Here is a 72,089-nt window from a genome sequence, read left to right on the forward strand (position 1 = left end):
TTATTTTTTTCTGTCAAACCAACCTTCACCACCACTCAACCCTCTTCTTCTTCAAACACCACCTCCTTTTTCGGTAATATTCGATTGAACCATTACCCACATCAGCCTTCACCAACCGCCACCCAACACATTTGTATACTGCGGCAACCATCACTGTTTCTTGCTGCAGCCTGCACCTCATGTCTGTTTGATGATACAAGCTACTGCTACAGCTGCAATACTCTTTCTGTTTCCAACAAAGTCATCATTTAACCAACCCATAACTGCTACAGCATGTTCTTTTCTTCCTGTCTGCATGTACAGCTGCAATAGCAGCTGCTAATACTTCCTTTTATGGGGACTACAGCTGCTAATACTCATCCCTAGCTATTATCATCAAAAGAGATAGTGAGTGACTATAATGATTGTTGTTAGTGGAGGATGAGTTGTAAAGAAGAAAGTGATACATGTGATCATACTTAACTATTTAACTATATAAGGTATTATTATTTATTGTCTGAATCTGTCGGTTATGTTTATGTTATGGAAAATGACATAGAGATGATGGAAGCATGATGAAATCGTGATGAAATCGTGATTTCATGTTAATGAGGTTGACGATGTTTAGATTATAAGATGATGATTGATGATGAGGATTAAAATTGATAATGGATCAAGTAGTTAAATGGGTTTAAAAAGTTTAGGCAGGGAAAAAAATACGAGTTAAATATATTTAGTATATTAGATATTTCAGAAAAGTATCAGTCAGATCAATGGTTCAATGGTTCAGGAGGGTGTTGGTGATTATCGATAGGTCTTGGGTTCAAATCCAGGCCACTGCAAACAAATTTATTTTTAATAAGAGAGCTGTCTTGGGCCGTGATATTATAAGGGTTTGACTATGGACTTGTTTGATTGTTGGGCCGAGATCAATTTAAACAATTGGGCCATTCTTGTTTTAAAAAGGATTTCTAGTTGGGCCAAATAGAAACTAAACAAAACGGGTTATAAATAAATAAATTGTGTTTAAATTAGAAAAAACAACCGTAGAGGAGTGGTTAGGCGTTTGGTCATTGAGCGGGAGGTCAAGGGTTCGAGCCGGGTAGGGGCATTATTTTTGAAAGCCTATTCTATTGAGGTAGCACTTTCATTGATATCATTATTTTTATTATTATTATTATTATTATTATTATTATTATTATTATTATTATTATTATTATTATTATTATTATTATTATCATCATTATTATTTTTACTATTATTATCCTAGGTATTAGTATTATTATTAGTAAAATCATTATTTTATAGTTATTGTTATCAGTAGTATTATTATAATTATAGTTATTAATATAAATATTAATATTATTATATTAGTAAAATCATTATTTTTATAGCTATTATTATTAGTATTAAGAGTTATTATCCAAAAATTATAATTTTTATTGTAAAAATAATACAACTTTTTATTTTATTATCATCATTGTTAAAATTATCATTTTTACTAAAACTATATTTTTTTATTAAAAATAACATTATTTATAAAATTATCATTTTATTATTGTTTGAATTGACATTATTGTTATCATTATTATTATCATTATAAAGAGATTACAACTTTTTATTTATTAGTAGTAATATTATTTTGCCAAATAACAATTAGTACATAACAGTATATTTAAAACATATAACATATAATTTATTAAAATAACAAGTATATCACTAATAATATAAATTCGTTCGATTACAATCATATGTGTTAATATATATAAATGATATAGGTTCATGAATCCGAGGCCAACCCTGCATTGTTCAGTTTGTCTAATGTTGTCATATGTATTTTTACTACAAAATACATTAGGTGAGTTTCATTTGCTCCCTTTTACTCTTTATATTTTTGGGCTGAGAATACATGCGCTGCTTTTATAACTGTTTTACGAAATAGACACGAGTAAATGAAACTACATTAAATGGCTGGATTATTAAACCGAATATGCCCCTTTTTAGTCTGGTAATCTAAGAATTAGGGAACAGACACCCTAATTGACGCGAATCCTAAAGATAGATCTATCGGGCCCAACAAGCCCCATCCAAAGTACCGGATGCTTTAGTACTTCGAAATTTATATCATGTCCGAAGGAGGATCCTGGAATGATGGGGATATTCTTATATGCATATTGTGAATGTCGGTTACCAGGTGTTCAATCCATATGAATGATATTTTTGTCTCTATGCATGCGACGTATGTTTATGAGAAATGGAAATATGAAATCTTGTGGTCTATTAAAATTATGAAATGATTATTTATGTTAAACTAATGAACTCACCAACCTTTTGGTTGACACTTTAAATCATGTTTATTCTCAGGTACGAAAGAAATCTTCCGCTGTGCATTTACTCATCTTAGAGATATTACTCGGAGTCATTCATGACATATTTCAAAAGACGTTGCATTCGAGTCGTTGAGTTCATCAAGATTATTATTAAGTCAATTATAGTAAGATATATTACGAAATGGTATGCATGTTGTCAACTTTCGATGTAATGAAAAATTGTCTTTTCAAAAATGAATGCAATGTTTGTAAAATGTATCATATAGAGGTCAAGTACCTCGCGATGTAATCAACTGTTGTGAATCGTTTATAATCGATATGGACTTCGTCCAGATGGATTAGGACTGGTCTCTACACTTGGTATCAAAGCGGAGGTCTTAGCGAACCAGGTCTGCATTAGTGTGTCTAATTGATAAGTCGTTAGGATACATTAGTGAGTCTGGACTTCGACCGTGTCTGCATGTCAAAAGTTTTGCTTATCATTTATAGTCGAAAAATTATTTGCTTATCATCCTTAAAGTCTAGACACATCTTACTACCTCTATTTCCTAGATAGTGTATAGACAAAACTCATATCTTAACATATATACTAATTCATATCTTAGTGTATCTGTTACTGTTACCTTTGTCTGACATCTTTCGTAGATTTCTCCGTAACTTATGGGATTTTAGTATTATATATGCATATGTAAATTATGTATTGCAGGGTACTAATCTACATCCTATAATCTATTTCTTATCGAAAATCCTTCATCTGATCGTACGAGATGAATCCCTCAAACAGTTCGAGTCCCTCAGATTTCGATAGCTATTCCGATAGATATTCCAACATGGATATTTACCTAAGCTCCGAAAGCAGTGTCACCAGAAGGAATCAATCAATCAGCCATCCCCAATTCATCTGATGGGTTCATAGTCGACTAAACCAACAGAGACAAGAAGAAAGCGATCCTTTCCTTTCCACCAACCGAATTTACCTCTTGGCGATGAACCTGAAACAATTACCTGCGAACCTCTTTGTAATACTATTTTCTCTATCATTTCCCGAATATCTCGCCAAGATTATATTCTATCTAAAATTCTAAACCTTATTCAGTCGCTCGTTCTTACCGATAATCATCCCGGAGTAATCGAAGAAGTCAACGAGCTTTGCGCCTGAGTAATGATTTTTGGAGAATAGGGTGCAAAATTTACCAGCTTCGGCAACATCATCGGCACCAACAGTACCAACAGTAACAGCACCAGTACCACCAACAACTCAAGTTTCAACATCACATGCCTCAACATCTCATTCTGTACCTCGAACTTAATCATCGTTCTACGAATCGTTCTACGAATCGTTCTACGAATCGTTCTACGAATCGTTCTACATTATTCATCTTCGTTCTACATAACGATTAAGTAATCTCTAAAGTTTTAGAGATTATTTATTCTAGTTTCAACCGAAAAAAAAATCAAATGAGATTAATATCATATTAACTCATTAAACCTATAATACATCTGAAGAAAATATATATGTATATATGTTTTAATAAAGATTGTAATTAAAAATTATTTCGTACAAAGTGTTAATTGTGAAAATATTCTAACGGGTAGGTAATACCCGAGGAATATTCAGATTTCACATTAATAAGTTACAATGTACATTCTTCGAAACTGATTCAACAGTCGTTTACTATCCTACTTACATCCAACGATATACAAATCCGTTCACCACAAAATAACTATATTCATCCAATTTCATATTTGGATTTTGATTTATCAGAATCCAACAAGTGGCATAATGAAGAAAACATTTGACAAAATAAAATCTGTTAGAAACAAACAAATTAACTACGATAAAAATTTTGTTAAGAATCCACGCTAACTGTTCCTAGCTAACTGTTAATTTCATATTACATTTTATTTATCGCAATTTAATTATCGCAATTTATATTCTCGCAATCTTATTTATCGTCATTTAATTTCTATTATTTACTTTACACATTTAATTTATCGTCATTTAATTTCTGTTATTTATTTTACGCACTTTAAATATCGGGACACGTATACAAGGTTTTGACATATCATATCGACGCATCTATATATATTATTTGGAATCACCATAGACACTCTATATGCAGTAATGATCGAGTTCTCTATACAGGGTTGAGGTTGATTCTCAAATAATATATATACTTTGAGTTGTGATCGAGTCTGAGACATGTACACGGGTCACGATACGTATTAATTAATTCGAATATTATATATTAAGCTATATATGAATTATTGAATTACTAAGTGTGGACTATCAACTGGGGACTACCAACATTGGACAATTAAAATGAATTAAAATATTGATTATAACATATGAAACTAAACAATTCTTCAAGTTTGCCACTTGATTTCATCTTAAACCTCATTTGTATCTTGACGATTCCAATTTACGTTCAAACCTTTCATGATTCTTGAAAACACCTCAATCGATAGGATGAATCATCCGCACTTCATCTACAGAAGGAAAGATTTATGCATATAGTTATGCACCTGAGAAACTCTCGGCAACTGAGTAAAAGTTTAACACGTTTCCGCGTCAGATCCTTTGGCATTTATTAGCAAAAATAACTTTGCGATCCCTTTTCAAAATAGCCAATTTTGTCACAGCTCCAGCAAGTCAACTTCGATTTTTCATTCGAAGTAGCCTAACTATAATCCTGATATATCTGATTACCCTTTTGATACCGGAGAATTCTTTTATATTCCATCATATTACCATCAGCGTTTAATCATCTAAAAATACAGTTCTCCTGAAACCACCTCGAATTGATAACCGATGATTCAGATATCGTAGCATTAAATGCAGAAGAAACAGAAAAAAAAATGGTAGATGGTCTTAACGGCCAAAAGTATGATGATAAAGAAAGGAGTGTTAGGAACGCTCGATAGAAAATTTGGTACAGAAAAACAGATTGAGCTAACCATGAAGGAGACCAAGGACAAATACAAGGACCAAGCCCTATATTCAACGGATCCAGGTAATTCTTGATCCGATGAAATCCTTAACGAATATCTTGCTCCGTACTCATGTTAAAATTTAGCGGAAAATCTTCCTCATCAACCATCGAACTCAGAAATTCCAAAATATCATCATAAATATCTTTGATATTTCTGAAGATATTTTCATAAATATTCTCGTTCGAAATTATTTATCTCTTCGTGCTATCTATATTACATCATAAAGGAAACTACTTTAGTTTCTAAAATTCTTTAAAATTCGAGTTTAAATTATGAATGTTTTTGAAGTAGTGTTGGGAATTGATGCATGAGTTAGTAAAATATAATGACACTTGATCAACGTGATTATATTACAGTAAGTCATGCTGAGTTTCTGATGGGACATAATGATTCACAGATCATAACGTCATCATGTGCCATGTTACACGACTCTTACATTTTATCTGATATATAAACATATCAAGAACATATTTTCTTGATAGTTCTATCTTTCCCGGATATTCTGGTAATTTGACGAATCAAGATCGTGCTATTACCATTTCTTTCTAGGAACATTAACTATGTTCATTTCGAAATTCATATCTATGAATTCTGAACCGTTGCTCGCTTTACCAGAAGTCGAGAGGATAATCAAAAGGCAAAGAGATCCAAAATATAAGAGAAAATATAAAGCCCAATGACAACACCGAAATTACAAACCGTGGATATTAATACGAATAGCAATATAAAAACATGGTATAATTAAGCATAGTATCACCCCAAGGTAATAGTAGAAGTAAACATATTCTTCTAGTGGAAGGTTGAAAAGAAGGATGACAGAAATGATAATTAGAAAAATATCAAGGATTAGAACTGGATTAAGCATTTTCGCAATTTTTTGGATGTATGAACTAAGAAAGAAAGTATAGGAATGGTGAGAATAATGGAACGGAAGAGCTTAATTTATAGTGAAAATATCATACAGAGTAATCGAGGCAGATCACCGTATTTAATTATAGAGATCTTAATTTCCATAAATCCCGAAGAATCAGATCTTATAGATTTCGAAGATTTTCCCTAAATGCCTTGAATTCCGGAATTCAACCCTCTACGTCAAAAGTTGAGACGCACCTTATTTTCTAAATTCGACCCTCTACGTCAAAAGTTAAGACGCACCTTATTTTCTAAATTCAACCCTGTTTACGTCAAAAGCTAAGGAAAATCTTATTTTCTTCAATTCACTCTTTTGCGATAGCTTCATTTGTATTCTTAAAATAATCGAATTATTTTATCTTTATTATTCAATGATGATAAACCTCTAATTATCAACTCATATTCGTCATGAAAACATTCTTATTATTAGTCATGACCACCTCACTCAAATTTCGGGACGAAATTTCTTTAACGGGTAGGTACTGTGACAACCCGAAAATTTCCGATCAAATTTAAACTTAATCTTTATATAATTTCGACACGATAAGCAAAGTCTGTAATGTTAAGTCTCAAAATTTTTGAATTGTTTTTATACATTCATTTGACTTTCGACTGTTCCCAACGATTCACGAACAATTAATTGTAAATAGGTAAATTGTAAATAATATAAATATATTATATATAGAAATATATTATATATAGAAATTTATAACAATTCATTTAAATTGTTGTGTGGTAATATTATTTTATTATATTAAAAATTATTATTTAGTACTAGCATTAGTAATATTGTTTTATTTGTATCATCATCATTATTAATAAAATTATTATTTAAAATTATTTTTATTAATATTAAGATATAACTTATTATTATTATTTATATTATTATTAATATTATTATTATTTCTATTATAATTATTATAAGTATTTATTAATAATAATAATATCAATATTATTATTAGTTTAATTATTATTAATATTAATTTAATATAAATTAAGAAGTCAAAAGTTTGTACGAATTTGTTATCTTTCATTTTCAACTTTTTATATTTTTATTTTTTTGCTTCTTGTTCTTGTCTGTGAGAATCAAAGAAACCCCACCACTCCATTATATTCGAATTCCTTTCTGTTTTCAATTCACTATCTACCTTCTGTTGTTGACTGATTTCCCCAGCCTATGTTACATATACTTATGAGAGATTAACACCCATTTTGCAAATCACTAATTATCCACCACTTCACATATAACTGCTTCTGTCTATTGTTTTCTATTCATTCCATTCCCTTCGAAAACCATCAAACAAACACCACCCGTTACCTTCTCATTTGCTGTTTAGAATCACCACCAACCGCCACTATCCTTGGTCATAACCACCTTCTTCTTTGACAACCATCATGAATACCACCTTGCACCTAGATCACCTTGTTCTTCATTTAATCGCCACACAAAACTACTCAAAATATTACCTATTCGACTACTACAAGTTGTTGTCTGTAACACTACTGTACAACAACGTTTTTGTTGTTAATTGTTCGAATACCACCACCAAGAACTATCGTCAATCACCACTCTTTTTGCTTTTATTGTTTTGCTATTCGATCAATCAAAACCACGACTAGCTCTCTCTAACTCTTTATCTCTCTCTCTCTCTCTCACTGTAATTTTCTTCTGTTTTGAAACCGAAGCCAAACAGCTTTCTTCAATCAGCTCTTTTTGCTACTGTTACTGCAGCTGCAGTCCATTTTCTGTTTCTTAATCTATTCGAAACCCACACACACCACGGAACTACAACTACCACTACTATCTTCTGGTTTAAGTCGACACCAATATTGTTCTTGATCAACCACTCACCACCTTGACAACCACTTTTCTTTCTTTCTTTATTTTTTTCTGTCAAACCAACCTTCACCACCACTCAACCCTCTTCTTCTTCAAACACCACCTCCTTTTTCGGTAATATTCGATTGAACCATTACCCACATCAGCAATCACCAACCGCTACCCAACACATTTGTATACTGTGGCAACCATCACTGTTTCTTGCTGCAGCCTGCACCTCATGTCTGTTTGATGATACAAGCTACTGCTACAGCTGCAATACTCTTTCTGTTTCCAACAAAGTCATCATTTAACCAACCCATAACTGCTACAACATGTTCTTTTCTTCCTGTCTGCGTGTACAACTGCAATAGCAGCTGCTAATACTTCCTTTTATGGCGACTACAGCTGCTAATACTCATACCTACCTATTATTTATGATCGAGGAGGTAATGGTGAACATAGTGAAATAAAAGAGATAGTGAGTGACTATAATGATTGTTGTTAGTGTAGGATGAGTTGTAAAGAAGAAAGTGATACATGTGATCATACTTAACTATTTAACTATATAAGGTATTATTATTTATTGTCTGAATCTGTCGGTTATGTCTATGTTATGGAAAATGACATAGATCATTATTTATTGTCTGAATCTGTCAGTTATTATTTATTGTCTGAATCTGTCGGTTATTTATTGATGATGTTTAGATTATAAGATGATGATTGATGATGAGGATTAAAATTGATAATGGATCAAGTAGTTAAATGGGTTTAAAAAGTTTAGGCAGGGAAAAAAAATACGAGTTAAATATATTTAGTATATTAGATATTTTAGAAAAGTATCAGACAGATCAATGGTTCAATGGTTCAGGAGGGTGTTGGTGATTATCGATAGGTCTTGGGTTCAAATCCAGGCCACTGCAAACAAATTTCTTTTTAATAAGAGAGCTGTCTTGGGCCGTGATATTATAAGGGTTTGACTATGGACATGTTTGATTGTTGGGCCGAGATCAATTTAAACAATTGGGCCATTCTTGTTTTAAAAAGGATTTCTAGTTGGGCCAAATAGAAACTAAACAAAACGGGTTATAAATAAATAAATTGTGTTTAAATTAGAAAAAACAACCATAGAGGAGTGGTTAGGCGTTTGGTCGTTGAGCGGGAGGTCAAGGGTTCGAGCCGGGTTGGGGCATTATTTTTGAAAGCCTATTCTATTGAGGTAGCACTTTCATTGATATCATTATTTTTATTATTATTATTATTATTATTATTATTATTATTATTATTATTATTATTATTATTATTATCATTATTATTTTTACTATTATTATCCTTAGTATTAGTATTATTATTAGTAAAATCATTATTTTATAGTTATTGTTATCAGTAGTATTATTATAATTATAGTTATTAATATAAATATTAGTATTATTATATTAGTAAAATCATTATTTTTATAGTTATTATTATTAGTATTAAGAGTTATTATCCAAAAATTATAATTTTTATTGTAAAAATAATACAACTTTTTATTTTATTATCATTATTGTTAAAATTATCATTTTTACTAAAACTATATTTTTATTAAAAATAAGATTATTTATAAAATTATCATTTTATTATTGTTTGAATTGACATTATTGTTATCATTATTATTATCATTATAAAGAGATTACAGCTTTTTATTTATTAGTAGTAATATTATTTTGCCAAATAACAATTAGTACATAACAGTATATTTAAAACATATAACATATAATTTATTAAAATAACAAGTATATCACTAATAATATAAATTCGTTCGATTACAATCATATGTGTTAATATATATAAATGATATAGGTTCATGAATCCGAGGCCAACCCTGCATTGTTCAGTTTGTCTAATGTCGTCATATGTATTTTTACTACAAAATACATTAGGTGAGTTTCATTTGCTCCCTTTTACTCTTTATATTTTTGGGCTGAGAATGCATGCGCTGCTTTTATAACTGTTTTACGAAATAGACACGAGTAAATGAAACTACATTCTATGGCTGGATTATAAAACCGAATATGCCCCTTTTTAGTCTGGTAATCTAAGAATTAGGGAATAGACACCCTAATTGACGCGAATCCTAAAGATAGATCTATCGGGCCCAACAAGCCCCATTCAAAGTACCGGATGCTTTAGTACTTCGAAATTTATATCATGTCCGAAGGAGGATCCCGGAATGATGGGGATATTCTTATATGCATATTGTGAATGTCGGTTACCAGGTGTTCAATCCATATGAATGATATTTTTGTCTCTATGCACGGAACGTATGTTTATGAGAAATGGAAGTATGAAATCTTGTGGTCTATTAAAATTATGAAATGATTATTTATGTTAAACTAATGAACTCACCAACCTTTTGGTTGACACTTTAAAGCATGTTTATTCTCAGGTACGAAAGAAATCTTCCGCTGTGCATTTGATCATTTTAAAGATATTACTTGGAGTCATTCATGACATATTTCAAAAGACGTTGCATTCGAGTCGTTGAGTTTATCAAGATCATTATTAATTCAATTATAGTTGGATATATTATGAAATGGTATGTATGTCTGTCAACTTTAGATGTAATAAAAGATTGTCTTTTCAAAACGAATTCAATGTTTGTAAAATGTATCATATAGAGGTCAAGTACCTCGCGATGTAATCAACTGTTGTGAATCGTTTATAATCGATATGGACTTCGTCCGGATGGATTAGGACGGGTCTCTACAGATTATCTCACTGAACTGTCTGGAGAGTTGGAGGAGATTAACGAGTGAACCGCACTAAAACCTGAACATGGCGAAACTTGGGATTTATTTACTGATGGAGCTTCGTGTACAGAAGGTGCAGGTGCGTGTTTAGTTTTGGCAAGTTCAAGCGGTGAGGAGCATACTTATGCTCTGCGGTTTAATTTTGACGTGACAAACAATGAGGCAGAGTATGAGGCATTGCTCGCAGGCTTAAATATTGCGCGAAAAATGAATATTGTTAAGTTGCGTGCATTTACGGATTCGCAGCTAGTAGCGAATCAGTTTAGCGGAACTTTTGAAGCACATGATCCTTCTATGCAGAAGTACTTGCAGTTATTAAAGGAAACTGTAGCGCGTTTTGAACATTTTAAACTCGCGCAATTGCCAAGAAGTCAAAACAAGAAAGCGGATGCTTTAAGCAAATTAGCCGCTTTAACTTTTTCTCATTTTCAAAAGCAAGCATGGGTTGAAGAATTTCCAAGTAAGTCGATAGACCGTGACTTGATGGTTGCATCTGTTATAGAAGAACATACTGTGAAGACCCGTCCTAATCCATCCGGACGAAGTCCATATCGATTATAAACAATCCACAACAGTTGATTACATTGAGAGGTACTTGACCTCTATATGATACATTTTACAAACATTGCATTCGTTTTTGAAAAGACAATCTTTCATTACATCGAAAGTTGGCGGTATGCATACCATTTCATAATATATCTATCTATAACTGACTTAATAATAATCTTGATGAACTCAATGACTCGAATGCAACGTCTTTTGAAATATGCCATTAATGACTCCAAGTAATGTCCCTAAAATGAGCAAATGCACAGCGGAAGATTTCTTTCGTACCTGAGAATAAACATGCTTTAAAGTGTCAACCAAAAGGTTGGTGAGTTCATTAGTTTAACATAAATAATTATTTCATAATTTTAATAGACCACAAGATTTCATATTTCCATTTCTCATAAACATACGTCCCATGCATAGAGACAAAATATCATTCGTATGGATTGAACACCTGGTAACCGACATTCACAATATGCATATAAGAATATCCCCATCATTCCGGGATCCTCCTTCGGACATGATATAAATTTCGAAGTACTAAAGCATCCGGTACTTTGGATGGGGCTTGTTGGGCCCGATAGATCTATCTTTAGAGTTCGCGTCAATTAGGGTGTCTGTTCCATAATTCTTAGATTACCAGACTTAATAAAAAGGGGCATATTCGGTTTAATAATCCAGCCATAGAATGTAGTTTTTAGTACTTGTGTCTATTTCGTAAAACAGTTATAAAAGCAGCGCATGTATTCTCAGTCCCAAAATATATATTGCGAAAGCATTTAAAAAGGGATCAGTGAAACTCACCATACTGTATTTTGTAATAAAAATACATTTGACTATACTGAACAATGCAGGGTTGGCCTCAAATTTACGAACCTATATCATTTGTATATTTACTAATACACATAATCGTAATCGAACAAATTTATTTATTATATCGTACATTATATATTTGATATATTTTGTTTGTGTATATATTCAATATGATTAATATCTATATAGTTATATTAATATATTTATATACATTATTGTTTAGTGTTATATTAAAACTTAATAGTTTGTTATATGTACGAATTTAAATAAATAACTTTAGTAAGTTTGATTTGTATAGTTATGTGAAATATTAGTAATTATAGTATATGTAATAAGTATATTTTATGTACAAATTATTTATCTGTTTAAAATGATAGTTTTTGATAATAATAATGATATACTAATAATAAATATGATAACTTTATTAATAATAATACTACTAATTAGTAATTTACTTAAATTATAATTTTATACATAGTTTTTAAATCTATACATTTATATATATTCTTATAATCTTAATGATATTATCTTTAAAACTTTTATTGCCATAACTGTAATACTATTATTAAAACCTTTATATTCCTAATCATAATGATCATAATCTTTGTGTTAAATTTTTATACTAATGCCTATAGCTTCTTATAACACTAATTTGTAACTATAATCATAATTTTTACATGCATTCGAATAATTATAACTAGTTTCTAAAATCTTTAGTATATCAGCTTTTATTATATATTTTTGTTATTAACATTTTTAATATTCTAAAAATCATAATAATAATACTAACAATAATAATACAGTAATAATAATACTAATAATAAGTATGATGTTAATAATGAAAATACTAATAATTTACAAATAATAATACTAGTAATAATAATGGTAATGATATATCTTGTATTAATGTTAATAATAATAATAATTCTAATACTTTATGATAATAACAAAAATTACAATAATGATAAGTGTAGTAATGATAATAATAACAATAATCATAGTAACAATACAAGTAATAATAATAATAATAATAATAATAATAATAATAATAATAATAATAATAATAATAATAATAATAATAATAATAATAATAATAATAATAATAATAATAATAATAATAATAATAATAATAATAATAAAAGAAAAGAGAACTACCTCTAAAAGCTCAAAAAGAATTAATAATCTGCCCAAGTCGAGTCTCGAACTCAAGACCCCTCGAATACTCATCACTCACCTAAACCATCTAGGCTGTGCCCATTTTCTGTTATAATACTAATCTTAACTAAATATAATCCGAAATTCTGTTTCTCCCATTTTCTTCTTCATCTTCTTCAAGTGTTGATTCAATCAGTGAAATCAAACAAAGCAATTAATTATAGAATTTCCTTGTTATTCGATATTGAAACATAATTAATCTTTTCAAGATGGTTGTATCAATTAGCGAAGAAAAAAAATAAAATAAAAACAGAAAATGCAGCTACCTGCTGTTACGCAGCTTTTAAAAAAAAAATTGATTTTAAAATCTAGAACATTTTAGGCTATGAATAAAACATGAAATAGTTTTCAAATCATTTATTATAACTACTGGAAACATTAATTTAACTCGAATCATCTCAGAAAATTCGAATTCGATTGATGAATATTTGTTGACTTTGAAAACCCAAATCTTTGACTTCGGAAATTCTTGATGAATATAGAGAATTAAGATCTATAATTTTGCATATAGATTAAACACGTGATTTCCAATCGAACTGCATTGATACATTTTTTAAAATTGAATCGATTCTGAGACTTGGCTAAAAAGTTGAAGGTATAGAGTACCTGCGTCTGTTTTAAAAAAATTCATGTATAATTCATACAGATTACAGTTTAAAAGTAATTGTTATTGATAGTGATTAAGAAAAAAAAATTGAATCATTCTTGTCTGATAATATTAATCAAATGATTGTTACATATTCAATTTTATCGATAAGCATGGTTCAATTATGCAGAGGAGAATAAAAAAAAATATGTATAAAGCAGATGGAGACCTACAACTGATTTTGGTTGTATCATATGCTTCAATTACGCTGGTACCAATCTAACACAGTATAGATTGAGATATATAACTTTATTTGATTCCCAAAACAAATCGTACATATCCTTTTTATATTTATATAATTATTATTAATTGATAATAATATAAATATAAATACAAATAATAATAATATAATAATATTAATTATAATAAAAATATTAAAAGTAATAATAATAAGAATAATAAGTCACAATTATAATAATTTTGGTGTATTTGATAAAAATAAATTTGTACTACTTTTATAATAATAATAATAATAATGAATAATAAATTGTATTGTAATAACTATAACAAGAATTATAATAATTTTTGACAATTTTAGTAATAAAGTTGATACCAATAATGTTATTAATAATAATTGTAATTATTTTAAATGTTAAAAATATGTAAGTTGTATTATGATGATAGTAACCCTAATTGTATAAATTCTATGATTTCTAGTAATACTGATTATACTAGTAATATTAATAATAATATTAGTGATGATAATAATAATTACTAATGGTAATATTGATATCTAATAATAATATTAATATTAATCCTAATATATAAAATTACAATTTTACCACTAGTTATAATAACAATAATAATAATATAACATATCAAATGTATCTAATTTTTATATTATAATTTTTAATAATAATAGCACTAATATTAAATAATAATGTATATAATAATAATACTACAATTAGGATTAACTTGTAGTTACATATAGTGTATTATCTTTTATCATATCATATCTACCAATTATATAATTTATTGAATCTTTAATATTTGTATATTACATTATATATAATATTACATATGTATAGAACTTATTTATACATATATTTTTATATTTATTTACAAACAATAGTTCGTGAATCGTCGGGCACAGTTAAAGGGTAATTGATTACATGAATATAGATTTCAAGACTTTCGAGACTCAACATTATGGATTTTGCTTATCGGGTCGGAACCATATAAAGATTAAAGTTTAAATTTGATCGGAAATTTCCGGGTCACTATACAGACAAACTGGATGGAGCCAATCCTACAATATCTCCGCAGTAATATTCTGCCAGAGGATAGTCGCGGAGCTCGTTTAGTGCGAGAGCGAGCGCCAATGTATATCATTCAAGATGATATCTTATATCGCAAATCATACTGCGGACCAATGATGCGATGTGTTGGCCCAATCGAGGCAGCAATGATTGTTGAAGAAGTACATAATGGTACTTGTGCACTGCATTCTGGTTACAAAACTATCGCAGCAAAAATTATGCGGATGGGATACTTTTGGCCATCCCTATACCGCGATGTAGCTAAAATTGTAAAACGCTGTAAAAGTTGCCAACGACGTGCTCCACAAAATCGAATGCCGCGACATGACATGATCCCCGTTAATTCGCCGTGGCCATTTAATAAATGGGCTATTGACATTGTAGGCCCATTTCCTGCAGGGCCCGGCAATGTTAAATTTCTCATCGTTGCAATCGATTATTTTACCAAATGGGTTGAAGCTAAGGCGGTTCGCACTATTACTGGTGTGCAAGTGCGAAATTTTGTTTGGGAATACATTGTTTGCAGGTTTGGTATTCCGCGAGAATTGGTTAGCGATAACGGTGCACAAATAGCGAAAGATCCATTCAAGACATGGTGCGCTGATCTAAATATAATACAAAAGTTTACGTCAGTGGCGCACCCGCAAACCAATGGACTGTGCGAAGCAACCAACCACGATATTGTCAGCGGTATTAAAAAAAGGTTATGTGAAAGGCGAACTGGTTGGGTAGATGAATTACCCAATGTGTTATGGGCAGATCGCACTACTTTCAAAAAGAGTACAGGCGAAACACCTTTTAGTTTGGTGTATGATTCTGAGGCAGTAATCCCCGCAGAAATTCTGGTACCAACGCATCGAATTGCTAACTTTGATGACGAAGCAAATGATGATGCGTTGAGCAAAAATCTAAATTTCATAGAAGAGCTGAGATTAATGGCGGCTATCAGAGAAGCGAATAATAAACAGCAAATCGCTAAATATTATAATAAAAGAGTACGTGCTTTATTGATGCGGGTGAGCTGGGCAATGTAACCAGCAACACAGCCAGCACGAGCTCAAAAGATGTTACACCCGAATCAGGCCAAGCAATGGTCGTGTTGCCATCTATTTCGTACCATCTAAGTATTTTTGGAGCTGGTTCAAGATGATCAGGGGTGACCTTACTTCAGTCCTTAAACTGAAGTAGTTATGTTTTAATGAATAAAGTTTTTGATAGTTGAAGGCAAGCCAGTAATTAAGAAGAACCAGCTAGCCGGACCAGCAAATGAGCTTAGTTTAGTCAGTAAAGCTTTAATTCACTCAGCCGGGTAACCAGCAAATCGAGCCTGCAAAGTTATACTTAGACAAACCAGCTAGTCTAACCAGCTGAAGAATTTTAAGCTCAACCAGCACATGAAGCTTAGTTCAACCAGCAGGCGATGCTATTTTCTTTCTAAAGGGCCAGCTTGCTGATGCGATTCAAAGTTTACTTAGCATTTCAATAAATCGGTCAGGTCATGTGCTTAATACGTGCACGACTGTTCTAGAAGAATGTTAGCTGTCCAAGGAAGATTCTCATCTATCATTGGATGCTTTTTATCATGGAAGGAGCACTAACAAATGGCAGACTTTTGCAGATTGTGTCCTTTATTCTTATTGGCTAATTTGTAATTGCTTGTCCTTTTTTTTTGTCTCCATTTCCTTTTTATGTTTTTTGTCTTATCTAGAAAATAGCTGTTAAGCTTCTCCTATAAATAGAGAGCTCTTGTAATTGTAAAAGGCAGTTGATGATTGAATGAAAAGTTTGATAGAGCTTATCTATTTACAAAATTCTCTGTGTCTTTTCGAATCTTTGATTCCGGTGGCTAAGAGTGGTTTCTTTATCAGTGTTTGTGGTGTTACTTTATCAAACATTGTGGTGAAATCCAAATCTTCATATCCGATATTATAGTTGTGGTGGAATCTTTATCAGCTGTAATTGAAGACTTGGAGTGTTTCTAGATCTCTAATTGTGGTGGTATCTTTATCAATTAAGGGTTTAGATTCTCTATCCTTTGTGTTCTTATTTCAGAGTTTTATACTCTGTTTTGGGCTGTTACTGTTACAAATTGGGTCTTTGTGTTCGGATCAGTTAGGTGAAGAAAGCTTGTTCTAAATTGCGTTTTTAAAGTCATAATCACGCATCAAAGTGGTATCAGAGCTTAGGTTGTTCAAATAGAAGCTTTCTTATCATTTTTATTGTTGTTTAAGTTCATACTCTGTTTTAGAGCTGTTAAGCTTTATTTCAGATCTGGGTTTCTATTTGTTGCTAAAGGTCTATTTTAGATCTGATATTTGAAATGGCTGATATTCCAAGTAATATGACTCTTGAAGAAGCTCATAATCTTAGAAGAGATAGAGCTATTGAAGCTCTACAACATCAGATGGAAAGAATGGTTAACTTGTTGGAAGATGGTGTTCCAAGAAGAAGTAGAATTAGATCTGAAAATGGAGATACAACTATTGTGTCTTCTAGTACTGAATCTGAGGATGGTAGCCAATCTACTGATGGATCTCATGCTTCTTCACAAAGAAGAAGAAGGCATAGGAAAAAAGCTGATGATTTGAAAGATATCAAGATAGATCCACCTGATTTTGAAGGGTCCTCTAATCCTGAAGATTACTTTGAATTGGTTCAGGCCATGGATAGAATTATGGAGGTTAAAGGCTACGATGATAAAAAGGCCTTTAAATTTGCTGTAATCAAATTAAAGAAGTATGCTTCAATGTGGTATGATAATCTAAAGAAAGAAAGGCAATATGAAGGGAAGAAAACAATCAAAACCTGGTCCAAGTTAAAAGAGTGTATGCAAAAGAGGTTTGTTCCTCAAGCTTACAAGCCAGAGCTGTATATCCAGATGAATACACTCAAGTAAGGCAGCAAGAATGTTGTTGATTACATCAGAGAGTTTGAGCAGCTCAAGATTCGTACAAATGTTAAAGAAGCTGAAGAACACACTATAGAAAGATTCGTTGGAGGCTTAAATGCTTCTATTGCTGATCAAGTTGAAATGCAGCCTCTATGGACTTTTGAGAGTGCTTGCAATCTGGCTATTCAAGTAGAGAAACAAGCAAAGAAGAAAATTAATTTTAAGTCTTATTCCAAGTCAGCTGTGCTGCCTATGAAGGGTCAATCATCTATGCTGCCTAGGCATAACGAGGCAGCATCCAAAGTATCTAAAGGCAAAGAGCAGGTTGTAGCTGGTCCTAAAGATGATAGATGGAAATGCTTCAAGTGCCATGGATTTGGACATTTTCAAGCTCAATGTCCTAACCAGCGTGCTCTTACATTAAAGGAGATTGAAGATCTGGAAGGGGGTTTTGAAACTAAACCAGCATATGATGAGTCTGATAGTGAAGAGTTTGTTGCTGCTGATATTGGAGAGTTTTTAGTGGTTCGAAGAGTAATGCACTCAGCTGAGACTATTGAAGATAAGAGTCAGCGTGAAAACATCTTTCATTCAAGGTGCACAGCCAAGGACAAAGTGTGCAGCCTGATTGTTGTTGGAGGCAGCTGTGCAGACGCAGCATCTGCTCACATGGTGGAAAAGCTTGAGCTGGTTACAAAGAAGCATCCTCATCCATACAAAATTCAATGGCTTAACTAAGGCAGCGAGGTAAAGGTTACTCGCCAAGTTACTGTTCCATTTTCAATTGGTACTGTTTATTAGGATGAGATTACTTGTGATGTTATTACTATGGATGCTTGTCATTTGCTGCTTGGTAGACCTTGGTTATTTGATAAGTATGTCTATCATAATGGACACCAAAATACTTATTCAATGTATGTAAATGGAAAGAAGATCACCCTCACTTCGTTAAAGCCTAGTGAAATACCTAAAGCTGATCCTACTGTTAAGAATGATAAAGCTTTGTTTATGACTCAAGCTGAAGTTGATACTGAGTTAAAGGGTGGTGCTGGTGCTTATTTATTGCTGATGGTTGAAAGTGATGAGTTGAACCAGCATGATGAAATACCAGCTAGGGTAAAGCCATTTTTATTTGAATTTGCTGATGTGTTTCCTACTAAGTTACCTACTGGTTTGCCACCAATCAGGGGTATTGAACATCAAATTGATCTTGTACCTGGATCTGTTCTTCCTAACAAGGCAGCTTATCGATGTTCCCCTCATGAAGCAAAAGAATTAGAAAAGCAAGTTAATGAGTTGGTTGCCAAGGGATATGTTATAACCAGCATGAGTCCTTGTTCAGTACCAGCTTTTCTGGTTCCAAAGAAAGATGGTTCTATGAGAATGTGTGTAGACAGTAGAGCTATTAACAACATCACCATCAAGTATAGGCATCCCATACCTAGATTAGATGATATGTTAGGTGAGCTGCATGTTTCTTGTGTATTCTCCAAAGTCGATCTTAGAAGTGGGTATCATCAGATTCGAATGAAAGAAGGAGATGAATGGAAGACAGCTTTCAAGATCAAAGGTGGTTTATTCGAGTGGTTGGTTATGCCTTTTGGGTTGTCTAATGCACCCAGAACATTCATGAGACTTATGAATGAAGTGCTCAGGCCACTTATTGGTCAGTTTGTGGTTGTTTACTTTGATGACATCCTAGTGTACTCAAAAACTAAAGAAGAACACTTGGATAATCTGAGGAAAGTATTTGAGCTGTTAAGGCAGAATCAGTTATATGCAAAGCTAGAGAAGTGTGATTTCTTTGTCAGCAAAGTAGTGTTTCTTGGGTATGTGGTTTCTGAAGAAGGCATTTCAATGGATCTATCTAAGGTGGAAGCAATCAGATCATGGCCTAGTCCTTCTTCCATCACTGAAGTCAGAAGTTTTCATGGTTTAGCTTCATTTTATAGGAGATTTATCAAAGACTTCTCCACAATTGTTGCTCCAATTACTGATTGTTTGAAGAAAGAGGTATTTGAATGGTCCAGTTCTGCACAATCAGCATTTGAATCATTGAAAAAGAAGCTAAGTTCAGCACCTATACTTGCTTTGCCTAATTTTGATATGCTGTTTGAACTTGAATGTGATGCAAGTGGTGTTGGCATTGGAGCTGTGCTAGTGCAAGGAAAAAGAGCAGTAGCTTATTTAAGTGAAAAGCTAAATGGGTCAAAGCTGAATTATAGCACTTATGATAAAGAGTTTTATGCCATCATTCGAGCTGTTGATCATTGGTCACATTATTTGAAGCCAAGGCAGTTTTTTCTCTTTTCTAATCATGAAGCATTAAATTACATTAATGGGCAGCACAAATTAAATCCAAGGCATACAAAATGGGTTGAATTCTTGCAGATGTACTCCTTTGTGTCTAAACACAAGGCTGGTACCTCTAATGTTGTTGCTGATGCTCTTTCAAGAAGATATTCTTTGTTATCAATTCTGGAAGCTAGAGTTCTTGGATTTTCATTTGTTAAGGAGTTATATGAAGCTGATCAAGACTTTGCTCCTATTTTGAACTGTTCTCCTGCTGAGTCCAAAAGAGATTATGTTGAGCAAGATGGTTTTCTATTCAAGGGCAGCAGATTGTGCATCCCAAAAGATTCAATCAGGGAGTTGCTGATTAGAGAAGCACATGGAGGTGGTTTAGCTGGTCATTTTGGGATTAACAAGACATTGGAAATCCTAAGTGAACACTTCTACTGGCCATGTATGGATAAAGATGTCAAAGCTGTGATTAATCTCTGAGCTACATGATTTCAAGCTAAGTCAGCATTTCACAAGGGTTTGTATACTCCTCTTCCTGTTCCCAACTAGCCATGGGAAGATTTGAGCATGGATTTCATTGTTGCATTGCCAAGGACTCAGCGAGGCAAAGATTCTATTATGGTTGTTGTTGACAGGTTTTCAAAGTTGGCTCATTTCATAGCCTGCAACAAAACCAATGATGCTACTATTGTTGCTGCTTTATTCTTCAAAGAAATTGTTCGTTTTCATGGAGTTCCCAAAACCATTGTGTCTAATCGAGATACAAAGTTCTTAAGCTATTTTTGGAAGACATTATGGAAGTTGCTTGGAACAAAGCTTTTATTCAGCACTTCTCACCATCCCCAAACTGATGGTCAAACAGAAGTTACCAATAGAATTGTGGGAATGCTGCTGAGAGCACTTGTGAAGAAAAGTTTGAAGGAGTGGGATTTAAAGCTTGTTCAAGCTGAATTTGCTTTTAACAGAGCACATAATTACTCCACAGGAAAATCACCATTTGAAATCTGCTACGGTGCAAATCCACTCACACCTATTGATCTGATTCCTTTTGCAATTGAGCCTGTTAACACCTATTTCCTTATGAGGTAAGGCTTAGTGTGCCAACAAGATACTAGAAGTAATCTAGCTTTGGGAGGGCGGAGTGTTGCCGATTGATTTTTACCCTCGGGAAATAATCCCTGCAGACCCGGTTCACAAGTATAGAAACTTGTGGGGTGGCTTAATCAATCTGTCGTCCGTAGAGCGTAAGAGTGCTAGCCGGATGACTTCTAGTAAGAAAAAGTAGAGAGAGAAAGAGAAGTGAAGTCTCAGCTCTCAAAGTTGTCAGAATGTCTGAACTGTGTAAAATGACGACCCAAGGGGTCTATTTATAGTGTCAGATCCAGCAGATTGCTTGGGGATACGTGTCAGATGATGATACGTTCTGTAACTTGTGATCCGAAATTTACGCTGAAGGTGGCATTCTCCGGCCAGGGCTAACGCGCTAGGTGGCCTTCAGGGCTTACGCATGACGGAGCAGCCTGTACAGCGGAGAACGCTGAACAGAAAACTTCGAAGAACTGTTGTTTCCAGCCTTCCTGATGCTACTTTTATACAACCATTATGCCTTTTATGTGTGTATACGATAGGATACACCATTAGAGCCTAAGGCAAGTGTGGATGCAGTAGCAAAGGCCAAAGAAATAAAGAAGCTGTATGAGCAAGTGTTGGCCAAAATTGAGAAGACCAACCAGCAATACAAGGCTAAGGCTAACCAGCACAGAAAGCAGCCCACTTTTATTCCTGGTGATCTTGTTTGGATTCATCTAAGGAAGGAAAGGTTCCCAGCAAAAAGGAAGAACAAGCTGATGCCAAGAGCTGAGGGTCCATTTAAAGTGTTGGGAAAAGTTGGTGATAATGCTTACAAAGTCGAGCTGCCTGGTGATACTGCTATGTCTAGCACATTTAATGTGGGTGATTTGATGCCATACTTGAAAGATGACAACCTCGAGAACTTGAGGTCAAGTTCATTTTTAGAGGGGGAGGATGATGCGGGTGAGCTGGGAAATGTAACCAGCAACACAGCCAGCACGAGCTCAAAAGATGTTACACCCGAATCAGGCCAAGCAATGGTCGTGTTGCCATCTATTTCGTACCATCTAAGTGTTTTTGGAGCTGGTTCAAGAAGCTCAGGGGTTGTAGTGACCCGAACTTTTCCGAACCTTTCTATGATTATATGTTTAATGAAAACTATATTTACATGATTAAATGTTTCCAACATGTTAAGCAATCAAACTTTTTAAGACTTGGTTAATTGAAACGGAAATTTTGTAAACGTCTGATTACCCAGTTTGACCAATGATTCACGAACGCTATAAGTTGTATATGACATGATGATACATAAATGAATAAATATATATGTTTAACATGATATAATGATCATCAAGTATCTCATTAAAAATAGTAACAATAAGTTATATACTTAAAAAGGAGACTATTGACGTATGAAACTCGAAACGATACATATAACGATTATCGTTATAACCACGTCTTACTAAATATATATGAAGCATATTAATACATTGTTATATTATATATAACATGATAATATGATAATTAAATATATCATTAAGTGTATTAACAATGAACTACATAAGTAAAAACAAGACTACTAACTTAAGGATTTCGAAACGAGACATATATGTAACGATTATCGTTGTAACGACATTTAAATGTATATATCATATTAAGATATATTAATATATAATAATATCATGATAATATAATAATTTAAAATCTCATTTGATATTATAAACTTTGGGTTAACAACATTTAACAAGATCGTTAACCTAAAGGTCTCAAAACAACACTTACATGTAACGACTAACGATGACTTAACGACTCAGTTAAAATGTATATACATGTAGTGTTTTAATATATATTCATACACTATTGAAAGACTTCAAGACACTTATCAAAATACTTTTACTTAACAAAAATGCTTACAATTACATCCTCGTTCAGTTTCATCAACATTTCTACTCGTATGCACCCGTATTCGTACTCGTACAATACACAGCTTTTAGATGTATGTACTATTGGTATATACACTCCAATGATCAGCTCTTAGCAGCCCATGTGAGTCACCTAACACATGTGGGAACCATCATTTGGCAACTAGCATGAAATATCTCATAAAATTACAAAAATATGAGTAATCATTCATGACTTATTTACATGAAAACAAAATTACATATCCTTTATATCTAATCCATACCCCAACGACCAAAAACACCTACAAACACTTTCATTCTTCAATTTTCTTCATCTAATTGATCTCTCTCAAGTTCTATCTTCAAGTTCTAAGTGTTCTTCATAAATTCCAAAAGTTCTAGTTTCATAAAATCAAGAATACTTCCAAGATTGCAAGTTTACTTCCAAGTTTTCTAAATCCATTCCAAGTAATCTGTGAGGACCGGGGAATTTCTGACTAAATTTAAACTTAATCTTTATATGATTTTGACACGATAAGCAAAATCTGTAATGTGAGTATCAGAATTTTTGAACTGTTTACATGGATAACATTTACTTTTCGACTATGTCCGATGATTCACGAACGATTGTATGTAAATAAATATAATTATATATATATATATATATATATATATATATATATATATATATATATATTAAATATTCAAATGTGTTATTATATAAAATAAGTATTACATAATTAATAATATGCAAGGTCAGTATATTAAATGTAATTACAAGTTAAGAATTAGTTGTATTAGTAATATTATTGTTATTTTCAATACTAATATTAATATTAGTATTATTATTATCATTAATGTTATTATTAATATTAATATTATTATTATAAACATTATGATTAATAAATATCATCATTCTTGTTATTTATAATACTATTATTATTTGTATTAATAATATTAAAAGAATTATTATTATTAATATATATATATTTATATTTATTAATTATTAATATTAATATTAACGATATATAAAAAAGGATAGTACACAGACAGTTTCCAAAATCAGTTGCAGATCACTCTCAACTTTTATCAATTTTTGTTTCTTGTCTACAATTTGTTATCTGTCAATTTCAAGGTACATTACAGAATAAAATTTATTCCTTATATAGATATATGCATTTGAGAAAGATAGAAAACCAAAAATAAGCTCGACACTCTGTACATTCAACTTTTTTACCATATTTTGATTTCGAATGAATTTCCAAAATGTAATAATGCATTATTGTTAGGAATCGTCTATCTAAACTATCTGTAAGTTTTTAATCTTCAATTCTTTCTATCAATTTCTAATTTGAGAGTCAAAGTTTTGGTTTTCAAAGTCAACTAAGTGTTCTTGAATCAAATTCGAGTTTGTTTTGATATCTCCGGTTAATTTGATGATCCATAAAGATTATAGGAATGATTTGCAACACAATTCATGTTGTAATCATAACCTATAACACTCTTAATTTAAAAATCAATTTTTGAGTTCTTGAGTTCTTCACAGTAATATACACTAACATAAATTCGAAACAAATTTCAAAAACTAAAAATGCAGAGTTGTTAGGAATCATTTACTTAAACTTCCTGCAAAATCTCAAGTTCCAATTCTTAATAACGAATTCCAATTTGCGAGTCAAAGTTAAATTGTCAAAAGTCAACTGTTTTGTTCTTGGAGAAATTAGAGCTTGTTTTGATGTTTTAAGTTCAATTGATGATTTTGATAGATTTTAGGAATGATTTGAAACATGTTTCATGTTGTAAAGATTGTCCAAAACGAACTCAAAATTGAAAATAAATTTTTTTTTTCCTAGCTACGAGCAAGCAGTAGGATTTTTTTTGTTTTTTTCTCATTTTTTTTATATCATGAACACATTTTTTTTTGTTTCATGTTGTTTACAAGTCATAAATGAAAACCCATTCGATTTTTGTTGAGTTTTTGCCCCCGTTTGATTTTAAACTTGGTGAAGAAGATGATGAACATGGCTAAATGAAATACTAGATATATAGTTTGGGTTGCCTTATAAATTAGATAAACAAGACAGAGGGAATGGTTAAGTGTGTTTGCGGGTGAGCAGGAGGTCTCTAGTTCAAACCCGGTTCAGGGCATATTTTTTTTAGAAAGGCTTTGGAAGGTAGATTTCATTACCAAAATTATTATTATTATTAGTGTTGTGATTATTATTATTATGGTTATTTTTAGAACACTTATTATTACTAATACAAGTATTATTATAAAGACTATAATTTATTATTATAATTATGATTATGATTATTATTATTATTATTATTATGAGAATGATACAAATTATTATTATTTTCATTAATATTAGTACTTGTAACATTTTATAATTGTTAGTATTATTATTATCATCATCCACATAGGTATTATTATTAGTATTATCATCATTATTATTAATATTACAAAGTATCATTAATAGACTTATCATTTAAACATTAATATTAGTGATATTGTATATTTACTGAAAATTTCTATTAAAACTATTAAAAATTACCATTATTATTATTAGTACTTTTTTTTTTTACTAAAACTATCATTATTATTGATATCAGTATTATCTATGTCATTATTATTAAAATAATTATGATTATGAAAAATAAAAGTTTTAAAGACGTTATTAAAATTATAAACATAAAAATAAAGATTTTATATATAAATATATATTTAATACACATAACTTAACTATACTAATATATCTATATATATAATGAAAATATATATAATGAACCTATTAGTCTACTATATATATAAATTACATCACTAATAATAATATAAATAAATATATTTGTTCGATTATAAGTATATGTCTTAATAGATATATGAATGATATAGGTTCGTGAATCCGAGGCCAACCCTACATTGTTCCATGTCGTCATATGTATCTTTACTACAAAATACATTATTGTGAGTTTCATTATTCCCTTTTTAAATAATTTTGCAATATATATTTTTGGGACTGAGAATACATGCGCTGTTTTGATAAATGTTTTACGATATAGACACAAGTAATCAAAACTACATTATATGGTTGAATGATCGATATCGAATATGCCCCTTTTTATTAAGTCTGGTAATCTAAGAATTAGGGAACAGACACCCTAATTGACGCGAACTCTAAAGATAGATCTATCGGGCCCAACAAGCCCCATCCAAAGTACCGGATGCTTTAGTACTTCGAAATTTATATCATGTCCGAAGGAGGATCCCGGAATGATAGGGGATATTCTTATATGCATATTGTTAATGTCGGTTACAAGGTGTTCAATCCATATGAATGATATTTTTGTCTCTATGCACGGGACGTATGTTTATGAGAAATGGAAGTATGAAATCTTGTGGTCTATTAAAATTATGAAATGATTATTTATGTTAAACTAATGAACTCACCAACCTTTTGGTTGACACTTTAAAGCATGTTTATTCTCAGGTACGAAAGAAATCTTTCGCTGTGCATTTGATCATTTTAAAGATATTACTTGGAGTCATTCATGACATATTTCAAAAGACGTTGCATTCGAGTCGTTGAGTTTATCAAGATCATTATTAATTCAATTATAGTTGGATATATTATGAAATGGTATGCATGTCTGTCAACTTTAGATGTAATGAAAGATTGTCTTTTCAAAACAAATGCAATGTTTGTAAAATGTATCATATAGAGGTCAAATACCTCGCGATGTAATCAACTGTTGTGAATCGTTTATAATCGATATGGACTTTGTCCGAATAGATTAGGACGGGTCCTCACAGTTGGTATCGGAGCGATGGTCTTAGCGAACCATGTCTGCATTAATGTGTCTAACTGATAAGTTGTTAGGATGCATTAGTGAGTCTGGACTTCGACCGTGTCTACATGTCAAAAGTTTTGCTTATCATTTCGTGTCAAAAATTACCTGCTTATCATTCTTAAAAAATCACTTGCTTATCATTCTTAGTCTAGACACGTTTTACTACATTGACTGCATGAATAGTGTATAGACAAAATTCATATCTTAGCGTATCTGCTACTTCATATCTTAGCATATCTGTTACTGTAACTTTGCCTGACAACTTCCGTAGATTCCTCCGTAACTTATGGGATTCTAGTATTATATATGCATATGTAAATTATGTATTGCAGAGTACTAATTTACATCCTATAATCTATTTCTTATCGAAAATCCTTCATCTGATCGTACGAGATGAATCCTACAACCAGTTCGAGTCCCTCAGATTCTGATAGCTATTCTGATAGTTATTCCGACAGCTATTCCGACATAGATGTTCACCTAAGCTCCGAAAACAGCGTCACCGGCATGAATCAACCAATCAACCATTATCAATTCATCTGATGGGTTCGTAGTCGACTTAATTAATGGAAACGCGCAGAAGGCAATCCCTTCCACCAACCGAATTCACCTCTTGACAATGAACCTGATGCGTTTACCGGCGAACCTGTTCGAGACATCATTTTCAGTCTCATTTCCAGGGTAACTCGACAAGATTATATTCTATCCACAATTCTGAACCTTATTCATCCGTTCGTTCCGACCGACAATCATCCTGGAGTAATAAGTCAACGAACTTCGCGCTCGAATAATCAATTCGAAGAATATGGTGCAAAATGTACCAGCTTCAACAACATCACCGGTACCAACAGTACCATCAATAACATCACCAGTACCATCAACAATCCATGCTTCAATATCATCATATGTACTTTGAGTATGATCTTCATTCTACGTATCGTTCTACCTCATTTATCTTCGTTCGACATGGCGAATATGTAATCTCTAAAGTTTTAGAGATTATTTATTCTAGTTCCAACCGAAAACTAAATGAGTTTAATATTATATTAACTCATTAAATCAATGATTACATCTGAAGAAAATATATATGTATATATGTTTTCATAAAGATTGTAATTAAAAATTCTTTTATACAAACTATTAATGGTGAAAATATTTTAACGGGTAGGTAATACCCGAGGAATATTTAGATTTCACACTAATAAGTTACATCGTACATTCTTTGAATCTGATTCAACAATCATTTGCTATTCTACTTACAACCACCGATATACGTATCCGTTCACCGCAGAATAATCATTTTCATTCAATTTCATATTTGAATTTTGACCTATCAGAATCCAACAAGTGGCATAATGAAGAAAACATTTGACAAAATAAAATTTGTTAGAAACAAACAAATTAACTATGAGAAATTTTGTTAAGAATCCATGCTAAATGTTCCTAACTAATTGTTCCCAGCTAACTGGTTACACTTTATTTATCGCAATTTAATTATCGCAATTTACATTCTCTCAATTTTATTTATCGTCATTTAATTTCTGTTATTTACTTTACGTACTTTATTTATCGTCATTTAATTTCTATTATTTACTTTACGCACTTTATTTATCGTTATTTAATTTCTGTTATTTATTTTACGCACTTTAAATATCGGGACACGTATACAAGGTTTTGACATATCATATCGACGCATCTATATATTTTATTTGGAGTAACCATAAACACTCTATATGCAGTAATGCGGGAGTTAGCTATACAGGGTTGAGGTTGATTCTATAATAATATATATAGTTTGAGTTGTGATCGAGTCTGAGACGTATACGGGTCACGATACGTATTAATTAATTCGAATATTATATATTAAACTATATATGAATCATTGGATTGTTAACTGTGGACTATCGACTGTGGACTAAAAACATTGGACAATTAAAATGAATTAAAATATTGATTATAACCTATGAAACTAAACAATTCTTCAAGTTGCCACTTGATTTCATCTTAAACCTCATTTGTATCTTGACGATTCCAATCTGCGTTCAAACATTTCATATTTCTTGAAAACACCTCAATCGAGAGGATGAACCAACCGCACTTCGTCTATGGAAGAAAAGATTGATGCGTATAGTTATGCACCTGAAAACTCTCGAAAACTGAGTAAACATTTAACACGTAGCTGTGCTAATTCCTTTAACGTTGTTATTGCCGAAAATAACTTTGCAATCTCTTTCCCAATTAGCAAATTTTGTCACAGCTCCAGCAAGTCAACTTTGACTTTCATTCGGATTAGCCTTATTATAGCCTTGATATATAAGTACGCCTTTCGCCATCGTTGTTGGGGAACCTTTTATATTCTGCCACATTATCTGTAAACTTACCAGCAACTTCATTACACATTGTCTTAAGTCCCTTCGAAGAACCATTATATTTGTTCATTAAAACCTTATTATATATTCGTCTGCATCATGTAACGAGTATTGCCATACCAATTACAGGGAATCAGCAATCAGTATTTTGAATCCCGCAACAATTCTACAACAACAGTTATAGGTATACATATAACCTTTTTCTCTTAGAATTATGACCTTCCATTCTGAAATTATGAAAAGCACCCAGTCTACGAATCAATACTCGAAATGTTGAAAAAGCTGAATGAAGCAGTAAAAACTGTAAACGATCTTAACAGCCAGAAGTTTGATAATAAAGAATAGCATGTTGGAAAAGCTCAGAAAAGTTGGAACTGGAAAACGGATTGAGCTAACCATGAAGGAGGCCAAGGACAAATACAAGGACCAAACCCTATATTCAAAGAATCCAGATAATTCTGTATCCAATGAAATCTTTAGAGAAAACCTTGCTCTATACTCATATTAAATCTTGTGGAAAATCTTTCTTCATCAACCTTCGATCTTAGAAATTCTGAAAATATCATCATAAATATCTTTGATATTTCTGAGAATATTTTCATAGCTCTTCTTATCCGAAATTGGTTATCTCTTCGTGTTATCTATGTTACATCATAAAAGAAACTATTTTAGTTTCTAAATTCTAAAACCTTCGAGTATAAAATATAAATGATTTTGAAGTAGTGTTGGGAACTGAAGCATGAGTTAGATAATATAATGACATTTGATCAACGTGATTATATTACAGTAAGTCATGCTGAGTTTCTAAATGGAACGTGATGATTCATAGATCATAACATCATCATGTGCCAAGTTACACGACTCTTGTATTCTACTTAACCTCTAAACATATCAAGAAAATATTTTTCTTGATGATTCGGTCTTTTCCGAGGTATTCTGGTAATTTGATAAATCAAGATCGTGCCATTACAAATTCCTTCTTAGAACATTAACTATGCTCATTTCAAAATCCATACCTACAAAGTCTAGACCATTATTCGCTTGACTTGAAGTCGGGAAGAGGAAACGAAAGTATGGAATCTTTAAATATGTAAGAAAATGTGAAACTTGACAACAACACGTAAATTACAAACCGTGCATATCAATACGTATTGCAACGTAAAGGCACGAGAGAATTAAAAATACTATAACCCCAAGGTAATAGTAAAAGTAAATAAAATCCTCCGATGGTAGATGAAAAATAAGAATAACAGATATGAAATTTAAGAGTATATAAAGAATTAGAACTGGATGAAGCATATTGACGAATGTTTTAAAGTATGAATTGAGGGAGGAAGAACAGAAGTTGGGAGCTGTGGAAATAAGAAAACAAAGAGGGTGGATATATAGTAAAAATATCCAACAGGGCAATCGAAATAGATCATCACATTTATAGATCTTATAGATCACATATATAGTAAACAAAGAGATCCTAATTTCCTCAAACCTCGAAGAATCAGATCTTATAGATTTCTAAGATTTTCTTTGAATCCCTTGAATTCTGAAATTCAACCATGACTAGTCAAAAGTTATAATGAAACTTGTCTTTCTCATTTCACTATTTTGTGATAGCTTCACTCGTACACTTCACCTAAACGAATTGTTTTATCCATATTACTCAATGACGATAAAACTCTATTTATCAACTCATATTCGTCATGAAAACATTTTTATTGTTAGCCATGACCACCTCACTCAAATTTCGGGACAAAATTTCTTTAACGGGTAGGTACTGTGACGACCCGGGAATTTCTGACTAAATTTAAACTTAATCTTTATATGATTTCGACACGATAAGCAAAATCTGTAATGTGAGTATCAGAATTTTTGAACTGTTTACATGGATAACATTTACCCTTCGACTATGTCCGATGATTCACGAACGATTGTGTGTAAATAAATATGTATATATATATATGTATATATATATATATATATATATATTAAATATTCAAATGTGTTATTATATAAAATAAGTATTACATAATTAATAATATGCAAGGTTAGTATATTAAATGTAATTACAAGTTAAGAATTAGTTGTATTAGTAATATTATTGTTATTTTCAATACTAATGGTGTATCCTATCATATACACACATAAAAGGCATAATAGTCGCATAAAAATAGCATCAGGAAGGCTGGAAACAACAGTTTTGTGGAGATTGTCTGTCCAACGTTCTCCGCTGTACAGGCTGCTCCGTCATGTGTAAGCCCTGAAGGCCACCTAGCGCATAAGCCCTGGCCGGAGAGCGCCGCATTTAGCATAAATTTTGGAGCACATGTAACAGAACGTATCATCATTTGACACGTGTCCCCAAACAAATCTGGTAGATCTGACACTATAAATAGACCCCTTGGGTCTTCATTTTACACAGGTTCAGATATTCTGACAACTTTGAGAGCTGAGACTTCACTTCTCTTTCTCTCTCTACTTTCTCTCACTAGAAGTCATCCGGCTAGCACTCTTACGCTCTACGGACGGCAGATTGATTAAGCTACCCCACAAGTTTTTACACTTGTGAACCGGGTCTGCAGGGATTATTTCCCGAGGGTAAAAATCAATCGGCAACACTCCGCCCTCCTAAAGCTAGATCACTTCTAGTCTCTTGTTGACATACTAAGCCTTACCTCATAAGGAAATAGGTGTTAACAAATACTAATATTAATATTAGTATTATTATTATCATTAATGTTATTATTAATATTAATATTATTATTATAAACATTATGATTAATAAATATCATCATTCTTGTTATTTATAATACTATTATTATTTGTATTAATAATATTAAAAGAATTATTATTATTAATATATATATTTATATTTATTAATTAATAATATTAATATTAATGATATATAAAAAAGGATAGTACACAGACAGTTTCCAAAATCAGTTGCAGATCACTCTCAACTTTTATCAATTTTTGTTTCTTGTCTACAATTTGTTATCTGTCAATTTCAAGGTACATTACAGAATAAAATTTATTCCTTATATAGATATATGCATTCGAGAAAGATAGAAAACCAAAAATAAGCTCGACACTCTGTACATTCATCTTTTTTACCATATTTTGACTTCGAATGAATTTCCAAAATGTAATAATGCAGTATTGTTAGGAATCGTCTATCTAAACTATCTGTAAGTTTTCAATCTTCAATTCTTTCTATCAATTTCTAATTTGAGAGTCAAAGTTTTGATTTTCAAAGTCAACTAAGTGTTCTTGAATCAAATTCGAGTTTGTTTTGATATCTCCAGTTAATTTGATGATCCATAAAGTTTATAGGAATGATTTGCAACACAATTCATGTTGTAATCATAACCTATAACACTCTTAATTTAAAAATCAATTTTTGAGTTCTTGAGTTCTTCACAGTAATATACTCTCTTAATTTATAAATGTTTTACGATATAGGCACAAGTAATCAAAACTACATTATATAGTTGAATGATCGAAATCTAATATGCCCCTTTTTATTAAGTCTGGTAATCTAAGAATTAGGGAACAGACACCCTAATTGACGCGAACTCTAAAGATAGATCTATCGGGCCCAACAAGCCCCATCCAAAGTACCGGATGCTTTAGTACTTCGAAATTTATATCATGTCCGAAGGAGGATCCCGGAATGATAGGGGATATTCTTCTATGCATATTGTTAATGTCGGTTACCAGGTGTTCAATCCATATGAATGATATTTTTGTCTCTATGCACGGGACGTATGTTTATGAGAAATGGAAGTATGAAATCTTGTGGTCTATTAAAATTATGAAATGATTATTTATGTTAAACTAATGAATTCACCAACCTTTTGGTTGACACTTTAAAGCATGTTTATTCTCAGGTACGAAAGAAATCTTCCGCTGTGCATTTGATCATTTTAAAGATATTACTTGGAGTCACTCATGACATATTTCAAAAGACGTTGCATTCGAGTCGTTGAGTTTATCAAGATCATTATTAACTCAATTATAGTTGGATATATTATGAAATGGTATGCATGTCTGTCAACTTTAGATGTAATGAAAGATTGTCTTTTCAAAACGAATGCAATGTTTGTAAAATGTATCATATAGAGGTCAAGCACCTCGCGATGTAATCAACTGTTGTGAATCGTTTATAATCGATATGGACTTCGTCCGGATGGATTAGGACGGGTCCTCACATAATCATCCAAGATCAAGAAACCTTTGTTACTTACAGTAGTTTATCTTTCTAATACAAGGTAATAATCATATTCAAACTTTAATTCAATTTCTATAACTATAACAATCTTATTTCGAGTGGAAATCTTACTTGAAATTGTTTTCGTGTCATGATTCTGCTTTAAGAACTTTCAAGCCATCCAAGGATCCTTTGAAGCTAGATCCATTTTTCTCATTTCCAGTAGGTTTATCCAAGGAACTTGAGGTAGTAATGATGTTCATAACATCATTCGATTCATACATAAAAAGCTGTCTTATTCAACGTTATAAACTTGTAATCACTAGAACATAGTTTAGTTAATTCTAAATTTGTTCGCAAATGAAGTTAATCCTTCTAACTAGACTTTTAAAATCAACTAAACACATGTTCTATATCTATATGATATGCTAACTTAATGATTTAAAGCCCAGAAACACGATAAACACCATAAAACTGGATATACGCCGTCGTAGTAAAACCGGGGGCTGTTTTGGTTGGGATAATTAAAAGCTAAGAAGAACTTTGATTTAAAAGCTATACTTCTGGAAAAATGATTTTTCTTATGAACATGAAACTATATCCAAAAATCATGGTTAAACTCAAAGTGAAAGTATGTTTTTCAAAATGGTCATCAAGATGTCGTTCTTTCGACGGAAATGACTACCTCTTTCAAAAATGACTTGTAACTTGTATTTCCGACTATAAACTTATACTTTTTCTATTTAGATTCATAAATTTAAGTTCAATACGAAACCGTGGCCACTGGAATCACTCAAAACGGATTAGAAACGAAGAAATAACGAGTAAAACAAGATTGATAAAAACTACTCATTTTACCTACGTGAAAGTTAGTAATAAATCTATTCCAACCATAACCTAATCAACTTATATTGTATATTATGTAATCTTGAGATACCATAGACACGTATACAATGTTTCGACCTATCATGTCGACCCATCTATATATATATTGCGGAACAACCATAGACACTCTATATGTGAATGTTGGAGTTAGCTATACAGGGTTGAGGTTGATTCCAAAATATATATATAGTTTGAGTTGTAATCAATACTGAGATACGTATACACTGGGTCGTGGATTGATTCAAGATAATATTTATCGATTTATTTCTGTACATCTAACTGTGGACAACTAGTTGTAGGTTACTAACGAGGACATCTGACTTAATAAACTTAAAACATCAAAATGTATTAAAAGTATTGTAAATATATTTTGAACATACTTTGATATATATGTATATATTGTTATAGGTTCGTGAATCAACCAGTGGCCAAGTCTTACTTCCCGACGAAGTAAAAATCTGTGAAAGTGAGTTATAGTCCCACTTTTAAAATCTAATATTTTTGGGATGAGAATACATGCAGGTTTTATAAATGATTTACAAAATAGACACAAGTACGTGAAACTACATTCTATGGTTGAATTATCGAAATTGAATATGCCCCTTTTTATTAAGTCTGGTAATCTACGAATTAGGGAACAGACACCCTAATTGACGCGAATTCTAAAGATAGATCTATTGGGCCTAACAAACCCCATCCAAAGTACCGGATGCTTTAGTACTTCGAAATTTATATCATATCCGAAGGGTGTCCCAGAATGATGGGGATATTCTTATATATGCATCTTGTTAATGTCGGTTACCAGGTGTTCACCATATGAATGATTTTTATCTCTATGTATGGGATGTGTATTGAAATATGAAATCTTGTGGTCTATTGTTACGATTTGATATATATAGGTTAAACCTATAACTCACTAACATTTTTGTTGACGTTTAAAGCATGTTTATTCCCCGGTGAATACTAAGCGCTTTCGCGGTTGCATACTAAAATAAGGACAAGATTTGGAGTCCATGTTTGTATGATGTTGTGTAAAAACTGCATTCAAGAAACTGATTTCGATGTAACATATTTGTATTGTAAACCATTATGTAATGGTCGTGTGTAAACAGGATATTTTAGATTATCATTATTTGATAATCTACGTAAAGCTTTTTAAACCTTTATTTATGAAATAAAGGTTATGGTTTGTTTTAAAATGAATGAGGTCTTTGAAAAATGTCTCATATAGAGGTCAAAACCTCGTAACGAAATCAATTAATATGGAACGTTTTTAATCAATAAGAACGGGACATTTCAGTTGGTATCCGAGCGTTGGTCTTAGAGAACCAGAAAATTTGCATTAGTGTGTCTTATCGAGTTTGTTGGGATGCATTAGTGAGTCTGGACTTCGACCGTGTTTTCTTTAAAAATGATTGCTTAACATTTTTGTTGGAAACTATATATTATTAACATGTATATATTATGTGATATATTAATCTCTTAACATGTTTGATATTGTGTGATAGATGTCTACCTCTAGCACAAATTCCATTGACTCACCTAATAATAACGAAGAGTTGAATATATATTGGACTGATTCACAAGTTCCCGAAGAGGAACCGGAAGAAGAATCAGAACCGGAAGAAGAATCAGAACCGGAAGAGGAGGAACCGGAGGAGGAAATAGAACCGGAGGGGGAAATAATAAAACGGTTAAGTAAAAGAAAATCCTCAACCAACCGACCAAGGTTAATTATGGTCAATGGTGTTTCCGCCAAGGAAGCAAAATATTGGGAGGATTACCAATTCTCCGATGAATCGGATTCCGACGAGAATTCCGATGATGTTATAGAAATTACCCCAACTGAATTTAAAAAGGCAAAAGAAAATAATAAGGGAAAGGGCATAAAAATAGAGAAATCTAATTCCAACCCCGATGAACTTTATATGTATCGTCAACCCCCGAAGTCCTTAAGTTGTAACAATGACCCGGGAACCTTTAAACCACCAGGTTTTTCTAAACCGTTGTGGAAAACGAAAGCTAGTATTAGGGGAACATCATATATCCCTAGAAACTTGGTAAAACGAACCAAAACCGAAGAAGAAGAAACGAGCGAGTCGGAATAAGATAGTTGTATTCGTATGGTGTAATATATGTAATATAGTGTGCTTATGCTTTATGATATATGTAAAAATTGCTTGTATTAATAAGTATTTTTTTTTATGAATCTAACTCTTGTCTATTTTACAGTATAAAAACACAAAATGGGTAGACAACCCAATATTTTAAGAGACCTACCCGGAGACATGATTGATGAAATCTTGTCTAGAGTCAGTCAGAATTCTTCGGCACAACTATTTACGGCGAAATCAGTTTGTAAGACATTCGAAGAACGTTCCAAGAATGCCTTGGTTTATAAGAGACTTTCGTTTGAAAGATGGGGGATATCACATTGGGAAACCCATAAGTTATGATGTGTTTACTTTGACGCATATATTGTGGGGAACCCAAGTGCTATTTTACGCAACGGGTTAAGAAATTATTTTGACTCAATGTATCCGAACATAGGACTTCATGATTTAGAAAAAGTGGCTAAACTGCAACATAAAGAAGCATGTTATGCTTACGGGTTAGTAATTTTCGCTTCTCACCAAAGTGAGAACAAGAACATCGGGCTATAACTATTAAACAAAGCATTTCCACAAGTAACGGACTCAGTAGTTGGGGTAAGAAATGAGGTTTTTAGATTGTTACGGCACTGTTGGACATTACGTAACCCTCGTCCCTTTGACGATGTTACAACACGCTGTCTTATCAACGGCCATAACGGTTATGTTTCACAAGACCAAGGATGGGAAGTAGTCCTAGTAAAACCAGAATGCATGACTTGTTTCTGGACGTATGAATTACGTGTCTTTATTGCCTTTGCTGAACGACTTGTGTACTAGCTAGAATTATCTTCACAACCATCTTGTATCAAATTTATTGTGTGCTATATTTCATGCTATATGTAAAATAAGCGGTATTGTAAGTTTGTAAAATATTGTGTAAAAGTTTGAACGCGAAATATTATTATAATCAGTTTTTCATATAGAATTGTAGTAGTTGAATTGTATATTAGCTACTAAGTATGAACTTAACGGGTAGGTACTACCCGAACTTAAACTTATAAAATGCTAATATGAAGAAAAAGCTTTTATAAATGAGTTCATATTATGCTACGAGATACTATTGACTACTCTTAATATTCTGTATGATTAACTCGTTTCATTCGACTATTTTGAAGGAAATGGCACCAACTACTCGACACACCTTGAATATGAGTGAAGAGGAATTTCGTGCCTTTCTTGCTTCAAACATAGCCGCAGTACAGGCTGCGCTACATACCAACAATAACCTTGGATCTAGTAGTACAGGAAATCGTGTAGGATGCACCTACAAAGAATTCACTGCCTGCAAACCTTTGGAATTTGATGGAACCGAAGGACCGATCGGATTGAAACGATGGACCGAGAAGGTCGAATCGGTGTTTGCCATAAGTAAGTGTACTGAAGAGGACAAAGTGAAGTACGCTACGCATACCTTCACAGGTACTGCGTTAACATGGTAGAATACCTATCTAGAGCAAGTGGGACAAGATGATGCTTATGCACTACCGTGGTCAGCATTCAAGTACTTGATGATTGAGAAGTACCATCCCAGAACCGAGGTCAATAAGCTCAAGACAGAACTTAGAGGGTTACGAACCCAAGGATTTGATATTACCATGTATGAAAGATGATTCACAGAATTGTGCCTATTGTGTCTGGGAGCGTTCGAAGATGAGGAAGAGAAGATCGACGCGTTTGTGAAAAGATTATCGGAAAGAATCCAAGAAGATATAAGTTCACACGAGCCCGCCTCCATACAACAGGCATGTAGAATGGCTCACAAACTAGTGAACCAGATTGAGGAAAGAATTAAAGAACAGGCGGCTGAAGAGGCCAATGTGAAGCAAGTCAAAAGAAAGTGGGAGGAAAACGGTGATAAGAATCACCAATACAACAACAACAGCAATTACAACAATAATCGCAACAACTATCCCAACAATCGCAACATCAATCGCAACTACAACAAACGGCCCAACAACAACAACAACAACAATAACAACAACAGCAACAACAACAACAACAACAACAACAACAACAACAACAACAACAACAACAACAACAACAACAACAACAACAACAATCATCCCAACAACAATAACAACCGCAACAACAACAACAATCAGAAGCAGCTATGCCAAAGGTGTGAAAAGTATCACTTGGGGTTCTGCACCAAATTTTGCAACAAGTGTAAAAGAAATGGTCATAGCGCGGTGAAGTGTGAGGTCTACGGACCAGGGGTTAACAAAACGAAAGGAACAAATGGTGTCGGAACGAGTAATGGCGGAGCAAGTAGTGTCGGAGCAAGTTATGCCAATGTAGTTTGTTATAAATGTGGAAAACCGGGCCACATTATTAGAAATTGCCCGAACCAGGAGAACACGAATGGACAACACCGCAGATGAGTTTTCAATATTAATGCGACAGAGGCACAGGAAGACCCGGAGCTTGTTACGGGTATGTTTCTTATTGACAATAAATCTGCTTACGTTTTATTTGATTCGGGTGCGGATAGAAGCTATATGAGTAGAGATTTTTGTGCTAAATTAAGTTGTCCATTGACGCCGTTGGATAGTAAATTTTTACTCGAATTAGCAAACGGTAAATTAATTTCAGCAGATAATATATGCCGGAATCGAGAAATTAAACGGGGTAGTGAAATATTTAAGATTGATTTGATACCAGTAGAGTTAGGGAGTTTTGATGTAATAGTTGGCATGGACTGGCTGAAGAAGGTGAAAGCAGAGATCGTATGTTATAAAAATGCAATTCGCATTGTACGAGAAGAAGGAGAACCCTTAATGGTGTACGGAGAAAAGGGCAACATGAAGCTACATCTTATTAGTAATTTGAAGGCACAAAAACTAATAAGAAAAGGTTGCTATGCTGTTCTAGCACACGTCGAGAAAGTACAAACTGAAGAAAAGAGCATCAATGATGTTTCTGTCGCAAAAGAATTTCCCGATGTATTTCCGAAAGAATTACCGGGACTACCTCCACATCGATCTGTTGAATTTCAAATAGATCTTGTACCAGGAGCTACACCAATAGCTCGTGCTCCTTATAGACTCCCACCCAGCGAGATGAAAGAACTGCAAAGCCAACTGCAAGAACTATTAGAACGTGGTTTCATTCGACCAAGCACATCACCATGGGGAGCTCCTGTTTTGTTTGTCAAGAAGAAGGATGGTACATTTAGGTTGTGTATTGACTACAGAGAGTTGAACAAACTTACCATCAAAAACCGTTATCCACTGCCGAGAATTGACGACTTATTTGATCAACTACAAGGCTTGTCGGTTTATTCAAAGATCGATTTACGTTCTGGATATCATCAAATGCGAGTAAAGGAGGATGATATTCCAAAAACTGCTTTTAGGACGCGTTATGGTCATTACGAGTTTATGGTTATGCCGTTTGGATTGACTAACGCACCAGCTGTGTTCATGGACCTTATGAACCGAGTGTGTGGCCATATCTTGACAAGTTTGTCATTGTTTTCATCGATGACATACTTATTTACTCAAAGAATGATCAAGAGCACGAAGAACATTTGATAAAAGTGGTAGAAGTATTGAGGAAAGAAAAACTGTACGCTAAGTTTTCAAAGTGGGCATTTTGGTTGGAAGAAGTTCAATTCCTCGATCACATAGTGAACAAAGAAGGTATCCAGGTGGACCCGGCAAAGATCGAAACCGTTGAAAAGTGGGAAACCCCAAAAACTCCGAAGCATATACGTCAATTTTTAGGATTGGCTGGTTACTACAGAAGATTCATCCAAGATTTCTCCAAAATAGCAAAACCCTTGACTGCATTAACGCATAAAGGGAAGAAATTATAATGGAAGGATGAACAAGAGAAGGCGTTTCAGTTATTGAAGAAAAAGCTAACTACGGCACCTATATTGTCATTACCTGAAGGGAATGATGATTTTGTGATATATTGTTACGCCTCAAAGCAAGGTCTCGGTTGTGTATTAATGCAACGAACGAAGGTAATTGCTTATGCGTCTAGACAATTGAAGATTCACGAGCAAAATTATACGACGCATGATTTGGAATTAGGCGCGGTTGTTTTTGCATTAAAGACTTGGAGGCACTACTTATATGGGGTCAAAAGTATTATATATACCGACCACAAAAGTCTTCAACACATATTTAATCAGAAACAACTGAACATGAGGCAGCGTAGGTGGATTGAATTGTTGAATGATTACGACTTTGAGATTCGTTACCACCCGGGGAAGGCAAATGTGGTAGCCGATGCCTTAAGTAGAAAGGACAGAGAACCCATTCGAGTAAAATCTATGAATATAATGATTCACAATAACCTTACTACTCAAATAAAGGAGGCGCAACAAGGAGTTTTAAAAGAGGGAAATTTAAAGAATGAAATACCCAAAGGATCGGAGAAGCATCTTAATATTTGGGAAGTTGGAACCCAGTATAGGACTGAAAGGATTTGGGTACCAAAATCTGGATATATGAGAGAAATTGTACTTAGAGAAGCTCATAAAACCAGATACTCAATACATCCTGGAACGGGGAAGATGTACAAGGATCTCAAGAAACATTTTTGGGGGCCAGGTATGAAAGCCGATGTTGCTAAATACGTAGGGGAATGTTTGACGTGTTCTAAGGTCAAAGCGGAGCATCGGAAACCATCAGGTCTACTTCAACAACCCGAAATCCCGGAATGGAAATGGGAAAACATTACCATGGATTTCATCACTAAATTGCCAAGGACTGCAAATGGGTTTGATACTATTTGGGTAATAGTTGATCATCTCACCAAATCAGCACACTTCCTGCCAATAAGAGAAGATGACAAGATGGAGAAGTTAGCACGACTGTATTTAAAGGAAGTCGTCTCCAGACATGGAATACCAATCTCTATTATCTCTGATAGGGATGGTAGATTTATTTCAAGATTCTGGCAGACATTACAGTGAGCATTAGGAACTCTTCTAGACATGAGTACTGCCTATCATCCACAAACTGATGGGCAGAGTGAAAGGACGATACAAACGCTTGAAGACATGCTACGAGCAAGTGTTATTGATTTCGGAAATAGTTGGGATCGACATCTACCGTTAGCAGAATTTCCCTACAACAATAGCTACCATTCAAGCATTGAGATGGCTCCATTTGAAGAACTTTATGGTAGAAAGTGCAGGTCTCCGATTTGTTGGAGTGAAGTGGGGGATAGACAGATTACGGGTCCGGAGATAATACAAGAAACTACTGAGAAGATCATCCAAATTCAACAACGGTTGAAAACCGCCCAAAGTCGACAAAAGAGCTATGCCGACATTAAAAGAAAAGATATAGAATTTGAAATTGGAGAGATGGTCATGCTTAAGGTTGCACCTTGGAAAGGTGTTGTTCGATTTGGTAAACGATGGAAATTAAATCCAAGGTATATTGAACCATTCAAGATTATTGATCGTGTCGGACCAGTAGCTTACCGACTTGAGTTACCTCAACAACTCGCGGCTGTACATAACACTTTCCACGTCTCGAATTTGAAGAAATATTTTGCTAAAGAAGATCTCACTATTCTGTTGGACGAAATCCAAATCAATGAAAAACTTCAATTCATTGAAGAACCCGTTGAAATAATGGATCGTGAGGTTAAGAGACTTAAACAAAATAAGATACCGATTGTTAAGGTTCGATGGAATGCTTGTAGAGGACCCGAGTTCACCTGAGAATGAGAAGATCAGATGAAGAAGAAGTACCCGCACTTATTTCCAGAAGATGAGCCAACACCTCCAATCGCTTAAAATTTCGGGACGAAATTTATTTAACGGGTAGGTACTGTAGTGACCCGAACTTTTCCGAACCTTTCTATGATTATATGTTTAATGAAAACTATATTTACATGATAAAATGTTTCCAACATGTTAAGTAATCAAACTTGTTAAGACTTGATTAATTGAAACGGAAATTTTGTAAACGTCTGATTACCCAGTTTTGACCAATGATTCACGAATGCTATAAGTTGTATATGACATGATGATACATAAATGAATAAATATATATGTTTAACATGATATAATGATCATCAAGTATCTCATTAAAAATAGTAACAATAAGTTATATACTTAAAAAGGAGACTATTGACGTATGAAACTCGAAACGATACATATAACGATTATCGTTATAACCACGTCTTACTAAATATATATGAAGCATATTAATACATTGTTATATTATATATAACATGAAAATATGATAATTAAATATATCATTAAGTGTATTAACAATGAACTACATAAGTAAAAACAAGACTACTAACTTAAGGATTTCGAAACGAGACATATATGTAAGGATTATCGTTGTAACGACATTTAAATGTATATATCATATTAAGATATATTAATATATAATAATATCATGATAATATAATAATTTAAAATCTCATTTGATATTATAAACTTTGGGTTGACAACATTTAACAAGATCGTTAACCTAAAGGTCTCAAAACAACACTTACATGTAACGACTAACGATGACTTAACGACTCAGTTAAAATGTATATACATGTAGTGTTTTAATATGTATTCATACACTTTTGAAAGACTTCAAGACACTTATCGAAATACTTCTACTTAACAAAAATGCTTACAATTACATCCTCGTTCAGTTTCATCAACAATTCTACTCGTATGCACCCGTATTCGTACTCGTACAATACACAGCTTTTAGATGTATGTACTATTGGTATATACACTCCAATGATCAGCTCTTAGCAGCTCATGTGAGTCACCTAACACATGTGGGAACCATCATTTGGCAACTAGCATGAAATATCTCATAAAATTACAAAAATATGAGTAATCATTCATGACTTATTTACATGAAAATAAAATTACATATCCTTTATATCTAATCCATACACCAACAACCAAAAACACCTACAAACACTTTCATTCTTCAATTTTCTTCATCTAATTGATCTCTCTCAAGTTCTATCTTCAAGTTCTAAGTGTTCTTCATAAATTCCAAAAGTTCTAGTTTCATAAAATCAAGAATACTTCCAAGATTGCAAGTTTACTTCCAAGTTTTCTAAATCCATTCCAAGTAATCATCCAAGATCAAGAAACCTTTGTTACTTATAGTAGGTTATCTTTATAATACAAGGTAATAATCATATTCAAACTTTAATTCAATTTCTATAACTATAACAATCTTATTTCGAGTGGAAATCTTACTTGAAATTGTTTTCGTGTCATGATTCTGCTTCAAGAACTTTCAAGCCATCCAAGGATCCTTTGAAGCTAGATCCATTTTTCTCATTTCCAGTAGGTTTATCGAAGGAACTTGAGGTAGTAATGATGTTCATAACATCATTCAATTCATACATAAAAAGCTGTCTTATTCAACGTTATAAACTTGTAATCACTAGAACATAGTTTAGTTAATTCTAAACTTGTTCGCAAATGAAGTTAATCCTTCTAACTAGACTTTTAAAATCAACTAAACACATATTCTATATCTATATGATATGCTAACTTAATGATTTAAAACCCGGAAACACGATAAACACCATAAAACTGGATATACGCCGTCGTAGTAAAATCGGGGGCTGTTTTGGTTGGGATAATTAAAAGCTAAGAAGAACTTTGATTTAAAAGCTATACTTCTGGAAAAATGATTTTTCTTATGAACATGAAACTATATCCAAAAATCATGGTTAAACTCAAAGTGAAAGTATGTTTTTCAAAATGGTCATCAAGATGTCGTTCTTTCGACAGAAATGACTACCTCTTTCAAAAATGACTTGTAACTTGTATTTCCGACTATAAACTTATACTCTTTCTATTTAGATTCATAAATTTAAGTTCAATACGAAACCGTGGCCACTGGAATCACTCAAAACGGATTAGAAACGAAGAAATGGCGAGTAAAACAAGATTGATAAAAACTACTCATTTTACCTACGTGAAAGTTAGTAATAAATCCATTCCAACCATAACCTAATCAACTTATATTGTATATTATGTAATCTTGAGATACCATAGACACGTATACAATGTTTCGACCTATCATGTCGACCCATCTATATATATATATTGCGGAACAACCATAGACACTCTATATGTGAATGTTGGAGTTAGCTATACAGGGTTGAGGTTGATTCCAAAATATATATATAGTTTGAGTTGTGATCAATACTGAGATACGTATACACTGGGTCGTGGATTGATTCAAGATAATATTTATCGATTTATTTCTGTACATCTAACTGTGGACAACTAGTTGTAGGTTACTAACGAGGATAGCTGACTTAATAAACTTAAAACATCAAAATGTATTAAAAGTATTGTAAATATATTTTGAACATACTTTGATATATATGTATATATTGTTATAGGTTCGTGAATCAACCAGTGGCCAAGTCTTACTTCCCGACGAAGTAAAAATCTGTGAAAGTGAGTTATAGTCCCACTTTTAAAATCTAATATTTTTGGGATGAGAATACATGCAGGTTTTATAAATGATTTACAAAATAGACACAAGTACGTGAAACTACATTCTATGGTTGAATTATCGAAATCGAATATGCCCCTTTTTATTAAGTCTGGTAATCTAAGAATTAGGGATCATACACCCTAATTGACGCGAATTCTAAAGATAGATCTATTGGGCCTAACAAACCCCATCCAAAGTACCAGATGCTTTAGTACTTCGAAATTTATATCATATCCGAAGGGTGTCCCGGAATGATGGGGATATTCTTATATATGCATCTTGTTAATGTCGGTTACCAGGTGTTTACCATATGAATGATTTTTATCTCTATGTATGGGATGTGTATTGAAATATGAAATCTTGTGGTCTATTGTTACGATTTGATATATATAGGTTAAACCTATAACTCACCAACATTTTTGTTGACGTTTAAAGCATGTTTATTCTCAGGTGAATACTAAGCGCTTCCGCTGTTGCATACTAAAATAAGGACAAGATTTGGAGTCCATGTTTGTATGATATTGTGTAAAAACTGCATTCAAGAAACTGATTTCGATGTAACATATTTGTATTGTAAACCATTATGTAATGGTCGTGTGTAAACATGATATTTTAGATTATCATTATTTGATAATCTACGTAAAGCTTTTTAAACCTTTATTTATGAAATAAAGGTTATGGTTTGTTTTAAAATGAATGCATTCTTTGAAAAACGTCTCATATAGAGGTCAAAACCTCACAACGAAATCAATTAATATGGAATGTTTTTAATCAATAAGAACGGGACATTTCAGGGGTGACCCTACTTCAGTCCTTAAACTGAAGTAATTATGTTTTAATGAATAAAGTTTTTGATAGTTGAAGGCAAGCCAGCAATTAAGAAGAACCAGCTAGCCGGACCAGCAAATGAGCTTAGTTTAGTCAGTAAAGCTTTAATTCACTCAGTCGGGTAACCAGCAAATCGAGCAAGCAAAGTTATACTTAGACAAACCAGCTAGTCCAACCAGCTGAAGAATTTTAAGCTCAACCAGCACATGAAACTTAGTTCAACCAGCAGGCGATGCTATTTTCTTTCTAAAGGTCCAGCTTGCTGATGCGATTCAAAGTTTACTTACCATTTCAATAAATCGGTCAGGTCATGTGCTTAACACGTGCACGACTGTTCTAGAAGAATGTTAGCTGTCCAAGGAAGATTTCCATCTATCATTGGATGCTTTTTATCATGGAAGGAGCACTAACAAATGGCAGGCTTTTGCAGATTGTGTCCTTTATTCTTATTGGCTAATTTGTAATTGTTTGTCCTTTTTTTTGTCTCCATTTCCTTTTTATGTTTTTTGTCTTATCTAGAAAATAGCTGTTAAGCTTCTCCTATAAATAGAGAGCTCTTGTAATTGTAAAAGGCAGTTGATGATTGAATGAAAAGTTTGATAGAGCTTATCTATTTACAAAATTCTCTGTGTCTTTACGAATCTTTGATTCCGGTGGCTAAGAGTGGTTTCTTTATCAGTGTTTGTGGTGTTACTTTATCAAACATTGTGGTGAAATCAGATTCTTCATATCTGATATTATAGTTGTGGTGGAATCTTTATCAGCTGTAATTGAAGACTTGGAGTGTTTCTAGATCTCTAATTGTGGTGGTATCTTTATCAATTAAGGGTTTAGATTCTCTATCCATTGTGTTCTTATTTCAGAGTTTTATACTCTGTTTTGGGCTGTTACTGTTACAAATTGGGTCTTTTTGTTCAGATATGTTAGGTGAAGAAAGCTTGTTCTAAATTGCGTTTTTAAAGTCATAATCATGCATCATTTATCCTTCGCTATAGGTGAATGGGTGCTGCGAAATAATGAAGCAAGCAGAGCAGAAAAGCCTGGTAAATTGGGTCCTAATTGGGAAGGCCCTTATCAGATTGTGGCAATTAATGCGGCAGGATCATATAAGCTCGCAGATATGGAAGGGCGAACTTTACCTATTGCATGGCATGCTGTTTTGTTAAAGCGATATTATGCATAGTTTTGCGAAAACTATCAGATATACATGTATAAAGTGCGAAATTGGATACAAGGCATATGGCTAATGTACTTATTAAGTGTTCTTGTTTTTAATTTTTTGCAATCTTGATCACACTTGACGAAATTTCAAAAATAAACACTTATAAAAGTATGCGAAAAGCTTATATAGGAAATGCGAATAGTTATGAAACGTTTTGCAGTCTGTTTCATAATGTTATAGTATTTCGCAGTGTTTAAAAAGCAAAGTGATGAAATTGCCCACTTTAGCATGCAAATTATTGCGAAAGGAGTGATATATCCTAAATATTTGATCTTGCCAATATTTAGATGCTTCGCAATGCTAATTAATAGCCTAAGGATCATTTCGGCGGACTTAGAAGATTCATAACGTATACGCATATACGCATACAAATTGTTTCGCAAAAGTACGCGCTTATTATGTGCACAATAATAAGAGCTGGAAATTGCAAAGGACAAGTTTGTGTTATGAATATTGTTGATAAAAGCGCTATATAAATAAAGAGTACTCGCGAATAAATATGAAAAAATAAAGTTGCATTGATAACGGCGCAGAGATAGCTGCGCGCTAATTTTTACAATATTTTATTCTAGCTTAGACAAATCAAGATCAAAGATGTCTTTTAAAGTGGCGTCATCTTGTTGACTTATTGCAGTAACTTTATCGATTGGAATATCCGCTAAGCTTGCTTGTGCGGTAGCAGCTGCTTCGAGTGCATCTGCAAGTGAACAAACTCGATCTCCAATGGCGGGAGGTAGTGGATCTGGTATGGTGCAATGTGGAGCAATTTCATCCAGAAATTCTACTCTCTCGCGCAGTCGTAAAGCAGCTGCATAAGTGGAAAACAGAACATTCACGGGACGTGAATTGAGAACCTTTTTAGCAAACTCCGGTAGGTGTTGGCGGAGTTGCGTGAACTCAAGCTTCGCGGAAGCTGCTGCGGCCACAGCGGTGTCTCTCTCTGCAGTAAGCCTTGAAACCTCCTCTTGCAATGAAGAAATTGTGGTTTCAAAATTCTTTTGTTTGTCAGCTACAGTAGACACCTGTAGTTTCAATTCATCTACCGCGGTTTTGGCCGCGGTAAGCTCGTAGGAGAGGTCAACACAGCGTTTCTCGCTGTTTTCAGCCTTGATCCTCTCAGCATTGTACTTTTGCTGTTCAGCTCCAAGCACATTGAAAAATTGTTCTTGCCGGCATATCATATCGTACGCCGAGTTGAAGCACATATAGAAGTTTTGCACGAAACTGTTGTGCGCATCAAGCGCAGAAAGTTTGGAGAATTCGCGGCGAAGCTCGCCTGGAATTGCTAATTTCATTTGCTGACGCTGATCCAGAGCAGCGCTAGCAGATGCATAGGTATAACCGGATAGGCCGTCAATCCGCACTCCATAAGAATCAGGGGGAGTGCGGAGTAGCTCGGTGATTTGTGCCGCAGAATCTGGGCTAGGAAACACCGGGTTAAAGGGCGAGTCTCCTGCAAAAAATGAAAATGTTATATCAATAAACGTACATATTTCGTAAAATGATATGCGCTAAACATGATTGATTCATACCAGTTTGCTGGCCTCCTTCATAATCCGTTATGACCGGATTATCATATAAAGGAGTGCTTTGCTTGAGCTTCTTGCTCTGCGTTGATGGCGGTGTTTGAAATGGTCGTTTTGCAGAGCCTGTTTGTGATGACGGTGACTTTGTCGTCAAATCAACAAGGGGAATGGCCTGTTTCTCCTGTTTGATTTGATCACCGAAAGATGTCACCGATTTAGCCTCCGAACTAGTTAGCAATTTGTTAATCAAGGCCTTGGGGTCCACCTTGCGATCGACTTCGTCAATCTTCATTTTTAATTAAAGTGGAGAGGTTGTGATTGAAGAATTCGTAAGGGTTAAGCGTGAAGGTATGTAATTGCGAATTGTGGTGAGGAAAGCAGATGGAGAATTAAGGAAGGTATGAGGCACGATATATATAGGGGAAATAAGGACGGTAATTGATTGCGTTAATTAAACGTTGTGAAAACTCAAACGGTGCAATGGATAAAAATGGTAACTTTTTCCTATAACGGTAACTAGGTTAATGCGAAATTCCTCAATGCGAATATTGGCTGCGATAACTGCGAATTTTTAGAGTTTATCATGATACATTTGTTTCGCAATATGTATCATAATAAACTGGGGGGACTTGATCATATACATAGCATTGTATATGTTAACACCTATTTCCTTATGAGGTAAGGCTTAGTGTGTCAACAAGATACTAGAAGTAATCTAGCTTTAGGAGGGCGGAGTGTTGCCGATTGATTTTTACCCTTGGGAAATAATCCCTGCAGACCCGGTTCACAAGTGTAGAAACTTGTGGGGTGGCTTAATCAATCTGTCATCCGTAGAGCGTAAAAATGCTAGCCGGATGACTTCTAGTGAGAGAAAGTAGAGAGAGAAAGAGAAGTGAAGTCTCAGCTCTCAAAGTTGTCAGAATGTCTGAACTGTGTAAAATGACGACCCAAGGGGTCTATTTATAGTGTCAGATCCACCAGATTGTTCGGGGACACGTGTCAGATGATGATACGTTCTATTATTCGTGATCCAAAATTTATGCTGAAGGTGGCGTTCTTCGGCCAGGGCTTACGCGCTAGGCGGCCTTAAGGGCTTACGCGTGACGGAGCAGCCTGTACAGCAGAGAACGCTGGACGATTAACTCCAAAAAACTGTTGTTTCCAGCCTTCCTGATGCTACTTTTATGCAACCATTACGCCTTTTATGCGTGTATACAATAGGATACACCATTAAGTCCCCCCAGTTTAATGACTTAAGCATTTAAAAATTGATTAAGTTATTAAACTTGGAATAACGCATGCCAACCAAGTCTTCACGTTTTCCTTTTTCATTGGGAAGTACATCACAGGCATTAAATGATAGGAGAATTTTACTGACATTATGATGATTGCTTTTTGCACAGCTAAAATACCGCACGCGCCTCTAGCTGTAAAAAGACTTTTCGATGTACTCACCCTTTTATCTTGTCCTTACACGTGTGTGGCTGAAAACAAAACCCCCAAAATCACCACTGATTACAGCTGTTATATCTTTATGCTTTTTAACCACTATAAACCCTAACCGATCATTTACTTTTACAACTTCCTTCTACAGTATTCATCTTCTTCCATCAATACCTTCTTTACTTCCTGTTTCATTAGAACATTAATGACAGCCATAAAGGATGTTTCATCTATTCCTAGCAGAGTAAATGAGAAATATTTAAGCGAGCTACTGCAACATTTTCCTAGATTAGCTGGTGTTGAACCAGTGATTCCTACAATTAATGCCAGAGCCTGCTCACCGCTGTGGTGACCCGTCCTAATCCATCTGGACGAAGTCATCAACATTTGATCCCAGAGCGATGATCGACTCCAAGTAATGTCCTTAAAATGAGCAAATGCACAGCGGAAGATTTCTTTCATACCTGAGAATAAATATGCTTTAAAGTGTCAACCAAAAGGTTGGTGAGTTCATAAGTTTATCATAAAACAATAAAATTTATCATTTTTATAGACCACAAGATTTAAATGCTGCATGGTACAAATGGGCCCGAATCCTATACCCACCTGTAATGTACATGCGATATCTTTTAAATACAGTACACCTTTTTCGTGTACAAAATCATCTTTCATAAATCTTAGTAATCTTACACATATCTCGTGCACAAAAATTACATACACATAACCTGTGTATAAAATCATTCTCTCGATACATAACATTCACTTTTCATTGCTTTCATAGCTTGGCTTAGTAACCGACCTTAACATATAATGCGCATAAATAATATCCCCAAAACAGAACATATCGTCTGTATAATAATCATATAAACTTCGAAGTACTAAACACCACGCCCACTAGCTCTTCCGTCTAGTGAACATTCTGGGTGGGGGTGTTAAACCCGGTAGCTACCTTTAGGATTCGCGTGAATTAGGGCCATACCCGATTCTAATTCTTAGGTTACCAAGCAATAATAATCAGGGGAAAATATATTCATCAATTGGCGACAATTATCATGTCCACATAATTCAATAATAATCCACAGAACTTCCGTCTGCATAATAATTCATTCGAGGAATGTTTTGCTTGTGTCTATCTCGTCAAACATTTATAAAAACATTTCATGTATTCGCAGTTCAAAATATATTTCAAAGCATTTAGTAAAGCAGTTATAAAAAGAGCGCATGTATTCTCAGTCCCAAAAATGTAAAGAGTAAAAGGGAGCAAATGAACTCACCTAATGTATTTTGTAGTAAAAATACATATTACTATATTGAACAATGCAGGGTTTGCCTCAGATTCACGAACCTATTATTCAATCATGTATATTAATACATGTAATGGTAATCGAACAAATATATATTTTATTAGTGTTTTTATTTATTATTTTATATCATGTGTTTTATTAATAACTTAATTAGATATATTTATCTTTATATAGGTAATTAACATTTATTACAAAAGTATTAATGTGACTATGTTTTATGTCATAAATATATTTTTATATAGAAAATCTTCATTTGATATATTAATAGTAATAATAATAATGATAAAAATAATACTAATTATGATAAAATTTTGATAATCCTAATAATAATAATAATAATAATGATAATTTTAATATTAATGATAAAGATAGTACTAATTAATAAAAATTGTTTGTAATGATAATATTATTAATTATGATACAATTTTGTTAATAATAATAAATAATCTAACAATACTAACAATAATAATAATAATAATAATAATAATAATAATAATAATAATAATAATAATAATAATAATAATAATAATAATAATAATAATAATAATAATAATAATAATAATAATAATAATAACGATGATAATAATAATAATGATAATTTTAAATAAGTAAACTACCTCAAAGAACTTTCTCAAAAAGAATGACTCAAACAGGGCTCGAACTCGAGACCTCTTGCTAAATACAAACACCCATAACCATCCTTCTGTTTCTATTTTTCTGTTTTAATTTACACCCTTAATCTCTTATTCATGATTTCGGCCCAATAAATGAACTCAGGTCTCGGCCCAAGTATCTAATCACGGCCCAACAGGAAAATCGTCCAAGAACTAATACTCGGCCCAATAAAATTTAAATGGAACACAGCCCAATAGAATTTCATGTCATCGGCCCAACATCTCAACTTTGACAACATCCAGCTTTTTTTAAAAAAAAAATACGTGCAGGCGCCTATGCCTAGTTTCGAACCCACAACCTCTCGCTCATCAAACACTCTACTAAACCATTGAGCTGTTCTTAATTTCCTGATTTAATTAGCTTGTTAAATTCTTTTAGCTCGTGTCTATTTTCTTTTTCTAAACCCATTCAACATTTTCATTATCATTATCATCATTCCAACCCATCCATTCTTCATCATTATCTTAATCTCGTTTACTTATTCCATCTATCATTAATATTCTCATCGTCCTGATATCATTAAACTCAACCGAAATCTTATCATGGATCTCGGGCTCAATCAATCATAAATAATTTATACGGCCCTACTAGCAAAATTTTATTCTAGTTTCAGTTTATTAATATAATCAAAAAGGGGTTAATCTTGCAAGTTGGTTTTTAGAATCCAAGAAAAATTACACGTACCTATCCTTACTTTCTCATCATCATGATACCCATTTCATGATCAACATCATCTCTTTACTTGTTATCATTATATCATCACAGTAACATTCATCATGGTACACCATCATCACTTAATCATTGTAACATCATACATCATCATCATAATCGTTCTTAATCACCACCCTATATCATTATTGTTATAACAGGAGAGAGAAATAGTAGCTGTGACATAGCATTAATAGGAGAAAGAAAATGATAGTAGTAGTAGTCGTAAGGATATCAAACAGGAGCAAATATTAGCGAAAACAGTGATGTTTAGATGGCGGTTTTGACAGAAAATAGAAAATATATAAATCAGCGATAATATAACGTACAACAATCGTTGAATTGAGTTGCTGTGTTGGAACAGATTTCACGAGTAGAAACAAACGGGTTTGTTGTGGTTTATTTCTTGGACAAAAATAGGAAAAAAATTAATAATAGTAATGGGTAATTTCTTTGTTTTGCTTTTATTTTGAAATGAAAAACAGAAAGCATGAGCTGCGTGATGATATTTAACGGTGGTGTTTGTGTTGGTGTCGACCCAGAATTAGAAACAGATTAGAAAAGGCAGTCGCTAGCAAGGGGTGATAAATTGTTTTGATGAGTTTGTTATTGATTGTTTAAATGGGTTTACGATGGTGATTGTTGTAGTGTTCGTGATGATGGCTCTCAGTTCAACGGCAGAAAAATAAGAGAATGATGGTTGTTGAAAGTGGCGGTGTGGGAGGAGGACTGAAGGTGGCCGAGTGTGTGGTGTTCACTAGTCAGGAGAAAAAAAAATGGTGATATGTTTTCATTCAAGTCTCCATCTACAGATAACCTATAATCTAATACAGTGATTAACTTTAATATTATAATGTAAAGTAGTAGTAATAATTCAAATGGATTATAAGTTTAAACTAGTAGCCATCCCTCTTGTCCTCACACTACCGACGTTAATTAATAAAGATATTTAAGATGGGGGAAAGTGGGTTTCTATAATCCATGGGTTATATGTATATTGTATATACATAAATAAATTAAAGAATGACTAAAAGTAGTACATCACCAATCTTATTACAATTCAAGTCACGGATGAAAAAGTAAATAGTTTGTGGGTTCTTGTGATGAGATAAAGTTAGATAGACAGATAGCAGAAAGGTGGATAGATATCCACATGTGCCTAATGGAAAACAATACAACTATTGTAATTATTTCATGGAACCGACGGTTTATAAGGGGTATTATATCATTTTCCGTTGTAAATTAGTGGCGGATAAAAGTGCTCAGAAAAATCCAAATTTCTATATTTATTTATTTTGGTCATTAAGGTATAAAATTTGATCGTACATCAACTGTCCCTCTCAATTCTGGGTAAAAATATAAAAAGTTCTAAAATTTATTAATTAGCTTCTAAATATATTTTTAATAAGCCTAAAATTTATATAACTCATTTTCGTATCACCGTTTATTTTTAAATCATATAAGTTTGATTTTAATTCGCTTAAATAACCATCGAATGATAAACGAGTACTCCTATCGTTTACTAAGTAAATTCGAAACTATATAAATATACATTCAATATACCTTACCTATATATATAGATTTATTTTAATAATAATATCATATATTATTTTATTTACATAATTAATTAACTCATATAATATTTTAAATTCTTCTTCAAAAATATATGTATCTATTTTCTAAGTTATCCATATTCCCTAATTTCACTTTCATGATAAATAATATGAAAACTAAATTGTTATCCTAACAAAAGTCACGAGTGAAATATAGTTAAGCATGTATTGGAAACCAAACAAGAATCTCTACTAACTTTTGTCTAACTCACATTAAGTGACATTTTGTTCTCACTTGTAAATCACTTTACCATTTATTCCAATTAAGAAGGAACGATTTCTCAAATCAACGTGGGCCTCATAACAGAGACTCATAACAATAACATGATCCATAAGGAACTTTGTAAATATCTTTTATCTCATCGATAATTATAATAAACTTCTATTGGAACAAAAATGCGTTTATGTAAAATATTACATATCTAATATATTGTTAGCATTTTCAATTAACAAGTATATATTATATACACATATCTATATATGCATAAATGTTCGTGAATCGTCGAGCATAGTCAAAGGGTAATTGATTACATGAATATAGATTTCAAAACTTTCGAGACTCAACATTACAGATTTTGCTTATCGTGTCGGAAACATATAAAGATTAAAGTTTAAATTTGATCGGAAATTTCCGGGTCGTCACAGTACCTACCCGTTAAAGAAATTTCGTCCCGAAATTTGAGTGAGGTGGTCATGGCTAACCAAAAAAATGTTTTCATGACGAATATGAGTTGATAAATAGAGTTTTATCATCATTGAGTAATAAGGATGAAATAATTCGTTTATTCGAAGAGTACGAATGAAGCTTTCACAAAAGCGTGAAATGAGTAAATGTAAATCCGTCTTAACCGGTGACGTAGTCACAGTTGATATTCCGGAATTCCAGGGATTTAAAGAAATCTTCGAAATCTAAAAGATTTGATTCTTCGGTGAATAAGGAAATTAAGATCTCTTCAATTAAATGCGATGATCTGCCTCGATTGCTATGTCTGATATTTTCATTATAAATTAAACTCTTTCGTTCCATTATTTTCACCATTCCTATAGCTTCTTCCTCTATTCCTACTTCCAAAATTTTGTGGAAATGCTCCATCCAGTTCCGATTCTTGATATTTTCCTAACTATCACATCTGTCATTCTTCTTTTCCATTTACCGCCCGAGGAATCTATTCACTTCTACTATTACCTTGGGGTTATTGTGTTTATCATACTCCCGTGTCTTTATATTGCTATACGCTTTGATATACATGGTTTATAATTTCTATGTTGTTATTAGGTTTTATATCTTCCCTTATGTTTTGGAGCTCTTTGCCTTTTTCTTCTCTTCTCGCCCTCTAGTAAAGCGAGTAACGGTCCAGAATTCGTAAGTATGGAGTTTCGAATGAACTTAATGTTCTAATCAAGAAAGAACGTAATAGCACGATTTGATTTGTCAAATTACCAGAATCACTGAGAATAGAACTATCAAGAATAATTTTCTTGATTTGTTCAGAGGTTAATTAGAATGAAAGAGTTATGTAACATGGCACATGATGATGGTATGATCTACTGTGAACCATTATCACGTTTCATTAGAAACTCAGCATAACTTACTATAATATAATCACGTTGGCCGAGCGTCATTATATTATACTAATTCATGCTTCAATTCCCTACACTTCTCCAGAATTCATTCTTAATTTATACTTAGATTTTACAGAAGTTTCCAATATAATGGAATACAGAAAGCACGAAGAGGTAGATAATTTCGAACAAGAATATTTATGAAAATATCCTCAGAAATATCGAAGATATTTATGATGATATTTTGAAATTTCTAAGTTCAAAGGTTGATGAAGAAAAATTTTTCCGCAAGATTTTAACATGACTTCGGAGCAAAATATTCTCTAAAGATTCCATCAGATCCAGAATTTCCTGAATTTTTTGAATATAGGGTTTGGTCCTTGTATTTGTCCTTGGCCTCCTCCATGGTTAGTTCAATCCGTTTTTCAGTACCAAATTTTCTATCGAGCGTTTTCAACACTCCATTCTTTATCATCAAACTCTTGGCCGTTTAGACCATTTACCATTTTTCTGTTTTCTCTGCATTTAACGCTACCATATCTGAATCATCGGTTATCAATTCGAGAAGTTAAAAAAATTGTGTTTTTAGATGATTAAACGCTGATTGTAATCGTCAAGATATGAATGAATGTTTGGGATGAAATCAAGTGGAAACTTATATATAAAAGTTATAATAAGGCTAATCGGAATGAAAGTCGAAGTTGATTTGTTGGAACTGTGACAAAATTGACTAATTTTGGAAAGGTATTGTAAAGTTATTTTCAAAAATAACATGCCAATGGATCTGGCATAGTTTTGAACTCAAAGTATGGCTTTGAAATATGTAGGAATCTAAAAGTGATGTCTTCTGTTAAATCTTGACTTCGATTTTTGATCGGTCAAAATCCGAATTATGAATTTAAATTTGAATGAAAATAGTTGTTATTTGGTGAACGGATATGTATATGTGCTGATTTGAGCAGTATTACTATTGATCGCTGAATCTGAATTGAAGAATGTATAGTGTAATCTATTAATGTGAAATCTAAATATTCCTCGAGTATTACCTACCCGTTAAAATATTTTCACCATTAACACTTTGTACAAAAGAATTTTTAATTACAATCTTTATGAAAACATACTTGCATATATATTTTCTTCAGATGTAATCATGGATTTAATGAGTTAAAATGATATTAATCTCATTTGCTTATCGATTTGGCTAGAATAAGTAATCTTTAAAACTTTTATAAACCACATATTCTTCACAGTATATTTTCTTCAATGAAGTTATGGATCAATACTTCATCGTTCATTGTTGTTGGTATTCTTTGGTATCTATGGTGCGTATGACATTGATGTTTGTGGGACAGATTGTGATGTTGAGGTGTGGGATGCGGATGTTGCTGTTGGTGGTGGTGGTACTGTTGATGTTACTAAAACTGGTAAGTTTTGCACCATATTCTCCACATTGATTACTCGAGCGTGAAGCTCGTTGACTTCGTCCATTATTCCGGGATGATTGTTTGTCGGAACGAGCGGATGAATAATATCTAGAATTTGGTATAGTATATGATCGTGACGAGATACTCTAGATATGAGAGAGAAAATGGTGTTTTGGATAGGTTCGTCGGTAAGTGCTTCTGGTTCATCGTCAAGAGGGTAATTTGGTTGGTGGAAAGGATCGCCTTCTTCGCGTCTCCATTGATTAAGTCGACTACGAACCCATCAGATGAATTGGGGATGGATGATTAGTTAATTCATTCTAGTTACACTGCTTTCGTAGCTCGAGTGGAAATCCATATCGGAATCCGAGGAACTTGAACTAGTGACGAGTTCCATTTCGTACGATTGAATAAAGGATTTTTTATTTTTATTTTTTTAATATGAAATGAGTTCTGGCTATCGGATGGTATTCTAATTACATAGAATATCTATATATATAGAACATAGGATTTCGTAGATTACGGAGGGATTTACAGAATATGTCAGGCAAAGTTTTACAGTAACAGATACGCTAAGATATGAATTAGCAGATACGCTAAGATATGAGTTTTGTCTATACACTAATCATGCAATCAATGCAGTAAGATGTGTCTAGACTAAGAACAGGGAGCAGGTAATTTCCTAAGGATGATAAGCAGGTAATTTTTGACACGAAACGATAAGCAAAACTTTTGACATGCAGACACTTTCGAAGTCCAGACTCACTAATGCATCTAAGCAATTATCAGTTAGACACACAAATGCAAGACCTGGTTCGCTAAGACCACCGCTCTGATACCAACTGTGGTGACCCGTCCTAATCCATCTGGACGAAGTCATCAACATTTGATCCCAGAGCGATGATCGACTCCAAGTAATGTCCTTAAAATGAGCAAATGCACAGCGGAAGATTTCTTTCATACCTGAGAATAAACATGCTTTAAAGTGTCAACCAAAAGGTTGGTGAGTTCATAAGTTTATCATAAAACAATAAAATTTATCATTTTAATAGACCACAAGATTTAAATGCTGCATGGTACAAATGGGCCCGAATCCTATACCCACCTGTAATGTACATGCGATATCTTTTAAATATAGTACACCTTTTTCGTGTACAAAATCATCTTTCATAAATCTTAGTAATCTTACACATATCTCGTGCACAAAAATAACATACACATAACCTGTGTATAAAATCATTCTCTCGATACATAACATTCACTTTTCATTGTTTTCATAGCTTGGCTTGGTAACCGACCTTAACATATAATGCGCATAAATAATATCCCCAAAACAGAACATCTCGTCTGTATAATAATCATATAAACTTCGAAGTACTAAACACCACGCCCACTAGCTCTTCCGTCTAGTGAACATTCTGGGTGGGGGTGTTAAACCCGGTAGCTACCTTTAGGATTCGCGTGAATTAGGGCCATACCCGATTCTAATTCTTAGGTTACCAAGCAATAATAATCAGGGGAAAATATATTCATCAATTGGTGACAATTATCATGTCCACATAATTCAATAATAATCCACAGAACTTCCGTCTGCATAATAATTCATTCGAGGAATGTTTTGCTTGTGTCTATCTCGTCAAACATTTATAAAAGCATTTCATGTATTCGCAGTTCAAAATATATTTCAAAGCATTTAGTAAAGCAGTTATAAAAAGAGCGCATGTATTCTCAGTCCCAAAAATGTAAAGAGTAAAAGGGAGCAAATGAACTCACCTAATGTATTTTGTAGTAAAAATACATATTACTATATTGAACAATGCAGGGTTTGCCTCGGATTCACGAACCTATTATTCAATCATGTATATTAATACATGTAATGGTAATCGAAAAAATATATATTTTATTAGTGTTTTTATTTATTATTTTATATCATGTATTTTATTAATAACTTAATTAGATATATTTATCTTTATATAGGTAATTAACATTTATTACAAAAGTATTAATGTGACTATGTTTTATGTCATAAATATATTTTTATATAGAAAATCTTCATTTGATATATTAATAGTAATAATAATAATGATAAAAATAATACTAATTATGATAAAATTTTGATAATCCTAATAATAATAATGATAATTTTAATATTAATGATAAAGATAGTACTAATTAATAAAAATTGTTTGTAATGATAATACTATTAATTATGATACAATTTTGTTAATAATAATAAATAATCTAACAATACTAACAATAATAATAATAATAATAATAATAATAATAATAATAATAATAATAATAATAATAATAATAATAATAATAATAATAACGATAATAATAATAATAATAATGATAATTATAAATAAGTAAACTACCTCAAAGAACTTTCTCAAAAAGAATGACTCAAACAGGGCTCGAACTCGAGACCTCTTGCTAAATACAAACACCCATAACCATCCTTCTGTTTCTATTTTTCTGTTTTAATTTACACCCTTAATCTCTTATTCATGATTTCAGCCCAATAAATGAACTCAGGTCTCGGCCCAAGTATCTAATCACGGCCCAACAGGAAAATCGTCCAAGAACTAATACTCGGCCCAATAAAATTTAAATGGAACACAGCCCAACAGAATTTCATGTCATCGGCCCAACATCTCAACTTTGACAACATCCAGCTTTTTTTAAAAAAAAATACATGCAGGCGCCTATGCCTAGTTTCGAACCCACAACCTCTCGCTCATCAAACACTCTACTAAACCATTGAGCTGTTCTTAATTTCCTGATTTAATTAGCTTGTTAAATTCTTTTAGCTCGTGTCTATTTTCTTTTTCTAAACCCATTCAACATTTTCATTATCATTATCATTATCATCATTCCAACCCATCCATTCTTCATCATTATCTTAATCTCGTTTACTTATTCCATCTATCATTAATATTCTCATCATCCTCATATCATTAAACTCAACCGAAATCTTATCATGGATCTCGGGCCCAATTAATCATAAATAATTTATACGGCCCTACTAGCAAAATTTTATTCTAGTTTCAGTTTATTAATATAATCAAAAAGGGGTTAATCTTGCAAGTTGGTTTTTAGAATCCAAGAAAAATTACACGTACCTATCCTTACTTTCTCATCATCATGATACCCATTTCATGATCAACATCATCTCTTTACTTGTTATCATTATATCATCACAGTAACATTCATCATGGTACACCATCATCACTTAATCATTGTAACATCATACATCATCATCATAATCGTTCTTAATCACCACCATATATCATTATTGTTATAACAGGAGAGAGAAATAGTAGCTGCGACATAGCATTAATAGGAGAAAGAAAATGATAGCAGTAGTAGTCGTAAGGATATCAAACAGGAGCAAATATTAGCGAAAACAGTGATGTTTAGATGGCGGTTTTGACAGAAAATAGAAAATATATAAATCAGCGATAATATAACGTACAACAATCGTTGAATTGAGTTACTGTGTTGGAATAGATTTCACGAGTAGAAACAAACGGGTTTGTTGTGGTTTATTTCTTGGACAAAAACAGGAAAAAAATTAATAATAGTAATGGGTAATTTCTTTGTTTTGCTTTTATTTTGAAACGGAAAACAGAAAGCATGAGCTGTGTGATGATATTTAACGGTGGTGTTTGTGTTGGTGTCGACCCAGAATTAGAAACAGATTAGAAAAGGCAGTCGCTAGCAAGGGGTGATAAATTGTTTTGATGAGTTTGTTATTGATTGTTTAAATGGGTTTAGGATGGTGATTGTTGTAGTGATCGAAAGTGGTTCGTGATGATGGCTCTCGGTTCAACGGCAGAAAAAGAAGAGAATGATGGTTGTTGAAAGTGGCGGTGTGGGAGGAGGACCGAAGGTGGCCGAGTGTGTGGTGTTCACAAGTCAGGAGAAAAAAAAATTGGTGATATGTTTTCATTCAAGTCTCCATCTACAGATAACCTATAATCTAATACAGTGATTAACTTTAATATTATAATGTAAAGTAGTAGTAATAATTCAAATGGATTATAAGTTTAAACTAGTAGCCATCCCTCTTGTCCTCACACTACCGACGTTAATTAATAAAGATATTTAAGATGGGGGAAAGTAGGTTTCTATAATCCATGGGTTATATGTATATTGTATATACATAAATAAATTAAAGAATGACTAAAAGTAGTACATCACCAATCTTATTACAATTCAAGTCACGGATGAAAAAGTAAATAGTTTGTGGGTTCTTGTGATGAGATAAAGTTAGATAGACAGATAGCAGAAAGGTGGATAGATATCCACATGTGCCTAATGGAAAACAATACAACTATTGTAATTATTTCATGGAACCGACGGTTTAGAAGGGGTATTATATCATTTTCCGTTGTAAATTAGTGGCGGATAAAAGTGCTCAGAAAAATCCAAATTTCTATATTTATTTATTTTGGTCATTAAGGTATAAAATTTGATCGTTAATTTATTAAATAAAAATTACATCAACTGTCCCTCTCAATTCTGGGTAAAAATATAAAAAGTTCTAAAATTTATTAATTAGCTTCTAAATATATTTTTAATAAGCCTAAAATTTATATAACTCATTTTCGTATCACCGTTTATTTTTAAATCATATAAGTTTGATTTTAATTCGCTTAAATAACCATCGAATGATAAACGAGTACTCCTATCGTTTACTAAGTAAATTCGAAACTATATAAATATACATTCAATATACCTTACCTATATATATAGATTTATTTTAATAATAATATCATATATCATATATTATTTTATTTACATAATTAATTAACTCATATAATATTTTAAATTCTTCTTCAAAAATATATGTATCTATTTTCTAAGTTATCCATATTCCCTAATTTCACTTTCATGATAAATAATATGAAAACTAAATTGTTATCCTAACAAAAGTCACGAGTGAAACATAGTTAAGCATGTATTGGAAACCAAACAAGAATCTCTACTAACTTTTGTCTAACTCACATTAAGTGACATTTTGTTCTCACTTGTAAATCACTTTACCATTTATTCCAATTAAGAAGGAACGATTTCTCAAATCAATGTGGGCCTCATAACAGAGACTCATAACAATAACATGATCCATAAGGAACTTTGTAAATATCTTTTATCTCATCGATAATTATAATAAACTTCTATTGGAACAAAAATGCATTTATGTAAAATATTACATATCTAATATCTTGTTAGCATTTTCAATTAACAAGTATATATTATATACACATATCTATATACGCATAAATGTTCGTGAATCGTCGAGCATAGTCAAAGGGTAATTGATTACATGAATATAGATTTCAAAACTTTCAAGACTCAACATTACAGATTTTACTTATCGTGTCGGAAACATATAAAGATTAAAGTTTAAATTTGATCGGAAATTTCCGGGTCGTCACAACCGCCCCCTGGAAAGGTTGCTATTTATGGCCATTCAATCTTCATTTTTTGCTTACGTCTGCCATTTACACCATTCTTCTTAGAAGTTTGCAAGTTTTACGGTGTTGCTGTTGGTCAATTCGAACCAGCATCAATTCGAAAGATCTTGATTTTTGAAATGTATTGTCACGCAAGGAATATTGAGCCATCAATTCGGATATTTTGCCATTTGGTACGTATAGCACGCCATGAAAATGGTTGGTTCACATTCAATAAAGTTCATAGGTTTCTGAAACCTGCACTTGATCATCCTGGCGATAACTGGTATGCTTCATTTATATTTATTAATGAAGATGCAATTGATAAACAATACTCAGCCACTCGAGTATGGCGCAAATACTCTCATACCGTATCTGTTACCTTTCCAAAACTCGTCACCAAGGAAAACCTTTTGTTTAAGAGGATTAAAGCTGAACAAATCAATGACATTAAATATGGGGAACACATGCTTTCGCTGACATCCGTAAGTCAAGATTGGGATATCACACAAGGTTATGCCTGTATTCTTGCTGGGAGGAAGAGTAAGCATTTACTTTTGTTACATATGCTTAATAAGATGCCCTCCTTTATCTATCCAATTAACCACTGTGACTTTTAAACTTTTGCAGAAATTACACCGCTTACCGAAATGCGGTCATCGGTTTACTCGCAGCTTACCTTTACTACTCAGAAAATTATTGACGATACCCCTAAGACAGATGAAGTGAGGGAGGAGGAGGATGAAGAAGAAGAAGAAAACATAGGTATGAACCGAGTTGGCTCTAGAGAACGTCGTGCTTCGGGTAATGATAACACTGGATTATATAAAATACCATACCAAAACCTGTACTTGTTTTCTTGTATGCCCAGTACTGGTGGATTTTATAATCCAAACCCTTCCTTATATTTTATGCCACCCTTTAAATGTTGTGAAGCATATTGAAATTCTTTTATAAGTAATAATTTCCCTTTATCTTCAACAGCTAGTGCATCACATCAAGACACTACATTAACAACTCTTCCGCCTTCCGCCAAGAGGAGAAGAACTGGTCAATTTCCTCCGTCATCCGCTCAACAAGGAGCTAGCCCTAGTTCTTCTCAACAACAAATTACGCTTCCCAATCTTGACACAAACATGCTTTCCTCCCTTTTAAAAGGACCACCATGAAATGTCCCGTTCTTATTGATTAAAAACGTTCCATATTAATTGATTTCGTTGCGAGGTTTTGACCTCTATATGAGATGTTTTTCAAAGACTGCATTCATTTTAAAACAAACCATAACCTTTATTTCATCAATAAAGGTTTTAAAAAAACTTTACGTAGATTATCAAATAATGATAATCTAAAATATCATGTTTACACACGACCATTACATAATGGTTTACAATACAAATATGTTACAAAAAAATAAGTTTCTTGAATGCAGTTTTTACATAATATCATACATGTATGGACTCCAAATCTCGTCCTTATTTAAGTATGCGATAGCGGAAGCTCTTAATAATCACCTGAGAATAAACATGCTTAAAATGTCAACAAAAATGTTGGTGAGTTATAGGTTTAACCTATATATATCAAATCATAATAATAGACCACAAGATTTCATATTTCAATACACATCCCATACATAGAGATAAAAATCATTCATATGGTGAACACCTGGTAACCGACAATAACAAGATGCATATATAAGAATATCCCCATCATTCCGGGACACCCTTCGGATATGATATAAATTTCAAAGTACTAAAGCATCCGGTACTTTGGATGGGGTTTGTTAGGCCCAATAGATCTATCTTTAGGATTCGCGTCAATTAGGGTGTCTGTTCCCTAATTCTTAGATTACCAGACTTAATAAAAAGGGGCATATTCGATTTCGATAATTCAACCATAGAATGTAGTTTCACGTACTTGTGTCTATTTTGTAAATCATTTATAAAACCTGCATGTATTCTCATCCCAAAAATATTAGATTTTAAAAGTGGGACTATAACTCAGTTTCACAGATTTTTACTTCGTCGGGAAGTAAGACTTGGCCACTGGTTGATTCACGAACCTATAACAATATATACATATATATCAAAGTATGTTCAAAATATATTTACAACACTTTTAATATATTTTGATGTTTTAAGTTTATTAAGTCAGCTGTCCTCGTTAGTAACCTACAACTAGTTGTCCACAGTTAGATGTACAGAAATAAATCGATAAATATTATCTTGAATCAATCCACGACCCAGTGTATACATATCTCAGTATTGATCATAACTCAAACTATATATGTTTTGGAATCAACCTCAACCCTGTATAGCTAACTCCAACATTCACATATAGAGTGTCTATGGTTGTTCCGAAATATATATAGATGTGTCGACATGATAGGTCGAAACATTGTATACGTGTCTATGGTATCTCAAGATTACATAATATACAATACAAGTTGATTAAGTTATGGTTGGAATAGATTTGTTACCAATTTTCACGTAGCTAAAATGAGAAAAATTATCCAATCTTGTTTTACCCATAACTTCTTCATTTTAAATCCGTTTTGAGTGAATCAAATTGCTATGGTTTCATATTGAACTCTATTTTATGAATCTAAATAGAAAAAGTATAGGTTTATAGTCGGAAAAATAAGTTACAAGTCGTTTTTGTAAAGGTAGTCATTTCAGTCGAAAGAACGACGTCTAGATGACCATTTTAGAAAACATACTTCCACTTTGAGTTTAACCATAATTTTTGGATATAGTTTCATGTTCATAATAAAAATCATTTTCTCAGAATAACAACTTTTAAATCAAAGTTTATCATAGTTTTTAATTAACTAACCCAAAACAGCCCGCGGTGTTACTACGACGGCGTAAATCCGGTTTTACGGTGTTTTTCGTGTTTCCAGGTTTTAAATCATTAAGTTAGCATATCATATAGATATAGAACATGTGTTTAGTTGATTTTAAAATTCAAGTTAGAATGATTAACTTTTGTTTGCGAACAAGTTTAGAATTAACTAAACTATGTTCTAGTGATTACAAGTTTAAACCTTCGAATAAGATAGCTTTATATGTATGAATCGAATGATGTTATGAACATAATTACTACCTTAAGTTCCTTGGATAAACCTACTGGAAAAGAGAAAAATGGATCTAGCTTCAACGGATCCTTGGATGGCTCGAAGTTCTTGAAGCAGAATCATGACACGAAAACAAGTTCAAGTAAGATCATCACTTGAAATAAGATTGTTATAGTTATAGAAATTGAACCAAAGTTTGAATATGATTATTACCTTGTATTAGAATGATAACCTACTGTAAGAAACAAAGATTTCTTGAGGTTGGATGATCACCTTACAAGATTGGAAGTGAGCTAGCAAACTTGAAAGTATTCTTGATTTTATGAAACTAGAACTTGTAAAATATATGAAGAACACTTAGAACTTGAAGATAGAACTTGAGAGAGATCAATTAGATGAAGAAAATTGAAGAATGAAAGTGTTTGTAGGTGTTTTTGGTCGTTGGTGTATGGATTAGATATAAAGGATATGTAATTTTGTTTTCATGTAAATAAGTCATGAATGATTACTCATATTTTTGTAATTTTATGAGATATTTCATGCTAGTTGCCAAATGATGGTTCCCACATGTGTTAGGTGACTCACATGGGCTGCTAAGAGCTGATCATTGAAGTGTATATACCAATAGTACATACATCTAAAAGCTGTGTATTGTACGAGTACGAATACGGGTGCATACGAGTAGAATTGTTGATGAAACTGAACGAGGATGTAATTGTAAGCATTTTTGTTAAGTAGAAGTATTTTGATAAGTGTCTTGAAGTCTTTCAAAAGTGTATGAATACATATTAAAACACTACATGTATATACATTTTAACTGAGTCGTTAAGTCATCGTTAGTCGTTACATGTAAGTGTTGTTTTGAAACCTTTAGGTTAACGATCTTGTTAAATGTTGTTAACCCAATGTTTATAATATCAAATGAGATTTTAAATTATTATATTATCATGATATTATCATGTATGAATATCTCTTAATATGATATATATACATTAAATGTCTTTACAACGATAATCGTTACATATATGTCTCGTTTAAAAATCATTAAGTTAGTAGTCTTGTTTTTACATATGTAGTTCATTGTTAATATACTTAATGATATGTTTACTTATCATAGTATCATGTTAACTATATATATATCCATATATATGTCATCATATAGTTTTTACAAGTTTTAACGTTCGTGAATCACCGGTCAACTTGGGTGGTCAATTGTCTATATGAAACATATTTCAATTAATCAAGTCTTAACAAGTTTGATTGCTTAACATGTTGGAAACATTTAATCATGTAAATATCAATCTCAATTAATATATATAAACATGGAAAAGTTCGGGTCACTACACACCACACTCGTACGAAGATTTCATGACTTTTTTGAATGCCATGGTGTGTCCTTCACTGGCCCAATTCTTTAGCAACCTTTCTGATACAGATGACAAGAAGGTTAAGGCACAAAGTATCATTCTGAACATTGCTTCTGGTTTAAATGACCTTCAACGCCTATCTGACTTGCAAAACAATGAAGTCACTACAAATAAGGAGCTATCTGCTAAAAAGGAGAAAGTAGCCAGGACTGAACGAATAGCCATAGAGATAAAGAGGGAATACGAGACAATGAAGAGGCATTATGAAAATTGCAACAATCAGAGGGCGGAGTATAAGGAGCAAGTCAAAGAACTATCTTTCAGAGAAAAGCGGCATCTGAGCAAAATTGATGAACTAGTAAAGGAGAACGAAAAAATGTTTGAGCAAAATAACATATTGAAAGAACATCTTAAAGCCAAAGAGGAGAACGAAAGACGAATGATAACTGGCATCCCTGCGCTTGTTGAGCGTATCTTTAATTACCAAGCTTTGTCTCACAGGATTCGTGAGTTTGTCCGTCTTGCGAAGTCTGCTGAACGACTAAATTTTTTCAACTTTATGAAAAGAAAACTGCCAGAATTGCCAAGTCCTATGCCTGTTGTTATTACATCGAAGATTAATGAAAACTCCATAAAAGAAGCTGATGCAGCCGGTGCACTAATTGAAAATATGAAGTTTTCTGATCTTGAAAATCTTTGTAAAAGGCCGGATGTAACAATAGATGATGTATTGAATTATACTCCGTAGGATGAATGAAATACTATGTTTTTATACATCTGCTTTTACATAACGTTGAATATTGCACTTGGTTATGTATATTAGAAATATATGCTGTAACTTAGTAAGATTGTTGTAGTGAACAATGCACAAGATATTGAGATTGTACTTTGCAATCATTATAGTTGTAAACATTAAAATCATATTCTCCGTCATACGCCTTCCGTCATGAAACTCATGAGGAAAAGTTACAAATTACTTTCGGCTTTAAATATTTTGCTGGACACTATGATCCGTTTTCCGTTTTGCTCTGCATTTTGTGTATATAAGTTGTGTCATGACATTTTTTGTAGATTCGTTTCATCGCTTCGATGCTTTAGTGAGTTCTACATGTCTCACTAGCGATACAACCATTTTGAGTGTGACTGTACTTCTACCACCGAAAGGCTTTCTTTCTTTCTGCGGGTAGAGATGACACACAGCTATGTGACACCTGGGCTAAAAAATCCTTGGCCGGATAAAATTTGTGAAAAATATTGCCATAAGAATAATTGCTATTATTCATATTCTTAAAGAAATTTTTACATTTATGACTATATCTCATGCATTTGACAGTTGATCAAGCTGTCCATGCATATAGTGCTACACATAAAATTTCTTTAAATTCATTGCATTCCAAGCTCTTTCATATTGCTCGCCGGAAGGCGCAGCAAGCGTGTATGATCCATTCTGATTTACTTTCGTGACCTTATAAGGTCCTTCCCATTTTGGGGCTAGCTTTCCAAATTTGATTTGCCTGCTTGCCTCATTATCACGTAATACTAAATCACCTACTTCAAACTGCACATGCTACACTTTCTTATTATAATATTTTGCCATTTTATGCTTGTGATCTGCTTGCCGAATGGCGGCCATCAACCTTTTTTCCTCCAACAAGTTGAGATTCTCCCTTAACGCCTCAGAATTAGCCTCAACATCAAATGCCATAATGCGTTGCGTTGGCACACATATTTCAGCCGGTATCACTGCCTCTGTTCCATACACCAGACTGAAAGGTGTTTCCCCCGTGCTCCGCTTTGGCGTCGTCCGGTGTGCCCACAATACATTTGGCAGCTCATCCACCCATCCAGTTTGACTCAAACCCAACCGTGCCTTAATGCCAGCAACGATTTCCTTGTTGGTAACCTCCACTTGACCGTTCACTTGAGGATGAGCAACAGATGTAAAATTTTGTTTTATACCCAGCTCTTCACACCAACTTCGAAATGGATTTTCTGCAAATTGCTTGCCGTTATCGCTGACTATTTCATTTGGCACCCCATAACGGCATACAATATCATGCCAAACAAACTTCTTGACATTTTCTCCTGTGATTTTTGCTAAAGCCTTTACTTCAATCCATTTCGTGAAAAAATCGATCCCTACCACCAAGAACTTAGCATTACCAGTGCTCCTATTGAATGGCCCCACAATATCAATAGCCCATTTACAGAACGGTCAAGCGGATGACACCGGTATCAAGTCATACTTTGGAAGACGCTGAATTGTACCATGCCTCATACAATTCTCACATGTTTTTATGATTTCTGTGACATCCCGATAAAGGGAAGGCCAAAAATACCCTTGTCGCATGATCCGTGATGCCACAGTACGAAAACCGGAGTGTTGAGAACAAACTCCTTCATGCATTTCTTTGACCACTTTTAATGCTTCATCATCGGTTAAACACCTTAACAACGGACCATTGTATGATTTTCGATAAAGGACACCACTAACAATTTCATACATTGGTGCGGTCACTCTTATTCTTCTTGCTTCCACCTTATCAACAGGTAACCATCCGTCATGCAAATATCTCAAATACGGAGTCATTCAAGTTTCCTTAGTTCCTTCAACTATTGCAATAATTGGTTTTCCATGTATTGATTTCTCCTTAAGTTCTTCCACCAACACTCGTTTGTGCAAATGATCAAAGGTTAAAGTAGCTAACTTGCTCAAGACGTCAGCTTTTTCGTTCTTATTTCGAGGGATTTGCACGACTTCAAGGTTATCAAATTTCTTTGAAATTGCCTCCATCAACTTTACATATTGCCTCATGGATGTATCCCTTGCATCGAACGTTCCATTAACCTGCTGGGCGATAATTTGAGAATCAACATATGCTCGTAAATTTGTTATGCCCATTTCTACTGCTATGCGGAGGCCGGAGAGTAACGCCTCATAATCTGCTTCATTGTTGGAAGCATAAAAACAAAATTTCAATGCATAAGTATACTCTTCACCATCTGGACTTGTTAAAACTAGTCCTGCACCTGTTCCCTCTTCACTAGATGCCCCATCAGTGTGTAACTCCCACTCATGCTGTGATGGTGCCATTTTGTTGTCGTACTCTACTTTTTCATTTGTCTCCAAGAGGAAATCTGCCAAAATTTGTCCTTTGACTGCATTTCGGGGAGCAAAATTGATTTCATACTCCCCCAACTCGATAGCCCACTTTGCTAAACAGCCAGATGATTCTGGACGCCAGAGTATTTGCTTCAATGGTTGATCCGTTAACACTAAGATGGGATAACCTTGAAAATATCTTCGTAAACGTTATAAGTGGTGGATAATTTGTTTCACTAAGCTGCAACACCTTGCTAACAAAATATATAGGCATTTGCACGCCGTTCCGTTCTGCGATTAGGACAGAACTTATTGCTTCCTTTGAGATAGCTAAGTATAAAATTAGGGCTTCCCCCTCTTTTGGTGCCGTTAATGTAGTTAATATTTTTAACAACTGCTTGATCTCTTGGAATGCATTTTCGGCTTCCGCCGTCCACACAAAATCTTTTTTATTTAAACAGCCCTTTAACACCTTCATGAATGGAAGTGACTTTTTAGCTGCTCTGGACAAAAATCTTGTTAATGCTGCTAGACATCCATGTAGCCGTTGAACATCCTTCTTGTTAGTTGGTGACTTTATATCTTCAATTGCTTGAATTTTTTTAGGATTAGCTTTAATTCCACGTTCTGTGACAATATGACCTAAGAATTTTCCCTCTTCCACACAAAACTTGCACTTCTTGGGATTTAATTTCATGTTAATTTTTCGCAGAGATGCAAAAGTTTCCTATATATCTCGTAACATATTTTCTTCAGTATGACTTTTGATGACAATGTCATCAACATAAGCTTCTAAGTTTCGCCCAATTTGATCCTTAAACGCCATATCAATAAGTCGTTGATATGTTGCTCCTGCATTCTTCAAACTAAAAGGCATTTTCATGTAACAGAATAAGCCTTCCGTCGTGTGAAAAGCCATTTTGTCTTCATCTTTTAAAGCCATTGGGATTTGATGATATCCCTTAGCTGCATCTAGGAAACATTAGAATCGATATCCTGCCAATGATTCAACCTTCCAATCAATTTTAGGTAAAGGATAATAGTCCTTTGGACATGCTTTATTGATATCCGTGAAAACCACACACATCCGCCATGAGTTGTCCGGCTTCCTAACCATGACCGGATTGGCTACCCATGTCTGATATTTGACCTCTCGCAAGATCCCAGCATCCACCAAACTTCGTACCTCATCACGGAGGAATTTGCTTCTTTCTGGCGCCATGCCACGCTTTTTTTGACAAACAGGATGTATGTTGGGATTCACGTTTAGCCTATGCTCTGCAATTTCCCTTGGAACACCAGTCATATCAGACGGCTGCCATGAAAAAACATCTAGATTTGTTGTCAAAATATTGTATAATTTTTCTTTGCATTCGGCGGACAACGTGTGC

General features: G+C 33.1%; 1 protein-coding gene across 1 annotated transcript; it reads left to right on the forward strand.

The window, feature by feature from the left end:
• The first annotated feature begins 10,851 nt into the window (after nucleotides 1-10,851).
• Nucleotides 10,852-47,398, forward strand: LOC139898965 (uncharacterized). Its single transcript, XM_071881770.1, has 7 exons — nucleotides 10,852-10,905; nucleotides 11,073-11,339; nucleotides 19,240-19,864; nucleotides 20,018-20,095; nucleotides 20,522-20,967; nucleotides 22,131-22,506; nucleotides 47,316-47,398. Exons 1-7 carry the CDS (start codon nucleotides 10,852-10,854, stop codon nucleotides 47,396-47,398), a joined length of 1,929 nt encoding a protein of 642 aa, XP_071737871.1.
• The last annotated feature ends 24,691 nt before the right edge of the window (nucleotides 47,399-72,089 follow it).

The sequence above is a fragment of the Rutidosis leptorrhynchoides genome, chromosome 1 (assembly GCF_046630445.1).
Source record: "Rutidosis leptorrhynchoides isolate AG116_Rl617_1_P2 chromosome 1, CSIRO_AGI_Rlap_v1, whole genome shotgun sequence".
NCBI lineage: Eukaryota > Viridiplantae > Streptophyta > Magnoliopsida > Asterales > Asteraceae > Rutidosis > Rutidosis leptorrhynchoides.

What these genes read in the sequence shown, in the direction of transcription:
- LOC139898965 (XM_071881770.1), top strand. Translation starts at nt 10,852, where the DNA reads ATGGCGAAACTTGGGATTTATTTACTGATGGAGCTTCGTGTACAGAAG. An exon ending in AGCAATCAGATCATGGCCTA is followed by an intron (nt 20,096 to 20,521) that starts GTCCTTCTTCCA and finishes CTAATCATGAAG; the next exon opens with CATTAAATTACATTAATGGG. An exon ending in TGGATAAAGATGTCAAAGCT is followed by an intron (nt 20,968 to 22,130) that starts GTGATTAATCTC and finishes TGTATACGATAG; the next exon opens with GATACACCATTAGAGCCTAA.